This window comes from Schistocerca serialis, chromosome 1 (assembly GCF_023864345.2).
Source record: "Schistocerca serialis cubense isolate TAMUIC-IGC-003099 chromosome 1, iqSchSeri2.2, whole genome shotgun sequence".
Lineage (NCBI taxonomy): Eukaryota > Metazoa > Arthropoda > Insecta > Orthoptera > Acrididae > Schistocerca > Schistocerca serialis.
This window is the reverse complement of record NC_064638.1, coordinates 374,836,934-374,903,367: the sequence shown is the minus strand read 5'-3', so window position 1 is coordinate 374,903,367 and position 66,434 is coordinate 374,836,934. Positions and strand designations below refer to the sequence as shown.

Genomic DNA, 66,434 nt, shown 5'->3' with positions numbered 1-66,434 from the left:
TGCCCCGACCAGGACTCGAACCCAGGATCTCCTGCTTACAAGGCAGACGCTCTATCCATCTTCTTTTTTTTTTTAATTTTATTCGATATAGTTCGTTGCATTTGGTCTGGGCGGACGTCACGAGACATCTGTTCAAGTTGATCGTTGATCCCTTGACTCACTTTTTTTTTTATTACAGAGAATCCATCTGAGCCACCGAGGGCACAGAGGATAGTGCGACTGCAGGGACTATCTCGCGCACGCCTCCAGCGAGACCCACATTCTCACCTTATATGTCCACACACTACATTTGTAGTGTCCCTACCCAACACACTCATTACTCGTGGAAGACATTCTTACCAAGTCCCGTAAGAGCTCGCGTAATATGTGTGCATCAGCACAGGAGAGGAAGGACATGGGCGGTTTTTCCAGAACTGTATACTTAAATGGATATGGTGTCTCTTCTTTCGGACATGTCATTGGGACATATCCATATAAGTATGTAGCAATGTACTATGTCGTCAGATTCGTCATCAATCGCGGCCTGTCCTGCTTTACAGAGCGGATAAGAGCTTGACCTTCCCATTCTGAGATTACAATGAATGTAAAGCATCTTGTCGCCTCCTCATGGTGTCACCCTCCCTCAAGCACGCTACTAACCTATCAGCTTTGCCTTTTCAGAGAAGCTTGTTCCCAGGCATCGTGTCATAACGATCCGCCCGCTGCCAAAACCGGTTATGTCAATGAATATCCGCGTTTGTGGTCCGTTTCGTCGATTAGTGTGATTCCCTATTCGTCTTTCCTCCGCTTGCATGCTTCCCTTACCGCATCACGTGGGCGCAAGGCCACCAGACAGCAATCGGCCTCGAGGTGGACAGTGGTCATTATATTTTGGCTGATCACTGTATAAAAATACTGATACCACCATTCACTCTGAGGGAATTAGAATTTCAGCTAGAATATAGGTAATCTCTTATCTCTAAAATTATGTGGGTATGAGAAGAGAAATTTGTATAGGCCCATTGTTGTTAGGCAACATTGATGGTATGTCTGCATTCAAACCTGACCTCTCATTAGGAAACATCGCATATTGTCACACTAATTGGCGTAATCTGTCAAAAACACTGGTGAATTTTCCCTCTAAAGAAGAACTAAATGCACCAATGGACGATGTAAAGCAGTGTTAGGAGGATCTCGTATGGTCTCAGTGGCTAAAAGGAGCCAGTTTGTATGTTTCATCGAATGCCACTTAATCATTCACTTTCAGCAACTATTCCTCCCAGATACACATGATCCTGCGCGCCAACAACTAAGTTGTGGCACGCAGTGGGATCGCTCATGGTGTGCGCTTGAAAGATGGCGGTGCCTTCCGGGCAGGCCACTGACGTGGTAAAGTCCATCAGACACCTCCCCTTTCATTTTGTTTCGGTGATTATCATGCAATTTCATTCGCCTTTGGTTTATCTAAATTTTCCCTGATTGATATTAAACTGATGTACTATTAGGGATACAGTAAACCACTGATTGATCTCACAGTACTTGGATGACTTGAGTAGCAGTAAGAGAATTAAACTCGGCTGTAGAGACAGATTTTTGGACGCTGTAGATGACTATTGCATTAGGGGCAGCTTTAGAACTTTCCCGAAAAAGCGGCAAGTTCTCGGCACCTTCTCAATGCTATCCTTTGTAGTCACCGAAACTGGTCGTGGGCACTGCAGGGCAGTTGTTTATGGGCTGCCATAATGGCGGTCCGCCTTGTTTCACTGGCGGCCAAGCAAGAATATGAGAAAATGGCTGTGAGCACTATGGGACTCAACTGCTGAGGTCATTAGTCCCCTAGAACTTAGAACTAGTTAAACCTAACTAACCTAAGGACATCACAAACATCCATGCCCGAGGCAGGATTCGAACCTGCGACCGTAGCGGTCTTCCTGTTCCAGACTGCAGCGCCTTTAACCGCACGGCCACTTCGGCCGGCAAGAATATGAGAATGCCGTGGCTGAATGCGAAATGAAACTGCTTTAGAAACCGGTGGCGCCGGGCATCCTCGCGCCGGCCTAACCGCTTTATTACCGATTGGACTTGGTGTGGGAGTCTGGACTCCTTATCGCGTGTGCAGGTCCAGGTAAAGCGGCGTCGGGCTGGCACTCATCTAATACATTACTGGCCATTAAAATTGCTACACCACGAAGATGACCTGCTACAGACGCAAAATTTAACCGACAGGAAGAAGATGCTGTCATATGCAAATGATTAGCTTTTCAGAGCATTCACACAAAGTTGGCGCCAGTGGCGAAACCAACAACGTGCTGACATGAGGAAAGTTTCCAACCGATTTCTCATACACAACAGCAGTTGACCCGCATTGCCTTGTGAAACTTTATTGTGAAGCCTCGTGTAAGGAGGAGAAATGCGTACCATCACGTTTCCGACTTTGATAAAGGTCGGATTGTAGCATATCGCGATTGCAGTTTATCGTATCGTGACATTGCTGCTCGCGTTGGTCGAGATCCAATGACTGTTAGCAGAATATGGAATCGGTGGGTCCAGGAGGGTAATACGGAACGCCGTGCTGGATCCCAACGGCCTCGTGTCACTAGCAGTCGAGATGACAGGCATCTTATCCGCATGTCTGTAACGGATCGTGCAGCCACGTCTCGGTCCCTGAGTCAACAGATGGGGACGTTTGCAAGAGAACAACCATCTGCACGAACAGTTCGACGACGTTTGCAGCAGCATGGACTAGCAGCTCGGAGAGCATGGCTGCGGTTGCCCTTGACGCTGCATCACAGGCAGGAGCGCCTGCGATGGTGTACTCAACGACGAACTGGGTGCACGAATGGCAAAACGTCATTTTTTCGAATGAATCCAGGTTCTGTTTACAGCATCATGATGGCCGCATCCGTGTTTGGCGACATCGCGGTGTACGCACATTGGAAGCGTGTATTGGTCATCGCCATATTTGCGTATCACCCGGAGTGATGGTATGGGGACACCTCTTGTTGGCATTGACGCACTTTGAACAGTGGACGTTACGTTTCAAATGTGTTACGACCCGTGGCTCTACCTTCATTCGATCCCTGCGAAAACCTACATTTCAGCAGGATAATGCACGACCGCATGTTGCAGGTCCTGTACGGGCATTTCTGGATACAGAAAATGTTCTACTGCTACACTGGCCAGCACATTCTCTAGATCTCTCGCCAACTGAAAACGTCTGGTCAATGGTGGCCGAGCAACTGGCTCGTGACAATACGCCAGTCACTACTCTTGATGAACTGTGGTATCGTGTTGAAGCTGCATGGGCAGCTGTACCTGTACACGCCATCCAAGCTCTGTTTGACTCAATGCCCAGGCGTATCAAGGCCGTTATTACGGCCAGAGGTGGCTGTTCTGGGTACTGATTTCTCAGGGTCTATGCACCCAAATCGCGTGGAAATGTAATCACATGTCAGTTCTAGTATAATATATTTGTCCAATGAATACCTGTTTATCATCTGCATTTCTTCTTGGTGTAGCAATTTTAATGGCCAGTAGTGTACGTTTATTACAGGAACAGCGTACGAATTTCTCCAGATGTCGCGTTTCTTGGATGCCGTCGTGCCTAGCCAAAACGGCGCCCGCTAAATATTTTTATGGACGAGACGGAACGTTTTTTCACCAGGAAGCTTCCCTCATCTTGTGAAATGCGCCGGGGATTTGGCTGCAGGACCTTAAGGCATTGTGTGTAGTGTTTTTGGAGAACAGAATATATACTGCATTGCAGTGATTGGTTGAGGAAGATTGGATCTCCTTGTTAGAAAACAGATAGGCAGAGTAACCACTGCTGGGCCATGATAGGTTTATTCAAGAACATTGGGGGAACGACTGGTTTCTGGAAGGTTTTGAGCAACGGGAGAGGCAGGTGTCTTGCTTCACGACCGTCGCAGAGTACAGTCGCTAGAGATCTTCCTTTTCTATAGAGAGAGCAATTTGTTGTAAAGACGTCTGGACTCCCGGGCGAAACTGCAGATTTTTGGGGACGTGAGACAATCACCGACGGACATGGAATCATATCTCACAGTACGATGCGCCAACGAACCTAGCGGCTTCGGCAGCAGACAACAGCACCTCGTCTTTCACGGCAACATCGGTAACGTTGTGCACCTTCGGCAAATTCAAAACCTTAGCAATCGTTTTCATGGCCATCTTTTTTTTTTTTTTTATACCAGCCTTGTATTCACAGTAGTCACTCCCAGTGTCCATTTAATGCTTAACTATAATTTGATGTGAGTGACCAATCAGTGGAACGATACAATAGAGTGTGCTAGCCTAGATTGGCATTCTTCCACTCACAGTAGTCAGTCTCATCTACACCTAGATTCCACTTAGTTTCCCCAGGTCTATTGCCAATCAACCTGTCAATGAAATGGTATAAAGCTGAAGTTTCTGTTTATATGTTTGTTCTCCCTTGACCTTGATATTAGTTAATAAGTTTCTATGCCATACCCCAGGACCTTGTTATTAATTTTTTCAACCACACCCATTCTCATTCCCTATGATATCATTTATTTTGTTGTGGGTTTGAAGGAATTAAATTAATTTCATGTCAAGTTAGCCAACTCTTTAGGTGACCCACACAGGGACCACTATTGAATGAATATCAGATATTCCTGTGCTATTGATAAATGTGGCACCTCTTGGGTTTGGTGTTTACAACTTTTTAGTTGTTTGGCAGATGGAGAACTGCCGCCACCAAAAAATGGTTCAAATGGCTCTGAGCACTATGGGGCTTAACATCTGAGGTCATCAGTCCCCTACAACTTAGAACTACTTAAACCTAACTAACCTAAGGACATCACACACACCCACGCCCGAGGCAGGATTCCAATCTGCGACCGTAGCAGTCACGCGGTTCCATACTGAAGCGCCTAGAACCACTCGGCCACCACAGCCGGCGCCACCACTACAGGCTAGCTTGCACCGTTCTCCCTTGGTATAAAGCCCGCGTATTGACATTGCCATCTACTCAACGTGTAAGGAAAAGGGGCTATCTTGAAAGTACTCAATTTGTTTCTGTGCTGAGAACAGGTGCTGAATCGACTGAAATTGATTTAGGTAGCAATAGAGAAATGTTTTGAAGTGGTGACCTGGGGAATGTATGCAGCTCGGTACTATCGACTTCTGTAGTCAGTGAAACTTGAAGACGCATCGGGTAATTCAAAGGAGCAGTCTACGAAATTATCACGTTTAGATCGATTAGTGTATACACCGAAGTCATTGGTGTACTCAAAAATGGTTCAAATGGCTCTGAGCACTATGGGACTTAACTGCTGAGGTCATCAGTCCCCTAGAACTTAAAACTACTTAAACCTAACTAACCTAAGGACATCACACACATCCATGCCCGAGGCAGAATTCGAACCTGCGACCGTAGGGGTCGCGCGGTTCCAGACTGTAGCGCCTATAACCGCTCGGCCACTACGGCCGGCTTGGTGTACTCAATTATAAGGTTACACAGAGGCCAAAAATTTATTCAGATTTATTTTTATTCATGTAGTAATTCAAATTTAAGAAATGACTTGGCCGCCTCAACTGACAATGTGATAAACGCCTTACCCACATTTAAGAAATGCAATTTATCCACTGCTGATATGTATTTTATGATCTCCATTGTTCATCGATGACTTTCTTGCGGTTAAGTTATTGGAAGACAAGCAACAATACACAAGGCATGTAGTTTGGAAGACAAGAGGGTTCTGTTAGTCTGCCACACCATGAGGAGACGGCACCTGGTGGCATGTGGTGGTCCATCAGTCTCAGCTCAGATAATAGTAACTGCGCTGTTCTTCAAAGGTTCTTTTCTTATCCTGCTCACCTCCTGGTGAACACAATCGATAATTATTAGAAAGGTTTTCCGAGCTGAAGCACAATCTGAGCATCCATAATCAAGTCGGGATCTCCTGTAAGCTTTGTGGAAGTAATCGGACAAATTCGGTGTGACGTCCCCTTTAAGTCCATCATCTGTAGCTGGGGCGCTATAAGATTTTCAGTGCTTTACGAACTTCTGCATTCAGCTGCAGTAATCATATGCCCTCCACAGAAAAAAAAATTGGGCAGGAAATTCGAACCATTTGGCAACATAATAACCTGCTCACGGTGTGACGACAGAAAAAGGAAGTGAGTCATTGCTACAGAAAAGATACGCGATGTACACTGTAATCACCTGTACCTGGTGTGCTAAGGATTGGTTACTTCTCTGGCTACACAGCTTCGAATCACAGCAACATAACACTTGCACATATGAGACATCGAAGCTGTAAAATCTTGAGGATGCCCTATCTAGGCTTAACTGTTTAACTGGAATTAACTAAGAATGAAAATCCCATTATATTTACATGTTTTTTCTGACAACTCGTATTTTTTAAACTGAAAATAAGTTTCCATGTTTCGGAGTAAAGACTGATGTCACAAAATTACCTACCACGATCGTATGGCGTAATGGATTGGGGTGCGGAAGGATAATATGAAAATACAGCATTCGTAACTCCATGCTCTAATTTATAAGGAACGTTCAAAAAGTTTCCGTTCGAGAGTCGTACTATAAAAAGTCTGCATGCCAATCAGGCAAAATCACCGAGGGCACTGAGGCAATCGCCTCACCGACGCACCAGGTTGAAGTTACCTTTTTGGTAAAACATCGTGTCCTGCTGTGTGAAGAAGTCCGTAACTGCCTGCTACACATCATCGTCCGACAGGAACTGTCGACCCATCAAGGCCTTTTTTAATGAAGCAAAGGCGCGATAATCGCATTGGGGAGATCAGGACTATAGGGCGGGTGCTCGAGTGTCTCCCACTAGTGTTGCCTAACTGCCGCGTTACGAAATTTGCGATATGAGGATGTGGGTAGCAGCAGCATCCATTGTTGCGCATCATTCAACAACGGCGGTTTCCGACAGCCGTGCTGTTCCATACACATTCTTCAGTATCCGATTAATGCCTATCGGTGTTTGCCCTTCGGCAGCCAAGAAAAAAAACACGTTCCCGTATTTACGCCAAGCACGCCGGTGGCACGTATACCACACTGATGCCTTGCCTACATATTAGTGCTCATATATTTGCATCCTTGTTTCGACGTAAGACCTCAATAGAAAGAAAACGACGGCGAAATTTTGCAGAATGTTTAGTTAAGTTGTGCAGTCAAGTGTAAGAGTAACGAATTAGTGACTGCTTTCTTCCCCCGAAACCGGCTGAAGATACGGTGTCTTACATCAGAGAAGGAAATTTTCAGTGCATGGTTCTTAAAAGAAATAACAGAATGTGAAAATCATTTCCTCTTCAGTGTATAAAACGATACCAATTCGTACAGTGACAACAAACACTTATTCTACTTAAGTGTTTAGATGCACTATTTACATTTTCCCAATAAATTAACGACAGGGTACTTGACCAACAGCGTACGAGTAAGAATATAAGAAATACTTGTGCACCTACAAGAAGCCATTAAAGCTATGATGAATGAGCAGTATTATCAGAATAGTATCATTACATTACTGGGTCACACACTTCGCAGAAAAATTTAACTGTAATATATAAAGTCTCTTACGGACTTCTGGAAATGAATTATACATGCAATACAGAGTTTCACGGAGAAGTCAGAAGTGAGACTGTAAGCTGGAGAGTATTCTGAAACGCATAAGGCATGTGGAGAAGCCTCAGCAGCTGTTAACTCCGTTCTTCTTACAAAGAACGACAGTTGAATTAAATAAAAATTTTGGCCTCCTATTGCTTAGGTAACCATGAAATCAGTTATACTCGTTACAGGCCTTTAAATCAATTAATTAAAAAGTATAAATCAGTCAATTTATGCATCAAAATCAATTTTCCTCTTCCAGTTGAAACCACGGATGCCTTACTTGTGTGTAGGAGCAATGAATGCTGGAGGCAAGCAGTTTTAATGCTCGCCAGTCAATTAATTCACAATATTCACAAGAGCGCGAAAATCTGTAAAGTCCAGGGTCGTTAGTTTCAAGTTCTAGCTGCAGCCACACCGATGCTGAAGGGCACTACCGCCACAGAACTGGTGCCACCACTCGGTGCAAAGAGGTCAAGGTGCCCCTACGATCAAAAGCAGCCGCAACCATATGCATTGCCACTGCCCACTCGAGTTGGTTATAGGGACTTCCTGCTATTGGTGTGTTACAAAACTACGGTGAGATTACTTCCCAACCCTATTGGTTCAAATGGCTCTGAGCACCATTGGACTCAACTGCTGAGGTCATTAGTCCCCTAGAACTTAGAACTAGTTAAACCTAACTAACCTAAGGACATCACAAACATCCATGCCCGAGGCAGGATTCGAACCTGCGACCGTAGCGGTCTTGCGGTTCCAGACTGCTGCGCCTTTAACCGCACGGCCACTTCGGCCCAACCCTATTGTTTGGCTGCGTTTCGTTGTTAGTAGTTGTTCAGGAATTGCTGCTACATATTGTACATGTGTTGTCTTCCACCACTTTGGAAGCAACCAAGTGGAGATTCAGTCAGTTTTAGTCAAGATGTTTCAGAGTAGAATGCTCGTAGCAGCTTTGGCCAATGAACCGCGCACATTACGTCATTAGGATTCAAGGTAAAATGTGCCCTGTAGTCGCTATATCTTTAGCACCGGTTCATAATATTAGCCCTGTTTTCTTGAGACACAATTCAGCTCTTGGACACGAATTCTGGGTCACTGTATGTCGTGTGGTACAAAGAAAAAAATTTTTGCGGACGAATTCATGCAGTCATCATGGTAACAATGGCACAGAGCAGTGTCAGAATTCGGGAGAAGCTTTTGAACAATAGCGGAACACTAACGGCTAGCAACAAACATAAGAAATTAACGAAGACAAACAGAAAAATGCAAACATGGATGTCATTACCGATGCGCTGGGTTCAGCTCGAACCGGCGACATCTAGTTATATTCGTGGTGCTGACAGAGGATCCGCAAGAAGTACTGAACTATAGGGCATGTAAGATACTTGTCCCTTGTTAAGTGACCCTGAGGTAAGCACAACGTTCGGCGAATACAGCAGCATTGTGATCAATTTAGCATTCTGTTTTGCATGGGGTGGGGGGGAAAGGGTTGTAAGGGTCCTTTAAGAAATCTTTTTCTAAATTTAGCTAAGTGAGACTGACTGGTAATTTTTGATGTCTGTTTGTGTATCCTTTGCGTATCTGCCATACGTGAACCGTGTTTTATAATTCTCCGGTTCCCTCTAACAGAAATAGTGTTACCTTCTATTGTTTCTGTCATCGTCTCTCTGTTAGCAAAAAATTCTATATTTTCGTTCGAGTTGTCTGACTGAACGTGATAAGCATAATCGTGGACATTTTTACAGCTTTTCTTAATATGGTACAGCACTTACAATATGGAAAGAATTACTCATAATGTCAAACTTCTTGTTCGTCCTGGTCATTTTGTATACTTGCTTTTTTCATTATCAAAACATTTTGATACTTAACATAATCCAATGTTTCTTTGATGACCTCCTGACAGCTATTGCAGAACTACAACCCGTCTAGGGTCTGGGGAGCTGAGCAGGAAAAGCTTTAATCTCTCTGAGTATTCTTCAAACTGCAGTTCTCGATGGCCGAAATTTGAAGGCCACGTAGCAAAATTTTCTTTATGTAATAAAGAGGGAAAAGTAAATTTTTATCAAGTGTGTCTGTTCCACTGCTGGCTTGTAATGAACAAACCTTATGCCAAATGAAGCCTCCTGAAAGCTCACTCAGAACAGACATTCACCATTTCAGTGAAAGAGCCGATTACTGCTTCTATCAGATTCGTTTAAGAACTGTACTTGTAAATCTCCTTAAATTAGTAATCCTTTATTTTAGTCTTACAGACGGCACTAATACTTTCAGTTAACTCAGTTGATCATCGATCAGCTACTGTTCCTTTCAATGATGAGCAAACCATGCATATGGCATCTCTTGCTTTCACTTCCACATGTCTTCCTGGGCTCAGTGTGAATTATATTATTCTCCTTCGTTCCGCTGAGATACTCTGTGTAGTAGAACAGCAGATGTGTGTTTCAGATTTCACTGTCTTGAAATCCAATTCTATTTGACTACCTTAATCAAGCAGAATTAGCATTATGCTGGACATCTGTTTACTCTTATTGGTTTTCTTTGGTATATTCGGTGTCTTGCTGAGTATATACTTTGTTCTTAATACGCACCTCAGTGGTTTCAGAAGATGGCTGCACAAAAATTAGAAGACTTACAGGAAAACGACGCATATGATTGAAAAGAGCATATGTCCCAGTTTCGAGTCGCAATACGCGCAGTAGCTTAGTTGCACTGGGGCGAAGACATGTCGAAATATGAAGACAAATTGTGTTTGTGCCTGTAGATAGGCAACACAATGACCAGATTTCCAAACTGAGCAGCTGCCACTCCTTTGCACGCACATATTGATGTTCGTCGCATCACAGATGGTGCCTATATCGAACACCAGTAACGTGAGTTAAAAATATGCAGAGATGCTCTATCCACTGATAAGTGTTAGTTTTCTCTATGTCTTGTAGTCCTTGCACAGTCGTCTTCTGAAACCCTTGAGGTAGTTATGAGTGATCCTGTATAAGCAATGTTGTGTTGCGAGAGTTTTTATACCGAATGATTGATAACAAGAGGCAGAAACTATACTCCAATACATGTAAAAACTATTGCAGATAGAAAACTGGCTGTAAAGAAACTTAGTGGAAAACAGTAAGAGTGGTATGTCGAAAACCGTGCGTCTCGTATAGGTGTGAACCTGGACGATCGGGTAGTAACTGTTATGTAAAAGAAAAATACAAGGTTTTATGTTTGGAAAGAAGATCTTTATTTCTATCGCTTTGTGTAGCACAGTCATAGACCTCACTGTTAAAATGTGAATTTCGTTCGTATTCATTGTAATTCTTCCACTGTGATTATAAAATCTGGTTTTGTGCCACGAGCTCGAAAAGCACGTTCGATGTAGAGTGCTCTGTGGAGCAAGAAAATAAAAAATATTACTGGCTCTGTTTGAAACGTATTTGATGAGAGCATATCAGTACATTATTTTAAAATACGGATGTAAATGTGTGTTCGTTGCGAGAATACTGAAATTGTTACGAACTACGGTGAACGAAGTTTCAGCGTTCCAGCCCGAACAATGGGGAACTTCTCGCCAGTGCAGATGCCGTTGTAATCGTCCAGGGTGAGGTCGGAGAAGGCGATGCCGGCCAGACTCTTGGTCTTGGCGTAGGCTGCCTTGTAGGCGGCGACGTCCGGGTCCTCGAAGCCCACCCACAGGCCGTTGACGTCCCCGGAGGGCAGCCGGAAGCCGTAGGAGCCGAGGCGGTTGGAGGGGTCGTTGACGCGGCGCAGCGTCGTCGGCTTGTCCTTGTTGGAGGGGTTGGGCAGCAGGGTGCACACCGACTGGTAGGCCAGCAGGCCAGGCGTCTGCACGATCGCGTCCTGGTCGCCGGGGCCGTCCGTCTCTATGGGCGGCGCGCCGGACACCTTGCTGTCCTCCGTCAGCTTCCACGTGCGGGCGAACGTCGGGATGCCGAGCACCAGCTTGCTAGCTGTACGCAAAAGAAAACGAGACACTTTAAAATCTTTTTCTTCGTATTACTTCATCTTGCTGCACGACATATTGTCTTGATCTGCGCCTACAGCTGGCAGTGTTAATAAGAGAGAAACTGAAAGAAGGGAATATTGATACGGATGAACAAACAGTGGAAACACAAAAGCTCTTGTTGCAGATCCCACCCATTTCAATCCTCTCTCTCCCATGAGCTACTAGGCCCTGGCGGTGCGGCTGAGAACAGCCGCTACCTTAAACTATAGACCTCTGTTAGTCGCGATGAGGTTTCCAGTGACACAGTTAGACAAGGCTTGCTGTAAGCACTCTGTTGCTAGCTTCCGTTCGAGTGAACTCATAAACCAGTAATCTGGTACAGCTGGGACGCTGAGCAAAAGAATTCAAGTAGGGGTCCCCACTCTGGCAAAGAGGAAGTAACAGTCAGCTCCCGTCTCCACCAACGCCGCACAGGCGACAATTGTTATTATTATTTATACCAAGAAACCCAAGGAATCATCACTCGCGGTGACACACGAAAGGACACGACAACACTTTAGACAGCTCCGTAATGGTTCAAATGGTTCTGAGCACTATGGGGCTTAACATCTGAGGTCATCAGTCGCCTAGAACTTAGAACAACTTAAACCTAACTAACCTAAGGACATCACACACATCCATGCTCGAGGCAGGATTCGAACCTGCGACCGTAGCAGTCGCGCGTTTCCGGACTGGAGCGCCTAGAACCGCTCGGCCACCGCGGCAGGCAGCTCCGTAATGCTCTGTGAAATTTGTCACGGCTCGCCATTTTATCTTATTTACAACTTTTTGTGACGTCGCCTTTCCGGCTTAGATTTTTTAGAATGTGACTTGTAATGTACTGCATCTCTTTCCAGTCGGTACACACTTGTTTTAGAACAGTTAGTTTAATTCTGAAGATGACGCTCATAGTAGCGTCGAAACTGGTCAATTTTGACTTAATATTTGTGGCCGAGGGCTCATTTGTTCTAATATAATCCTGACACGGTCACTGAACCTTAGCAGCTATGTTCAAAGTTTTACATGTCCCAAAGTTTCCCGCCTCATGGTGAGGTGAAGAAGAAATATGCAAGCCTGTAAAACCTAACTTTTTATATTTTTTTATATTTTTGTAATAAGCTATTACCTTGACTCCAGTCTTAGGTGCACAGAACCTGTGACCGTCGATTTCCAAACAGTGATGTAGAGGTTCGCTTTTTCGCGTCTCACCTCACCACAGTTAACCACTGGCAGTACTATATCCTTCGTATGACACTATTTTTTTGTGCTGTTTCTCTTCCCCATCTAAGAATTTCTTATACGGTTGCTTATACTCAAAGACAGAGCATACTTACATGGGACGTCCTAATGAAAATGACAAAGATGGAAACAAGTAAGTAAACTGTTTATTATTTCATAAATAATCGCGACAATTGTTAATACGTTTGTCCCACTGGGAGACTAGACGGTCAGTGCTTTCATGGAAAAACGTTTGCGGTTGTCTACGGAACCATGACTGTACCCAGGGCTGCACCTCTTCATCCGAAGCAAACCGACGGCCACGGATATCTCTCTTCTTGGCTTCAAAAATATGGAAACCGTATGGGGAGAAATCGGGACTGTATGGAGGATGCGTCAGGATTTCCCACAGAAACTTCTGCAGCTAGCCGAAACAACAGGCATGCCAGCTCCGGAGAAGTCATGATGGACTGTGACTGCTAGGGTTCGTTGCTCGATAACTTTCTCGAAGAGGGAGCCATAACTAACACAGAACGCGCCATAAAGGCCAAACGCCCAGAAATATTGACAGACGGCATCTTTCTGTTGGAGGATAATGCCCGCCCACATGTTGCCGAGGTTGTTTCGATTACGTTGGAGAAGTTTAGGTGGGAAGCCCTTACACATCCTCCATACAGTGCTGATCTCCTCCCATCCGATTTCCACGTTTTTTAGGCCCTGAAGAAAGACATTCGTGGCCGTCGAATTGTTTCGGATGAAGAGGTGCGCGCCTGGATACAAACGCGGTTCCATAGGATACCGCAAACATTTTTCCATAAAGGCGTTGGCCGTCTTGTCTCACAATGCAATAAATGTATTAACAGCTATGGCGATTACTTTTGTAATAATAAATAAATAGTTTGCTTCCTTTTTATCTGTCTCTTTCTCTATGAGTGCCCCTTATAATTACTGAACTTCAATGTTAGTTTCTTGAGATTTCCCTTTTTCCGAAGATTTCCTCAATTAACTGAGTCCAAGAGAGATGTCCCTAGCACAGGACACATCCGCCCAATCTTCCATCGTTAATCGTACAGGAGGTAGGAGTTGAGCGCTCGCAATGCTTATAATCGTACAGCAGGTAGGAGTTGGACGCTCGCAACACCAGAAGGAACATGAAGAACTGCTGCGCGAAGGAGTTAGCACTTAATACTGATTCAAAGGGTAGGGATCGGCAACTGTAGGCAGTAGTTGTTTCCCTGCTCTTGCCGGATAAGTATTGATGATGAAATATCAGAATTACGACGATCTTCCTCTAGTTCGAGCGCCATCACGCTAGAGGCCAATAATTACTGCGTGCTGGATAATATAAAATTTCTATTTAAAAAAACTAATTGTGACACTAGTAAACAAATGAAGCTTACAAAAATGCAACTACAGGTAACATAAAATCGAATCAAGAAAGAGTAAACTGTTGCGGCATCCCAAAGTGCAATGTCGCATTTTTTATGTGAAGGCATAAATTCTGGGTGAAGTGTTACGCTTTTCATAAAAACAATTTCGATCCGTCAGTCTGTAATAGTAGCTGACTTTCCTAGGACGCTGCCAAAGCCCAGCTGTTCCACTAGGTCGATTTTCGGTTCCATAAGACGTTGGGATACCTTTCTCGATGGCTTTCCTTGCAGTAATTGTAGCAGCTTTGTTATCTTCTTTAGTGGAAAATAATGAATTTCCAGATATTCAGATTATGGAATGTTACATGACTGAAAGACAAGTTGCTAGAAATGAGTTATCCAACTCCGCGTGTAAGTAATCACAAGCGAACACAGATTCATAACCGAGTAACTCTTATGACCACTGATTCCTCAGAAGAAGCTGCCGTACTGAATCGATGAGTATAACAGACTGATGCGTTTCTTCTCGGAGAATACTGTCTCAGACTATCGTCTCCACTTCCGCATCCGCTCGCCAGTGCAGTGGCGATCGACTCGGAGGCAGCTGGCTCGGATACTGGTGGTGGAAGAAATTTTAATCGCCAATGTTTTCCTTGTAAGACTTGGAAAGATGGACGCGGATAGTTAATGATAACTACACTTTGAGCCAACGTCTTACGTTAGAGGCCAAAAATTTCCGCAGTATCTCGTGTAGTGAGGGCATGAGACACAGCTGACGGTGATATCAGTCCACATAATACACCGTTAGGCTCAGCAGCCCCCTTAGTGTCATTCAACAAGAATGTCGGTATCGGATTTCAACCTCTTCTTTTTCTGTCTCTCTCTCTCTCTCTCTCTCTCTCTCTCTCTCTCTCTCTCTCTCGTCAAACAGGACACTAAACTCTACATCGCAACCCCGCTAATTACAGTCTCATACATTGGATATTTACATTTAAGATGCCACACTCACAATTCGCAAAGGTGCCACACTCACAATTCGCAAAGATGCCACACTCACAATTCGCAAAGGCAAGCTTGCATTGTATGCGAGGTAAGAAATCCTTTGTAAGTAGGCTGCAGAACAATCTCTCGGGATCTTCCATCCATTAATTCCAAACAACTAGCACGCAAAAATTATTTTGTACTTTTACTTTGTCTAATGACTATCGGTCACGGTACCAAACACCATCATCAGGCCCGCCCACAATCATAAAATGCTCTGTGATAACTAACGTATGGTATAAAGTGCAACCTTAAGCTGCAGGGAGCTCCTTACCCCTGGTACGCAGAGGTAAGATGATAAGGGCTGATTTTTCAAATACCATGATGTGTAAATGCACTCGACGTACTGTTTTAAGTTGCAGGTGCACGAGGAAATTTTGGACGTAGTCTGTTCTCATCGATAACAGCTACACAGTACCACCGAGATAGGGACATAAGCATTGGATTTTAATGTCGGAATGTTACTACATTAACAACATACATAGTTGCATGGGTTAGTGTTGTGGTCTTCTCCTAATACAGAGACCCATCGGTGTAGCGTCTTACAACTACAAGTTGCATTTGACGAACCGTCATCACGGCCGTGGGGCTTTAGTGAACTGCGATACGGTGTGCAGGAAACGTGATGCCGCGCCGCCGAGAACACACAGACAAAAAAATGGCTCTGAGCACTATGGGACTTAACATCTGTGGTCATCAGTCCCCTAGAACTTAGAACTACTTAAACCTAACTAACCTAAGGACATCAAACACATCCATGCCCGAGGCAGGATTCGAACCTGCGACCGTAGCGGTCACGCGGTTCCAGACTGAAGCGCCTAGAACACGCGGACACTGCAGAGATAAACAGTAAACTGGAAATGCGGCCGAAGATGGTCAGCTCGGGAATAATACTCTGCCTTTAATATTTTGTTGCATGGGAGACTGTTCCACTCTTTGTTTTTTTATTAATCTTTTCACATTCCCTACTTTTATGTGATGTTTACTTCCATTTTAAGATATCTTTTGCATTGTGACACTTATTTAAGAAATAAAAACCTCTTTACATAGGCGGGGACTTTACACTTCTGACCACATTTGCGTCTTTAATGCACGGCATAGACCTTTACTTTTAGTATATGGTTCACCTACTCGGGTAAACGAGCTTGAAGACTTCGTGCCAGGGCTAAGGGGCTGGCTATATTTTAAGGCTGCCCTTTACACCACTCCATGGATATGGTGCAGCAGCCTCAAGAAAAAATAGTCTAGGCTGCAAATGATATCAGAAGCTTTATTTACGCGTTTTGCCTTTTCGAGACATCTTCATAGTTTATTTGGGAACTGGGGGTAAGGCATTGGTCATAAGTAGCAAAAATTTTTGTATGCTTCTTTTACGGCGGCATACATCAACGATATGATAGAGCCACAAATATAATCTTGAAACGTAAATACCGCAACACAATTTGAAGTACTCGTGAGTACACAGCAACATATATGCAAGCTCCGCCGAAGGTGCATGTCACAGTTTTGGCTACTTATGGCTAATCCATTACGTAAAACTCCCAAATAAATTCTGAAGATACATCAAAATGACGAAAAACAGCTTCTGTCGTTATTTGCAACCTAGACTGTTTCTTCTTACTGAAACTTATACCATACTAGATTTTTATCACGGCTTCGCCCGCATACACGTACGCCACACATCACATATATTTCACACATCTCTTCCCCCACCTCTCTCTATACATCCTCTCCTCCCCCTCTCTTTGTCTATCTCTTCCTCTCACTCTCTGCCCACATTCTCCCCCGTCTCTTTGTAAGTCTCCCCTTGCGGTTCTCTATGTCCAGCTCCTGTGTCACTCCGTCTATATCCACCCCAAGTCACCGAACGGTTCTAGGCGCTACAGTGTGGAACCGCGCGACCGCTACGGTCGCGGGTTCGAATCCTGCCTCGGGCATGGATGTGTGTGTTGTCCTTAGGTTAGTTAGGTTTAAGTAGTTCTAAGTTCTATGGGACTGATGACCTCCGAAGTTAAGTCCCATAGTGCTCAGAGCCATTTGAACCACCCTACGTCAATGGGAGATGGTTCTTATTTCCTCAACAGTTCTTCAAATGGTTCAAATGGCTCAAATGGCTCTGAGCACTATGGGACTTAACATCTGAGGTCATCAGTCCCCTAGAACTTAGAACTACATAAACCTAACTAACCTAAGGACATCACACACATCCATGCCCGAGGCAGGATTCGAACCTGCGACCGTAGCGGTCGCGCGGTTCCAGACTGAAGCGCCTAGAACGGCTTGGCCACCATCGGCCGGCAGCAGTTCTTCCCAGACAGTAAGTGGTATGTGTACCAGGTTTGATCGAATTTGACCCAATGGTTTAGGAGAAGATGTGGAAAACGCATACATACATCCATTTTTATAATATATACAGAAGTTAGCTATCAGAGAAAAAAATTGAAACTGTTTCTTATAGAATATTTTAATTACATACTTTGGTTTTTTGATCGTAGAATGGCCTCATGGTGGTACTTGGTACGGGAACCTGTAGCCATTGGACAAAATAAACGTGGGACTACAGACTAAAGCATTTTTTGTTTTCTGTGTTGGTCGATCTTGGACAGTACGTCGGTAGTAATATGAACTGAATAAAAAGTGTATAGTAAGATCTTGTTCGCTTCCGATCCGAAGCAGCAGCAGCAGGCGTACTGACCTGGGAATGAGTTCTCGAGGAACCAGCGGATGTTTCCGTCTACCGAGAGGTCAGAGTCCCTCTGTCCGGCTGGGTAGAGCGGCGCAGGGTAGTCGGCCTCCTTGGGGTCACGCTCCGGGTTGCGGTAGTCGAAGGCCAGCACGTGCAGCTGGTCTATCTGCTGGTTCAGCGCCGTCGGGTCGTAGTACAGCTGCAACACCAGCGATCTCAGCGTTAGGCAAACGGGGAAATACTGCAACTGCAGAGGGCATCATTCCTAAAGATAGTTCAGTGTGGCTCAACAGCTTGGTGCAAGTTTTCAGTTGGACGCCACTTCAGCGACTTCCGTGTCCCTAACCTGGAATACATTGAGGAGTTGTACGCCGGAACACCGCTTTCCGAAGAAGTTCAAATGTTCAAATGTGTGTGAATTCCTAAGGTACCAAACTGGTTAGGTCATCGGTCCCTAGTCTTACACACTACTTAAACTAATTTATGCCAAGAACAACACACACAGCCATGCCCGAGGAAGGACTCGGACGTCCGGCGGGAGGGGCCGCGCAGTCCGTGACACGACACCTCAAACCGCGCGGCCACTCCGCGCGGCTCCGGGGAAGTAATATAAAGAGAATAGCAAGTAGACCAAGATGACGGGGGAAATGGCATTCTGCAAGAAGAATTTGACAAAGCTCTAAAAGAACTACGGGACAACAAAGCAATGGGTATTCATGACATCCTTGCAAAACTAATAAAGTACGCTAGTGACAGCATGAAAATGATGCTGCTTGAACGTATTAGGTCCATCTACAACACATGAGAGATACACAGACATCCAGAAATGCATCATTGTTCCTATACCAAAGGAGGCAGCAACTACAAAATGTGAACAGTACCGAACTTTCAGCCTAATCTCACATGCATCAAAAATTCTCGTAAAAATAATTCTGAAGTGAATTGAAGAGAAGGTGGAGGATATGCTGAGTGAAAATCAGTTTGGATTCAGAAGGAGGTTAGGAAGAAGAGAAGCGATTCTGGCGCTGAGACTCCCTATCGAAAAGCAATTACAGAAAAATAAACCAACTTATATTGCCTTTGAAGACCTGATAACGTTATCTGGCAAGAGGTGTTCAGAGTGCTGAGGAACAGTGGAATGAAGTACAAAGACATCCGCGTGATGCTCAGTTTCTACAAGAATGTGGCGGAAGCGATTAGGAACTGTCACCAAGAAAAGAAGCGAATATTGGAAAAGGGGTAAGACAAGGACGTGCTCTCTGTCCTCTTATATTCAGTGCTTACATCCAGGAAGCTACAGACCAAATTCGAGATACTAATGAGGTGAGGATCAAAATTGGTAGACAGAAGATAGACATGCTACGTTATGCACATGATGTTGTTATAGTCACGGAGACAAAAGAAGATATAGATGAAGTCCTCAGAACAATGGAAAGGATTCTATGCAATCAGTATGGAATGAGAATAAAGAAGAAAAAGACTAAAGTGATGGTATGCAGCTCAGAAGCAGAATACGAACCTCTGAGAACGAGAATTGGAAGCGAGCAGGTGGAAGTGATAGAGGAATTTACCTACCTGGGAAGCAAAATCACAAAGGATGGTAGAAGCTGGAAAGAAATTGTGAGCAGAATACAACAGACCAAATTTTCATTTAATCTGAGAAGGAACTTACCAGCAAGAACATCAGTCTGAAAATAAGGAAACGTATCATGAAAGCTTTCGTCTGGAGTGTGGCCCTATACGGATGTGACACTTGGACAAGGGGAAGAGAAGAGAGAAGACGGCTAGGGGCCCTGGAGATGGTGGTGCTATAGATGCTATAGAAGGATGATGAAGATCAGCTGGAGAGACTAAGCAACAAATGTGCTTAGGAGAGTGCAGGAAACCAGATCTCTGTGGAGGCACATCCAAACAAGAAGAGACAAACTTGTAGAGCACATCATAAGACACAACAATGTCATTGGAACAATAGCAAAAGGAGCTACTGAGGGAAGGAATCGGCGGGGGCGACGAAGGATATCACACAAGCAACAGATCATGAATGATGGTGGATGTAACACGTATGTGGAAATGAAGAGGAAAGCAGACAGAAGAGAGGAATGGCGCTCTGCTGCAAACCAACCTCAGGGTTGAACACTAAAAAGAAGAAGAAAGAACCTGCCCCAGTGGTACTACCAGGGGACGGGCACCCACAGTTTAACGAGGAATCTGAACGATATGTCGTCCCTGGCATACATTCACATCATTGAGGGGTGAAGGTTAGCCTAAGGGCAGACTGAAATATTCAATGATCGAACCCGCGACCTTAGTGCTAAAGCCTGGCTTCCTTTTCAATTTTCTCTAGATTTGTTTATCGAATGTTGTACTAAAGTAGTACTATCGCTTGCTTGATATCTATTGGCTTCAGAGGAATGCTGCTTGCAAAATGTATGGTGAGTTCAAAAAGTGAGTGACTGCTCTGTGTCAATCTCAGTCGGCCAACATAATTGGTTTCACAAGCTGCAACATTGCGAATGGAACAGCGACCTGAAAATGTAAAGTACATTTCTTTCATTTCTCCTCTATGGTCACAAACCTGTAAGTCCTCAGACTACCGGTTTCGGTCAGCAACGACAATCCTGAAATCTGTTTTATAGAAAATATGTCCTAACATACTGGGGCAATAGTCACATCGTCAGATCTGAAGATGGTCATTGCTCACCGAAACTCGTAGTCTGAGGACCTAAAGTTTGTGGCCATAGAAGTTAAATAAAAGAAATTTATTCTACATAATTGGTTATAGATAGATTTACCCATCTGCAAATCATATACTTCAATGACATCTCTGTTCATTATATGTGCCATTAATTTCAAGTTTTGCTGGTGATTCGTATGTTTACGTATTCGTGGGTGCAATATATTATAAGAACCTGCGATTCTGAACGGTTCGCGATACATAAACATGGTTTTCACGTATCACAGTTAATTAAAGAGTAGGTACCTTAAGATATGATTAATATTTCTTCATTTACATAAGTGGTAAAGCAATTGTGGTTCTTTTACAAGAAACAAAATACTTTTTATCGACTTTCGGAAGCTACTGAAAGTAGGAGCAGAGCGACGTAATGTGCTCTTAACAGTCTGATTCTTAGAGGTGTATAAAGAACAGTGCGAAATGCACGGAAGAGATACTGCTTCTTGCCATGTAAACTCGCATAACGGCGGTGAAACTGCACGTGATGACGGACTTTCTGTACGTGTCTTAGGTTCATTCCTAATATTAGCATGCCGTATTTCACTGTTTTTTTCCAAAACTACGGTAACCTTTTGAAGAAAAACCCATCTTTATAATGTTGTTGTTGTTGTTGTTGTGGTCTTCAGTCCTGAGACTGGTTTGATGCAGCTCTCCATGGTACTCTATCCTGTGCAAGCTTCTTCATCTCCCAGTACCTACTGCAACCTACATCCTTCTGAATCTGCTTAGTGTATTCATCTCTTGGTCTCCCTCTACGATTTTTACCCTCCACGCTGCCCTCCAATACTAAAATGGTGATCCCTCGATGCCTCAGAACTTGTCCTACCAACCGATCCCTCCTTCTAGTCAAGTTGTGACACAAACTTCTGTTCTCCCCTATTCTACTCAGTGCTTCCACATTAGTTATGTGATCTACCCATCTAATCTTGAGCATTCTTCTGTAGCGCCACATTTCAAAAGCTTCTATTCTCTTCTTGTCCAAGCTATTTATCGTCCATGTTTCACTTCCAGACATGGCTACACTACATACAAATACTTTCAGAAACGACTTCCTGACACTTAAATCTATACTCGATGTTAACAAATTTCTCTTCTTCAGAAACGCTTTCCTTGCCGTTGCCAGTCTACACTTTATATCGTCTCTACTTCTACCATCATCAGTTATTTTGCTCCCCAAATAGCAAAATGCCTTTACTACTTTGTCTCATTTCCTAATCTAATTCCCTCAGCATCACCCGACTTAATTCGACTACATTCCATTATCCTCGTTTTGCTTTTGTTGATGTTCATCTTATATCCTCCTTTCAAGACACTGTCCATTCCGTTCAACTGCTCTTCCAAGTCCTTTGCTGTCTCTGACAGAATTACAATGTCATCGGCGAACCTCAAAGTTTTTATTTCTTCTCCATGGATTTTAATACCTACTCCGAATTTTTGTTTTGTTTCCTTCACTGCTTGCTCAATATACGATTCAATAACATCGGCAAGAGACTACAACCCTGTCTCATTCCCTTCCCAACCACTGCTTCCCTTTCACGTCCCTCCACTCTTATAACTGCCATCTGGTTTCTGTACAAATTGTAAATAGCCTTTTGCTCCCTGTATTTTACCCTTACCACCTTTAGAATTTGAAAGAGAGTATTCCAGTCAACATTGTAAAAGCTTTGTCTAAGTCTACAGATGCTAGAAACGTAGGTTTCCCTTTCCTTAATCTTTCTTATAGGATAAGGCGTAGGGTCAGTATTGCCTCACGTGTTCCAACATTTCTACGGAATCCAAACTGATCTTCCCCGAGGTCGGCTTCTATCAGTTTTTCCATTCGTCTGCAAATAATTCGCGTTAGTATTTTGCAGCTGTGACTTATTAAACTGATAGTTCGGTAATTTTCACATCTGTCAACACCTGCTTTCTTTGGCATTGGAATTATTATATTCTTATCTTTATAAGTAAAAAATCTCTATTTTTAGTAATATACTAAAATACCTACTTCTTTGGGTGTTATCACGTGTTTCAGTATTTTGAAACATTTATAAAATTTGACCGATGTCCGTGATTTAAGTATCAGGGTAGATGCATCTCTCCTGTAGTGGGAGCGTTAAAAACACAATATAATTCAAAATTCCTAATTATGGCATCTAAAAAGAAAGCGCCTAATACTCACCGACTGATTGATGTATGGGATGACGCTGAGAGTCAGGAGGGCATTTTCGTTCCTCAGCGACGTCCTCAGTTCGCGGATGAGGGCCGAGAACTGGCTCTTGTGCTCGTCTGCTTTCTCGTCCGTGTGGCTGTGGGCCGCGCCGACCGCCTTCTTGATCCCGTGCCATATGGAGCCTGATAACGACAAAACATATATATATATGGGGAGGGTTACTCAACGGTACAACTGGTTAAATGCAGCCCACAACGAAATCCTTCCTTGCCCCAGCCTCATTTAAGAGTACTGCGTGCACCCTACTTCCTGAATTATTTGTTCGATGTATTCGAATCTCTCTTTCCCTCTACAGCTTCCTCCAGTACTGTGGATGTCTCAGCACATGCCCTATCATCATGTCCCTTCTTCTTGGCCGCGCGGGGTAGCCGTGCGGTCTTGGGCGTTTTGTCACGGTTCGCGCGGCTCCCCCGTCGGAGGTTCGACTGCTCCCTCGGGCATGGGTGTTGTCCTTAGCTTAAGTTAGTTAAACTTAGATTTAGTAGTGTGTAAGCCTAGGGACCGATGACCTGAGCAGTTTGGTGCCATAGTCCTTACCACAAATATCGATTTCCTCCTTCTTGTTTATGTTTCCCCCATATTATTTTCCTCGCCGATTCAGTGGGGAATTGCCTCATTTCTTATCTTATCGGCCCACCTAACCTTCAACATCCTTCTATAGCACCACACGTTAAATGCTTCCAATTCTCTTATTTTCTTGTTTCCTCACAGTCTGTGATTCACTATCATGCAATGCTGTGCTGCAGACGTGCATCCTCAGAATTCTCTTTCTCAAATTAAGGTATCGTTTAATATTAGCAGACTTCTTTTGGGCAGGAATGCACTCTTCGCCTGCGCTAGTATGTTTTTTATGCCCTCTTTGCATCGACCGTCATGTGTTATTTTGATTCCTAGGTAACAGAATTCCTCCACTTCGCCTTCTTCGCGGTCCTCAGTTTGGATGGTAAATTTTTCACTAACCTCTGCTAGCTCTCATTACTTTTGTCTTTCATCGGTTTACTCTCAGTTCTTGTTCTCTGCTCAGTAGCCCGTTCATTCGATTTGTGTGTCTGTAATTCTCCTTCGCTTTCCTTGAGTATAGCACTTTCATCAGCAGTCTTATCACTGATATCTTTTTACCCTTAATTTGATTCCATTCCTGAACCCATCTTTTATTTATGCCATTGTTTCTTCGATAGAAAGAACAGTAGGAGAAAAAGACTTCGGACTTCTGACATTCCACTCTCCGACTCGTATAATATTATTCTTCCTTTGCTTATTCATTCTTTTTGTCTTGGTCACCTTCTTGACAGTCCCCTCCCGGAAATCCGGATGGAGAAATAATTCGGAATCTTTTGCCAATGAATAGGTCTTCCTGTTACAGGTCACATGTGCTGTGGATGCAATTTAAGTGTCTCTAACGCTGTGGTTTCCCCTTCCTTTTTGAAGACACAAAAACAATTTCCGAGTCTGTCATTGCTTCTTCTTATAGTGTGAGGGCATTCTAATTTCGTCTGTTTCTCCATTTATTAGTTTACTAACGGGCGACTTGATCTTAATATCTGAATTTCTATGCTTTCTTTAACAAAATTCTTTGATTGTTCTAAGAAAAGCATTTTTAATGTTTGAATGTGACTTTTTTGCATTTGTTTCTTTGTTTCTGTACCATCCTGCTTAGAGACTAATTAAATCACTGCGGTGTTTTACTCAGAAGATTGTATGGAAAATGAAGAACAGGATAGTGAGAGTGGCAGCTGAGAAACTTCTGGTAGAGAATCAACCGCTTCAATAGTGGCCTGTTACCTGTGGACAGTGTGACGCATGCTCCCAGCGACTTCATCTCGTCATTGTTTCGCTCGTGATACAGAAAAAAAAAACTACCAGAAATTTTATGTGTTTTTCGTAGAAAATACGTTTCAAAGTAAACTGTTAGAAATTAGAGTCAGTATTTCCCACATCTGTTTCCGTGTTAACAATTATCCGCGTTTACACTGTCTGTCGAGGCCTCACTGTACTGAGTTAATGCCACATCTGAATAATACTCCGAAAACCAGGCGATCGGAAAGTCTTCCATAGAGAAATCAGCACCAACATTCTCTTCAACCATTTATTGACTTCCCTTCTTTAATTTTGCAATAATATCAACTTTTCCATGTACATTATATCTTTTGCATAATTATAAAAGTCTACATATATTATATTCAATTTTTTGTTTTTCAGACAAATTGTGGTTTAACATCAACATGTTTTTTTCATTAAATTATAATATATGTTTCATTTGAAGATAATTTATTACGATGTACCAAAATAGTGGAATTTTAACTTATTCTTTGTTCAAAGCCTTTACAATATCAAAGTGGAAATTCTTGCCTACAAGATATGCAGCTTTTGACAATCTTGCAAAAGTGAAATACCAGTGGGAAAGTGTTTTTTTTTTCCAATCCTCTAAAAGCAAAAATCGGAATAACAACGATCAGAGTAGAACGCAAGTACACCTAACGAGCAGTTTATCGTAAATACACAACTCGCGAAGTGTAGCGGCTAAACGAAATTGTTATTCTACACAGAGCAGCTGCAACATCCAGTTTGCTGTCGATGTTTTAACGATGTACTTACTTAGTGCTCAAATGTGTATTACATCAACTGAAGGTGGGTAAAAGCCCGAAACGTGTATTGCAATAAATAAAAATACATAAAAATGACTGGTTGCTGCATATGTTAAAATAGAATAAAAAATTAAAGTTCTTCGGTAAGAAATCCTTAAATTAATTGCTAATATTTATTTTATGGGGTAAGGCAGCAGTCCAAGGTATAATTCTGTGCCCTGGTCCACGGCCTTATACCCAGAAAACTAATATTTAAAATTACGCAAGTACAGTTCGTAGAGGTCTGCACCCTATGATTAAATACTTAAACTGTTCATTAAGTATCGCATGCGCATCTCTCTTACGTAACTTGCTGTGCATTAACTGTGGTATGTATGGCTTTGTGTGTTAAAGGAACGTTATCATCTAGGCTAATTTCCAGGAGTTTCATACAGTCCTTCTAATTGATAAATCTTTACATGCATCTGTTGTGCCAACGTGTGAATATTGTAATTTTTGCCTCTCACCAAAAGTGCCACGGTCCTTCTTTGCTTTGTTCTTGGGGAACTCCCAGGCGATGTCAATGCCATCAAATCCGTGTTGCTTCAGTAGGCTCTTTGCCGAACTTACGAAAGTCGTTCGGTGTTCATCACTTTCAAGCTGTAAAAGAAGACAACATATTTCTCACTACCGTACTCTATTACATGTCCTCATCATTAAAAAAACAATTGTAACATAAAATAAATTATGATTATATAGTTTAGGTAGCACTTGCATTAATAACCTACATTCAGTCTTTTAGTTTCACAGGCCTTCTTTAAGTGATTCGTATTTTATTTTCAGTAATAATAGCAATGCTATAGCCTTTATGAAAGTTTATTTTGCGACACTATCCATGGTACGTTGAAAGCATGGAGGTCAGTTGCTTGGTCCCGCAATATGCCACTGGTCCTTAGTCGCTGTACCAACAACGATACTTAGTAGCTCACACAAAGAGAAAAGATCTGGTGACATGGAGGCCACTGAAAAGATAATGAGTGTGATAAAAAGAAATAGATCTGAAGGATTGTAGCGTCTCCTTAAAGAAAACGAGAACGAAGTAGATTGCAAATTAAGAAGAAGTAAAACATCAGTAGACGGCATGAAGAAGGAAATAAGTATCCCTGAGTAAACACTGTTGCTACTGACAGGGACTGGTGAATATCGAAATATGAGCGACTGGTTAATTTTCTTTCGAATTTTCAGGGATTCCTAATGTCTGGGGGGAGTTTTCTAAGTACAAAACGCAACTCCGGTTACTAGAACAGAATAACAAATCTAAAGGTAAATTATTTAGCTATCACATTGTGGTTGTGTAAATCGTAGTCTTTTGAAAGGTGATTTTTATTGGCTCTCATGTGTATCAGAATATTAAAAATTTGAAAAGGTGTCGTAAAGGTGTAAAGTTAGCTTATTTATGTGATATTTTTTCCTGGCTTTTGCAAGACAAATTTTTATTATCTTTTGGTGAATTACATCAAGAGATAATCAACTTAGGACACTACTAGGTGAAAATAGTTCGCGTTTTTAGATAGCGAACATGAATATGGACCAATATGAAATCGCTGCTTCATAAGGTGCGGGTCTCCCGCATCGTCCCCTACGCTCTTTTACAGAGTATGGGACATCATCATCATCATAAAAAGGCTTATAAAAGCAAATCTTGCATAAGTATCACACATAATTACAACAAGTGAGCTAATAGGCTATTGTAAAACATTGCTTTGCCACCGGTCATTCTAATGAATATAAAAACGCAGAATGGACTTCTATCTACTGGGATAGTGCTATTAACGAGGAGTTGAGATTAAAGTTAGCAAGTAACCTTGTAATGCAGATGCAGTTGTTTGCTTAAATTCTGCTTGGAATGCTGCACTCTCCTTGGTCAGAAAACAGAGGAACAGAGAGAACGTCATTTGTACGTAATTGATATTCAATATCGATGAATTCTGACGTTGGTTGCATGGTGGCGCTAAGGAAATTGACAAGCTGTGTACTTTCAAATTATCGGCGATTGTCGAAGAAGTCACCAGGCTTCAATCTCGAGAGTTGATTGAATATTTTATTCGCTGAGAGAGACTTAAATTTTCCATTTTCCATAAGTTTCGAAGTAAAAAACATTGATGAGCTCTAAAGCGTATCTCATCATTTCTTATTGGCGTGTTCTGTAAAATTAACCCTTCATCTTTTCTAAACCGCAAACTGGAGCGGAGCATATGCTTTTCTACTGAGGAACCATATTTTTGACAATTTTCTGCGTACATTTACGTAGGTCTTTGCTAGAAGAAACCGTAACGGTGGGTAAGCAATGATGGGTTAAACACATGATAGGGACCACAATTCGAGTTACGCGGAACGGTTTGGGTCCGATCCTCTTGAGAGAAGGCAGAGAAGTACAATGTTATTACCATACAGAACACTCTGTCTGATCTCCCTGGACAATCATTCCTCCCTGTACTGACAGATATAGGTGGTTTCTGATCATGGCGTATGCTTTGTTCATAATATAGCATGCACTGTGCTTTGCACAAACTTACTAGTGGCTCGTCTGCCACGAAATGTAGCCTGTCGTCGGTGGAGCTGTTAAAAATAAAGATCGTTTATCACTTACTAAACGTTTTCACTTAAATATGACTTGGAACAACTAAAGAAATCTCATTTATAATACCAGAATCAAATTGCAGTACTAGTGTTTTTTATGGATTTTTGTAGAGTTTACATTCGACTACACTGCCTCTTAACTCAGGTTGGTACGAACAAGTTTTGCGCAGAAAGTAAAGCGGAGGTAACTCTTCGCGCTATGTCGTGCTCGAGAGTAACAAAAGAATGACACATGACTCAATGAGAGCCATGTGGTGTTATGTAGTGACCTGCCCGTGCTGCGGATCGTCTGTCAACGTCGTTACTTGCAAGGCCAGAGGCGAATGCTCAAGTACTTAATGACGGGTAGCGCCCACGTGTGCTATTAAGGTCAATGGGCCCAATGGACGACTGCTGCGCTGTGTCTGATATTTAGAGGTCATTTCAACTGTGCGGAGTCCACAGGAACATTCAAATTATGGCAGTCATATTCTGTACCAGATCATTGTATGGATTATTGTTTGCAGGTTTCGCCTTGTAGTTTACACCATCTCACCATCTATCAAAATACTACTAAAAACAGTTATAATCTGCAATGTTGCAACAGTCATTTACGCTGCTGGTGGTTACTTCTGCGTCGCTTCCTTGGCCTTGTCCTGTTCTAGCTTTTTCGGATGTCCATCTGTACAGAGCTCATATGGATAGGACGCTATATCATACACATTGCTGTGTACATAGCTCAAGAAGTACACAGCAGTACCACGAGACTCTGCCACCCCCCCCCCCCCCACCCCCACACACACACACATCACTTGCCATGTGCCGCCTAATTTCGGAGTAGCAGCATCTCGCCGAAAGGGACTATCTTCTGCTTCAGCAAAATGTTCGTCAGCAAATCATATCCATCCGCTGATAGTGTTGCCACATGCCACAGAGATGGCTCTCAATTGGGAACTACATTTGATTCCACAGAATACGGACACAGGTTGAGATCACTCCCCCAACAGGGACACCCGTTAGTTGCGCCACATCTCTGTGACAGATTACACTATGGACCACTGTTTTGGCAGCCTCATTCTGAGACTCCTACAGTCCCATCTCTTCTACAGACAGTTACGAAGTTCTACAATGACTAATGTTTCGACGTGGGAGTCTTTATTTAAGGGAGCAATGGTAACAGTTAACGTCATGTGCCTGCAAATTACTTTCAGCCATAGTGACTAAATCACGGGCTGCCGAGTGACAGCACAGTTATTAACGTTCAGTCATTTTAGGTATAGGACTCAAATGCCAAGCATACAACTAGTAAGAAAGTTAAGTACATTTACCGTAAATATTCAGTGTTAAGAAATGAAACTTGTGATTTTAAATTGTGTTGCCACATTTATGTTCTAATGCCACCCAATTTTTGCAGTGTATGTTTAGATTTTTGTTAGCATGTATAGACTGCCACCTTATAGAGACAAATAGTAGAAATTTGATTCTTTGCCACTGTGGATTTTTGGGCTGAATTGATGGCAACACTCAGTTAGAACATCGCGACGTAGATCTACATCTGTACCTCACATACCACCTAATGATGGGTGGTGGAGAATACTTCGTGCACCACTTACAAATGGGGCGTGGGAAGAATGGTTGTTGGCAGACATCCGTATAAGCTCGAATCTTTCCAATTTTACCTTCAAGGTGATTTAGAAAGCTGGTGGTAGTTTGTGTTCCAAAAATGAACAGCACAGAGACAGAAGTGATGACACTTTTTGTAGGAGCTGCCCATCATTTTGAAGGACAATGTTCAAGCACGTACAGTGCAAGCTGTTATTGATTTGTTTGACTGATGGGGCTGCTAAGAGCTATACCACCTACTGCACTCCCCTGACTTAAGCCCTCGTGAGTTCAACTCGATTTCTAAACTGAAGGGAACACTTCTGGGCATTCGCTTCAGAACTGCTACAGATTCGTCGGGCAATAGACCGCGTTCCCGTGCCCGGGTTCCCGGGTTCGATTCCCGGCGGGGTCAGGGATTTTCTCTGCCTCGTGATGACTGGGTGTTGTGTGATGTCCTTAGGTTAGTTAGGTTTAAGTAGTTCTAAGTTCTAGGGGACTGATAACCATAGATGTTAAGTCCCATAGTGCTCAGAGCCATTTGAACCAATAGACCGCGCCGCTCGAACACAACTGGCACTGCGAAGAGTATCCTACGACTTCCACATCGCTGGCAACGGGTTATACACAATGCTGGTGACTACTTTGAAGGTCAGTAAAACTTTGAAACACGTATCTATTTTGTACGAGCTCTAAATAAATAGTTGCCGCTATTAAAGTTTCAACCCTCGTATTTTTTTTGAATTTATTGGATTTCGGGTAGTGCCCACACAGTCACCTCATTAATGGAATGTCAATCACGACGATACGAACGTTAAGACAATAAAATACCCAGTCATTGAGCGGAGACAATCTTCGACTTGACCGGATTTGCAAATGGTTCAAATGGCTCTGAGCACTATGGGACTTAACATCTGTGGTCATCAGTCCCCTAGAACTTAGAACTACTTAAACCTAACTAACCTAAGGACATCACACACATCCATGCCCAAGGCAGGATTCGAACCTGCGACCGTAGCGGTCACGCGGTTCCAGACTGAAGCGCCTAGAATCGCACGGCCACACCGGCCGGCTGACCGGATATTAAACCCGGGTTTGGCTTATTGCTAGCTATTTCCACTAATCTCAAAATAATTTACCACACGATATGCACAGCGAGACAGCTGCTTCAAAAGTGAGGTCAAATGTGACAAACTTGGCCAGCACGTGTGTGCGGTTGTTTGACACAGTCGCGGATATGAAGCATCGAATATGACAAACAAGTTTGATAGTTACCAAGGGCTTTTAGTGTAACGCTTTGTTAATGCTTGAACGCAGCAATGTGTGAAAGCGCTCCACGTGTCAACTGACCAGCTCGAAGAACTTCTCCCTGCTGTCGGTGTCCGCGGCGCCTCCGCCGATCGACAGCAGGATCTTGAGGCTGGGGAAGCGCCTCCTGAGCGCCACGATGTTGGTGTACGTGGTGTGCTCGTCTTCGCTCGGCGGCACCGCCTTGTACGTCTCCGTGTTGATCGTGGCGTAGCCCACGACCAGGTGCGTGCAGTACGAGAAACTGGGCTCGATCTGCGACAGCAGAATGCGGCTCGACTCTGCAACAGACGTCGCCTGCGTATGAGCGCACCGAATACACGCTAGTTGACACAGGAGCGACGTACTTCAGTTTATACATCTCATCAGTTTAGTTCCGCTAATGGGCCATTCACGTGAGGTGTCGGTCCTCAGAGGTCTTATTACTTAATTAGTTTATCCATAGTACGTATTTGTGATAAACGTGTCAACAGAACAAACATAGGAACAACACACACACACACACACACACACACACACACAGGGCTGTGGTCATGTGTGTGTGACTTGCGCCTATCTGTGACTCAGCATCTCCGCAATATGATGAATAGCAGTCTATCCTTTTCATATACAGGGTGATTCAAAAAGAATACCACAATTTTAGGAATTTAAAACTCTGCAACGACAAAAGGCAGAGCTAAGCACTATCTGTCGGCGAAATAAGGGAGCTATAAAGTTTCATTTAGTTGTACATTTGTTCGCTTGAGGCGCTGTTGACTAGGCGTCAGCGTCAGTTGATGCTAAGATGGCGACCGCTCAACAGAAAGCTTTTTGTGTTATTGAGTACGGCAGAAGTGAATCGACGACAGTTGTTCAGCGTGCATTTCGAACGAAGTATGGTGTTAAACCTCCTGATAGGTGGTGTATTAAACGTTGGTATAAACAGTTTACAGAGAATAGGTGTTTGTGCAAAGGGAAAAGTTCTGGACGGCCGAGAACGAGTGATGAAAATGTAGCACGCATCCAGCAAGCATTTGTTCGCAGCCCAGGAAAATCGACTCGCAGAGCTAGCAGGGAGCTGCAAATTCCACAATCAACTGTATGGAGAGTCCTACGAATAAGGTTAGTTATGAAACCTTATCGTCTGAAATTGGTTCAAGCACTGTCTGCAGCTGATACGATTAAAAGAATCGATTTCTGTGATTTTATCCTTGCTCAAAAGGAAACAGATGAATCTTTCGTTTCAAAGATTGTGTTTAGTGATGAAGCAACTTTCCACACTAACGGAAAAGTCAACCGTCACAATGTCTGTATATGGGGCACTGAGAATCCGCGGGAAACAACTCAGTATGAACGTGACTCGCCTAAGGTGAACGTTTTCTGTGCCATTTCAGCCAATAAAGTTTGGTCCCTTTTTCTTCGAAGGTGCTACTGTAACTGGACTACAGTATCTGGAGATGTTAGAGAATTGGCTGCTCCCTCAGCTCGAACAAGAAGCACAACAATTCATATTTCAGCAGGATGGAGCGCCACCACATTGGCACTTATCTGTCCGTAACTACCTGAACGTCAACTACCCGAGGCGATGGATCGGCTGCCAGGCAGCACGTGACAGAGCACTTCATCACTGGGTCTCCAGCCATCCTGATTTAGGTTTTCCGTGATTTCCCTAAATCGTTTCAGGCAAATGCCGGGATGGTTCCTTTGAAAGGGCACGGCCGATTTCCTTCCCAATCCTTCCCTAACCCGAGCTTGCGCTCCGTCTCTAATGACCTCGTTGTCGACGGGACGTTAAACACTAACAACCACCACCACTTCATCACTGGCCTCCAAGAAGCCCTGATCTTACCCCCTGCGATTTTTTCTTATGGGGGTATGTTAAGGATATGGTGTTTCGGCCACCTCTCCCAGCCACCATTGATGATTTGAAACGAGAAATAACAGCAGCTATCCAAACTGTTACGCCTGATATGCTACAGAGAGTGTGGAACGAGTTGGAGAATCGGGTTGATATTGCTCGAGTGTCTGGAGGGGGCCATATTGAACATCTCTGAACTTGTTTTTGAGTGAAAAAAAACCTTTTTAAATACTCTTTGTAATGATGTATAACAGAAGGTTATATTATGTTTCTTTCATTAAATAGACATTTTTAAAGTTGTATTCTTTTTGAATCACTCTGTATATAATGTTGTTACGGGTATAAGTACATGTACGTAAATAATTGGTACCTTAATACAGTCAATCCCACAAGAAAGTGTACGCCACAATGTTAGATGTAATGTCCGCCGCGACATCCCTGTTAGTGATCTCGAATCTGTACTCAGTGCGCTTTTGCACAGTGTTTGTACATAAACAGTGTGAGATTTAAATGTTTCGTTTCATCGGTTGCAGTTTCAAATGATTGCAAAATTGGTGAGTCCTGACAAAATGTGCAGTGTTTATCAAAAATGCCATCTGAGGTCCGTTAAGAAGGTATTTGTTTCGAACGAGGCAAGCTGGGTGCCTCAAGAGGATAATGATCCAAAACATCGCAGCCGTCTCTGTGCAGCGTGGAAACAAGACAATGGGACGTCCACGTTGGATTTGCCTGCAATGTCTCCGGATGGAAATCCGATCGAAAATGTTTGGTCGTATATTAAGATGAAACTTAAAGGAGAGCCAGTGTATACTTTGAAGCAGATGTCGTATAAAATCAGGACGATATAGAGATCTCGTGAAAAGTGTGCCAAAAATGTGCGAAGCTGTAACCGATCATGGCAACATCTATTTTCATGTAAACGTATATATATAACACTGTCTTTTTTTCATACAGATAACGGTGTACACTTTCTTGTGGAACTGACAGTATATACCCAATTCAGAGTGTTTGTTGTAATTTTCTCTACATTTAACAGTCTCCCCACAAACACAGAACATAATTTGCTGCATGACGTTTTCTGCACGGTCGTAATGGTGCATTAAATGGGTTAGACCTCTCAGTGTGGACTATTCGTTTTTCGTCCACATATTCACACTCAGTACCTGACCTTCTGCCCTGGTGAAAATAAATGGCTTGCTTGTGACACCCAAATTGAATGTACTAAGCAACCTACAAACATATTTCTACACACACTGTACAGACGTTTTGGTGAGCTGCTTTGGGCTGGGTGTCAATGGACACTGGCCAGCTGTTCTTATTGCTGCCCAATTTATAAAGATACTCCTTTTAAAGGGTTTAACCTAGAGTAGAATAATTTTTCTCGGCTAGTGTGTGTACGTACGTAGTGGTGTGCATCTGTAGATTTTCCTATACACACACTGATCGACTTTCGACGGTAGGGTCTTTCCGATCCAAACTGTTCACCTTCTATATACAGATACAGACCAAGAATGACCCAACAAAACACCGAAAAGAAAGTAAATTGCATTTAATTACTAGACATCTTAAATATCTAACTTCAGGCATTATTACGAGGGCAATTTCATTACCCAAGAAAACTTTTATAATAGAAAATTTTGTTGAAGCAAGTCATTGTTGGTAAGCACCATTCCAATAATGCTTTTGTTGAATATATGATGGGCATACAATGGTTTTTGATTGCCACTCCGAAAGGCCAATAACAAGTGAGCGTACAAAACGGTTAAAAAAATACTTGTTGGATGTTATTAAATATTTTCATGTGAAATGATGAACACTTGCACAAATTGCAACCGAACTGGGTGGAGACTCTCAAACCTCACTGAAGATCGTTTGTTAATGTTGTTAACGAAATAAATGTGGTCACAGAAGCGCTGTAAACATAGCCGAATGAAGGCAACACACTAGAAGTCGTAGAATAAGTTCATGATATGGAAAAAAGAAAGACTGCAGACTGCTGCACTTCCGCCAGCAATCAAACGGGAGCTATTCGTGACAAGTTTACGGGGGAGCAAATATTCAAGGAAGCCGCAATTGCCTCATACAGAATTTTATCCCAGAACTCTTTAAAAAGAGGATAGGCTTCGTCGAAGACTCACCTTTGTCGGCTTCACACTTTAAGAGATGGTCACGAATGCCTACTAATTGATGAAACATCTGTAATCAGGTCTTCGTTGATTAGCATCCTGCTGACGATACAATACCCGCCTAGATCGCACCTTCAGCTTCTTTCATTCAAATTACGTTGCTTGTTTCGGCGTACACTAATCATCAGATAAAAAAATAGACGTTCGCCACGAGCTGGGATCAGATACCTGTTTGGCTATACCGATTTTGATTTTTTATGGTTTTCCTAAAGAGACTGAGACAAATGGTTGCTTGAAACGGACATAGCTAACTTCTTTTCCCGTCTGACGGAGGGAAGGAAGGCTACTTTTTCACGTCCAGCCGACATCGATGACATAAGATACGGAGCACACGCTTGGAATGTGTGAAGGGCAAGGAAATCGACGGTGCGCTTTCAAAGGAACCATCCCGGCATTGCTGGAGCGATTTAGAAAAGTTATGGAAAATCTCAACCAGGATGGCTCGAGAAGGATTCGAACTATCGTCCTCCCGAATGCGAGTCCAGTGTGCTCACCAATGTGCTACCTCGCTCGGTCTTGCCATCCGTCTCTAGCAGAACCGTCGGCGATAGGACAATAAACTCGTCATTTTCTCTTTCTTTTATTTAGTTAATACTGAGTAATGAGTTATAAATGCCTTAACAATAAAACGTGATATCTGAAAATGAGCGTCAAAAATGGAAATAATAAAAAAAAGGTCTTGGCCTTGTGATTGATTGTAACAGCTATTGAAACAACAACTTATAGTATTTATTGTTTCATCAATATTTTCGTTGGTGAAACTGCAATTGCTCCAGCTTCTTAACGTGACTCATGGCTTGTAGCTTATTGTTTCGTCGAGTCGGTTAAGTGAGTCTATTTCATTGATGGAACTGCAATTACTCCAGCTTCTTAACGTGGCTCATGACTTTTATGGTTGTTTTGAGGGTATTAAATCACACTACACACTGAAAAATTCACAATACTACAGAAGCAGACAATATTGCTACCGTGCAGTTAGGGTAAGGCTGATGTAATGGAACAGCAGTGGCTGTACAAACTGCAATGAGATTCTAGCTTATCTTTCCACGACCTGCATTGTGCACTTGCAGATTACCCTGCACGCCTCCTACCAGCAACGAGAGAACAACACGTTCTCGTCATGTTCGGGCTGGCTGCCTTTCACAGTTGCTCCCCGTTTTCCTCGGCTGCTACACAGGATAGGCATTCCGTTCCCCTCTCATATGGAATAATAAGCGCCACTCTCGACCTTCCAGTGGAGCCGCCTCCACCTATTAGGCGCTACACTTCTCAGAACTCCTACTTCTCTGAAGCTGCCCTTCACCAGCGACACGACCGCTGTTCTTCAGTGCGAGGTCAAGCAGTGACGTACGTTTTTCTTACTTGTTAGAGAGAACGAGCGCTGTGTGACCTGGGAGCAAGGCTGTAAATCTGTATTCATGTCGAATGTCACTCTAAATCCTGTCCGGCCACGTGGACACTAATTTGGGGGAATTGCAGCATTCAGGAATGTGGGTCATTGTGGCAGAGAGACCTGATGAATTTGCTGTCACCGCAAAGCGGGATCCTGCGCACCTTTGCCGTTGCCAACAGGCATACACGCCGAGTTTACACTCATAGACCACACTCCTGCGATGTAATAAAAATAAATCTGAAAATTTCAATCTGGACGTCAGGGAACTAAGACATTTGTTATTATTCCAATGCGCTAGCGTTTCAGAAAAACACCGGCCTGCACAGTAGCGAAATTCTTTAGGAATACGAAATCTCAGACGAAACTCATACAACTGCGCTACTACCCAAGACAATTTTACAACTCTTTTAAACTGAGCCATAATTATGAGGGGCCATGGCTCCATGAAGCTCCGCCAACAGAAAGCAGACATTCGAGATCCGGCTAATACGTTACGGTTATCCGCTCACAACTCATTGGCTAGTATTAAGTTCCATCCAAATGTACGAAGGAATGTCAAACAGTAAGACACACTCCCCTGTAACTCGGTACTAGCATCAGAGGTAGAAGCCTAGATCCTTTACAGTAAAAACACGCCTAATATTTGTTCCCTATTGATTCAAGTAATTTTATTACCCGTAAGTGTAACGAAGAATGTGAAAGAATAATATTGATTACCACTGGACAATCTGAAGCATATCTTACGGCTATAAAGTCCAGGTGTCCACTTAAGAGACTTCTAGGTCCATCATACGAGGCGTGTTTTTGAAGTAATTACCGTTTTGAAATTAAAAAAAGACGCTCTAAAATATCTCAATAATTTTATTTTTACATGAAAGCCTGTACCTTAATCTACTTTTCTGCATAATTTCCGTCAATGTTGAGGCACTTGTCATAACGTTGTACCAGTTTTTGAATACTCTCCTCATAGAAGTCTGCCGCCTGACTTGTTAACCACTGCATCACCACTGTTTTGACTTCGTCTGTAGTTCCAAACATGTACGCCTGGGACGCTGCTGAAATAGGTGTGCACCTTAGGTGTATAGTGTAATAGGGACTTGACTTTCGTAATGTTGCAAGACGACCCTAGATAAATTCTACTACACTCGTACGGAAATAAAGACGGATAACTAAATAGCAAAAATTTTTAACAACCTGAACAACTTTTTGCGAGGTCAGCTGTCACCGACGGCGCCGGCGCCAAATGCCGCCACTGTCCCTAATCGTAAACTCGACTGCGTAAACTAGATGCCCAGCGGCGCGAGACATTTTCTGTCGTTTTATCTATCTTTATACCTTTCACCATTATGACAGGTGAACACAGTGGACACCGGGAAATGCAGACAATGCAACGAACCGTCAATTTCTCACCACAGTTGGCAGCAGCTGCGGTTTGGCGCCGGTCACAAATGTTCCCAAGGTCGTCCTCCTCAAGCTGGAAACAATACCTTGGCCCCCTTGGCTCCGAGCTGGTCACTCTCAGCGCTCCACTCCGCAGGACTAGTGTAGAATGTTCGCTCTGTTTATCTGAGCCAAGGGAAACCACGGAGTAATTGTATCCCGTTTGAATTCTTACTTCCATTTATCTTTGTATCTCTGTCGTACTAATAATAAATGCACAGCAGTGCGAATGACAGTGGGACGTGTTGTGTGTCTTGTTGCATTCATTCACGGTACTTGCTGTTGAAAACAGTTGTAAGGAAGCTGTGGTTATGCTCATAGTGAATTCTTGGAAGTTTATGCTCAGTTGCTGCGTGTTTGACTTGACATGACCCTCGATAATTACCTTTCACAAAGAAGAATTGTTATATACAGCGCCATTACATGTAACTACCTCACCTTAGGTTGTGATCAAATTGAACTCAGTCTACGACGCACATGAATTGTTAGGCTCTGAAAACGTACAACATGCCACAGAAAACTTTAATGTGACAGGATTCTCCCTGGTAGAATTCATCCTTTCAAAAAAGCACATGTGGGTGCAATCTGCATAATGCGCGAACCAATATAAATATACTAAAAAGCGAACAATAGGGGATACGCCAGTGACTGCTAATTGTAAGCATACTAATTCGACTTTTGATGACAGATGACTGTGTTCTGACTCAAAGAAATGTACTGCCCGCAGTACCGGATGCACTGCTCGTAGACTTACTTGTGACGCTAAAAATTACAGCTGATCAAAAGAATTAACTACCCAGCTACTGTCGCAAGATATCTGGAGAGAAAAGTACAGTTACATAGGATCATATGCATAGCACACGTGTTACAGGCTTATGAAGGCCTGAGCGCTGTATAATAAAAAGGGTACAAGAAAATTACAGACCAATATCATCGGTATGCTGCAGAATTCTTGAATATAATTTGAGTTACAATCTAATAAATTACCTTCAGATGAAAATCATCGCTCGCGTGAAACTCGGCTTGCCCTCTTGTCACATGATATCCTGCGAACCATGGATGAAGGCAACGGGCAGGTTCCATAGTCCTAGATTTCCCAAAGCTAGGTGTGCAGTGTCGTTCGTCTAGTCGCTATTTTACCTCTCCTCAAATGATGGAGGAAGTCGAGAACAGCGACGACCCAAAGAGGCGATTAAACAGCAGTATGCGCGGGGTTCGCTAAGGCTGGAGGTGGTTCTGAGATGTTCTGTGGGTATTCCTACTACCATGACTTAGGCCCACTCACTGTCAGCATGTACCAAGACGTTTATTTCAATATTCTTGGTGATCAGTGGTTGTCCTTTTCTCTGCATCTTTAAAATACACTACTATACATTAAAATTGCTACACCACGAAGATGACGCGAAATTTAACGGACAGGAAGAAGATGCTGTGACATGCAAATGATTAGCTTTTCAGAGCATTCACACAAAGTTGGCACGGTGGCGACACCTACAACGTGCTGACATCAGGAAAGTTTCCAACCGATTTCTCATACACAAACAGCCGTTGACCGGCGTTGCCTGGTGAAACGTTGTTGTGATGCCTCGTTTAAGGAGGAGAATTGCGTACCATCACGTTTCCGACTTTGATAATGGTCGGATTGTAGCCTATCGCGATTGCGGTTTATCGTATCGCGACATTGCTGCTCGCGTTGGTCGAGATCCAATGACTGTTAGCAGAATATGGAATCAGTGGGTTCAGGAGGGTAATACGGAACGCCGTGCTGGATCCCAACGGCCTCGCATCACTAGCAGTCGAGATGACATGCATCTTATCCGCATGGCTGTAACGGATCGTGCAGCCACGTCTCGATCCCTGAGTCAACAGATGAGGACGTTTGCAAGACAACAATCATCTGCACGAACAGTTCGACGACGTTTGCAGCAGCATAGACAATCAGCTCGGAGACCATGGCTGCGGTTACCCTTGACGCTGCATCACAGATAGGAGCGCCTGCGATGGTGTACTCAACGACGAACCTGGGTGCACGAATGGCAAAACGTCATTTCTTCGGATGACTCCAGGTTCTGTTTACAGCATCTTGATGGTCGCACCCGTGTTTGGCGTCATCGCGGTGAACGCACATTGGAAGCGTGTAGTCGTCATCGCCATACTGGCGTATCACCCGGCGTGGTGGTATGGGGTGCCATTGGTTACACGTCTCGGTCACCTCTTGTTCGCATTGACGGCACTTTGAACAGTGGACGTTACATTTCAGATGTGTTACGACCCGTGGCTCTACCCTTCATTCGATCCCTGTGAAACCCTACATTTCAGTAGGATAATGCACGACCGCATGTTGCAGGTCCTGTACGGGCCTTTCTGGATACAGAAAATGTTCGGCTGCTGCCCTGGCCGGCACATTCTCCAGATCTCTCACCAATTGAAAACGTCTGGTCAATGGTGGCCCGAGCCACTGGCTCGTCACAATACGCCAGTCACTACCCATCATGAACTGTGGTATCGTGTTGAAGCTGCATGGGTAGCTGTACCTGTACACGCCATCCAAGCTCTGATTCAAGGTGCTGGCGTATCAAGGCCGTTATTACGGCCAGAGGTGGTTGTTCTGGGTACTGATTTCTCAGGATGAATGCACCCAAATTGCGTGATAATGTAGTCATATGTCAGTTCTAGTATAATATATTTGTCCAATGAATACCCGTTTATCATCTGCATTTCTTCGTGGTGTAGCAATTTTAATGGGCAGTAGGATAAATATACGCTGGACACTCCCGTCTTCCAAGATGACATCAGCCGGCTTCACATCGCTGCACGCATAGTTTCCTGGTTTGACGAATACTAGGGCACCCTATCGCACCTCGATAGACCTGTTAAATTTTCCGATTTTGATCCCACATTTGTAGGCTTAGAGAAAGTTATTGACAACGTAGATTGGACTTCTGAAGGCAGAAGGGAGGGAAAGGCTACTTACAACATGTACAGATACCAAAGGCATTTATAGTATTCTAGGGGGATGAAAGACAAGCAGTTGTTGAGAAGGGAGTTATCCAGTCCGTACCTTCAGCAGGCAATAAAAGAAACAAAAAAAAATGGCGTACGGACTGAAGACCACAACAACAACAATCCCGTTAATGAACGGCTTGAGCTGGGTACGACGTATCTAAAAGAACTTGTGGATTTTTTTCCTAGCCACATTGTGGCTGTTATTAAGGCTGCAGGCAGAGATAGCGTGATGTCTCCTGGGGGTGAGCAAATTTTTGTCCAGCGTACTTAGCTCATACAGTAATTACACACCTCCGTAATGATGGACTCGACTTAAAGTGAAATGCTCAGCAGATGAAATACTAAAACAGTTACAGCAAGTTTGTACTGCTGGCGTTGCAGTCCTAGTATGTTAACGAAGGAATGCAGTGCAATATTTGTACTAACTTCCACGTTCGAATCACATTATGGGAATTGTGAGGAGTCTCGACTTGTTGCTGGAATTGCTTACACTAGATCAGCGGTCCTTTTGTTCATTTTAGTAACATGTATATAGCAACCCTGTGATAATAGCTGCTAGCACAACTGTGTCTTATTGCGATCTGTTGACACGGACTGGTTAGCAGATGTTCCGATAGCCACTTCACAACAGGTGAGTCCCCCGTTGACGTTGGCCGCCGCGTTGCGCAACGTTAGCCAGTAGCCAGTGAGCCAACACTGTTCTCCATTCTCACGCAGCCGCTGCTCTGTCAGCCGCTGACTTACAGGAAGGACGCACGGCTGATGTCATCCTGCGCCAGCAGCTTGCAAAGGCGGCGTCACGGAAAGAATGTACCACGCTCGTCAGCTGTCTGGTAACCACACTAACATTATGAGGTCCCAGCTGGTGGCTCATGTCGTTCTTGTAACTGTTGCTGCAACTCCTTAGAACACGAATGTAATAAACTTCTCTGCAGATTTATTACCTCTTTATTTGAAATGAAGTAATCCCCCCCCCCCCTCGCATGCATCTACAGATATGATCATTAGCTTTGTTTCTAATCATGCTGAGGCGTAGCGCCGTATACCGATCCTACCTTGAAGGCGGTTAAGTGGGAGATGTGTCTCAGAGATGGATAGTGACAGATGATGACGCGAAACTGGACGCGCACGTAGTTTATGTATCAGCCGATAGAGGACAGTACTGGATAGGGGACTGTGATTTAGTTTCGATTGTGCCCACTAGAGTGCACTAACGTAATAGAATGTTTTTCATAAACTGTTCTAGTATTTTCATAAAGTGTTATTATGTCTTTTTGAGTATGCAAAATGTTATAAATGTGTTTTAGCAATATGAATGATTCGTGAGTGTGGTTTAAGGTTAATATGAAGATAATTGTTTAACGAGTTATGTAGTGGGATTTAGTGTGGGAACATTTCGAAGAACTATGGATGTGGACAAAGGGGATTTTTCTAGAATAGATTTGTAAAGTTAGTTTATGGTAAAGGGAAAGTTAATTCAGGTAATAATATCAATAGTAAATAACTTTATGCATGAACAAAACTTCAGCATATTAGATAATTGCGTCGGGAAAAAGTGCAGTCGTTAGGTTTACCATTTTGCGATTGGTTATTGATGAAAAGCGCGAACTCACGCGGGAGAATGTTGTTTTGCTATTGGCTGTTGAGTGAACTGACCAATGGTAAAGCAATATTTTTCGCGCGCCTTTCTCTGCTGGTAGATAAGACTTAGAGTATTCTAGAGAGGAGTCGGAGCCTAGCCATGAAGCAGTTCGGACGTGTGTAGTAGTAGTTCCGATGGAAATGATAAGTTGCCGGATCTAGCAGTGTTTCATATATCAAAAGTGTTGTAAAGTGACGGTATAATTATTCCAATGGGTGTGTAGAAATTTCGGAATTTTTAAGTGAATTTTGTGACGAGAAAAGACATAAATGCCGCATGACGTATTGAGCAGGTCGGTAACTAAAAACTGTGACTGCATTAGGTACCGACAAACTTAATATTTGGCGAGCATTCTCATCAAAAACAATCCGTATTTTTGTAGCTATTACGTTTTCGGGAAATGCAACACCATAAACTTGCTAACGTGAGAGAAAGGGATTGTGAGTGACAGTGTTAAGACTAGCACGGGCTTGGCAGTGATACTTGTTCACCTAAGTTTCAGAATATGTTAATTAAGGACAAAATTTCCAACCTTTCATTTCGTGTGAAAACTTTCTCCCGAAACGTAGATTAGTGACTTTAATTGCAGCCCGGTTCACGTCCAAGTACAGTAGGTTTCGCTCGGCTTCCCTACTGATGATCTGCTGAGACAATGTTCACAGGTATGTGCAGGTTCGTCGTAAAGGGACATAAGGAACCTCGCCGCCGCAATGCCTGTTTCGATATAGTGAAACATTGTTTTATTACTGGGATGAAAAGCGTATCTTGTGCATCACCATTGTTAAGCGAACGATCGGAAACAGATTTCCGCACTTATTTCCAGTTTATATCCGAAGTAAGATTTCTCCAAACCGAGCGAGGTGGCGCATTGGTTAGCACACTGGACTCGCTTTCAGGAGGACGACACTTCAAAAGCCACGTCCGGCCATCGTGATTTAGGTTCTCTGTGATTTCGCTAAATCGCTTCCGTCAAATGCTGGGATGGTTCCTTTGAAAGGGCACAACCGACTTCCTTCCCCATCCTTCCGGAACTTGATTGGACTGATGACCTCGCCGTCTGGCCCCCTCCCCCAATTCAAGCAAACAACCTACGATTTCCGCAAGTGACGAGAGATTGAAAATTCGCCAAATCATAATGCAACCAATCACCCAACAACGCATCAACAGCGATTTCCGAACTCTACAGCTCAACTCAACATAAATAAAGTAAAGTGACTGTCGAACTACTACACTGCAACTTTCTAAGACGTATGGGTCCTTGGATATGAAGAATCTTGGACGATATGTTAACAGATCAGCAGACAGCGAACAAGCAGAAACAAATGGGCATGCTGGAGAAGGGTTGCGAAGAGCGCAAAACAGGGACTGACATTATGAAACGTCTGTTGCATCCACATACTGGAACATGACTAGACATAGAACTGACTAGTACCAGTGATATTATCACATCCGAATTTCTGAGTGATTCTGTGTGACAGTCATGTAACTTTCAATACAAGTGAGCCTTTCTTTCGCTCCCGTCGTATTATTTGAATGGGATATCATAGTACAAAACATTCTTACAATTTCGTCTGTTGAAGTGGGCCGGCCGTGGTGGCCGTGCGGTTCTAGGCGCTACAGTCTGGAACCGAGCGACCATTACGGTCGCAGGTTCAATAGTTCTAAGTTCTAGGCGACTGATGAACTCAGAAGTTAAGATGACCTCAGAAGTTAAGTCGCATAGTGCTCCGAGCTATTTGAATTTTGTTGAAGTGGATCTCAAACTCTTTCTGTCGAAATTTTCATGCACTATAATGCAGCATTTTCTCTCTCCAAACTTTTAGAGGTGTCATTATCTGAACGGTGTTATTTTAATTTTGTGTTGAGCTGTCTAAGAAGCAATGACAAATTATGTTACGGTTTCCTTTAATGTACGTCTATGGTCACAAACTTTTAAGTTTGTGACCACAGACGTAAATTAAAGGAAACTGATTACATATACGGGTCGCAGTATTTTCGCGACAATGTCGCAGCTTGTGAAAATTATGTTGCTATCATTGGTTACCTTAATGAGTTTTACTGACAGCAATAGCGAAAAGTCATAGTTTTATTACAGTACTGAATATTAGTTACACTGTTTAAGTAATAATTAGAAATTCTTTATTTGTTATGGACTGGAACGGGCATGTGAATGTCAGAGAACATCGAAGTGTACATAGTTTTCGACCGTCTTCCTCCTTGCTCCCGTGAATGGTGGTCAGATGAGTATCTTCGCAGCAAACTCGTAGTTGATTGTAAAGATTTTCTATGAAGCGGCATTCTGTATTGCCAAAAGTGAGTATAGAATGTAACGAGGACAAGAGTAGAATTCCGATGCTAGCAGGGTACGTACATCCCTCTAACATCGCCGCTGTAACTGAGCGACCTCAAAAAAATGGTTCAAATGGCTCTGAGCACTATGGGACTCAACTGCTGAGGTCATTAGTCCCCTAGAACTTAGAACTAGTTAAACCTAACTAACCGAAGGACATCACAAACATCCATGCCCGAGGCAGGATTCGAACCTGCGACCGTAGCGGTCTCGCGGTTCCAGACTGCAGCGCCTTTAACCGCACGCATTTTTAAATTACTCAGTGAAGGTATGCAGGTGGAATTGATGGATTTGATGAACTGCAGTAGTCATTGCCGTTTTATTCGCGCATGTGTCAATGTCGCGTCCCCTCCCCTCCCATGCACATGGCACTGAAGGACGCGAGGAAGGATGGATCACATTCCGATTTGGTTGCATTGCGGTCACGCTATACTAAAAGGAGTTAGATCACGTTCAGTAATGTGCAGTCTCGTGATGTCCTTAGAGAACGGATGAATGGTCCGGGGGATGTTTGCAGTGTCAAAGGCTGTGAAGAATGTCGCCCTTTTGCACATTGCACTGCGAACTGTCGTTTTCCGCCGCGAAACATGTGAAAATGAACGCCCGAGGGGAGGGGTTACTTTATTCAACTCCAGAAACCTTCACTTGTCGATTGAGAACAGTGAAGTGGAGTGTCCGAAATTTTTTCCTCGGCGACCGGTAAGAAAACCGCGCTATTTCAGCGCTGGACGTCACTGTCCGGTCCCCGTCGCAAAGGGGTCAAGAGAAAGGGTGGACTGTGTGTAAGGGGAGGTATGACGACCTTCCTATGATGTGTTACGTCCACGGTGTCGTCTGGCAGACTTCTGGTTAAAATTTGGTATCTATGTGGCATCAAGAACCCACCTTACACCTCACAGGAACTTCTGAGCACCGGCCTTTTTTGCACGTGTCGACACCTTGCTGCAGGATGAATCGCCGGGACCGAGAGTAACTTCGCAAGAGGCCGCGCTTTTGCACTTATTCGTGTCTCTGCAAACCACTGAAGTACATGGCTTTCGGTACTTCCCTTTCTGGGTTTCTTCTCATTCCATTCGCGTATGGAATGCAGAAAGACAGACTGCTTTAACACCTCTGAGTGCGCTGTAATTAGTCTTGTCTTGTCTTGTCTTGTCTTCGCTGTCCCTCTGGGAGTTAAGGGTTGTATCAGTAAATGAGAGTGAAGTTCTTTTAATAAGATAAGTTATATTTAAAATTTAGTGTCTCATGTTTCAGATAAAAAAGTAATCTGTCCCTGCAATAGGTAAACGGTACGTTTGTGCATCCTTATAGGAATCCAAGGTACAGTGTAGTGGAAAGAAAATAATTATGATGTATCTCTGCAAACTGCAAAGGTAAATACCCTCTAGTCTTTGTCGAACGTAATCGAAACCACGAAGTTTCAAACAAATTACCTACATCAGCGAGAATTAGCAAATATTTTGCTATGTGATACATACAGGTACTACCAACGTTATTTATATACTGATCTTCGCAAATTTGCTTTTGCATCGCTGTTGTGATGCTTTTTGTGCTGTTGCTTTCATTTGTTCGCAGTTCCATATTTCTTCTCATATCAGCTAACGATTCTGCTTTTGAGTTCTTCAGTCGTCGATTTTTTCACGTTGCCTTTAAACATCGGCGTCAGAGTTCAACTGTTATCGTGGTTCGCGACCGTAGATAAACGTTGGCAACCGCTGACACTACATCCAAACAAGCTGGTCGGTCGCTAAGTCACACTAACGAAGAAATGCTCTAGAAACAGGCACATACGTTCATGAAGAGAGTTCACAATAAAGTGGCGGTATTCACAGGTGATGTATGTCTTGTTCCTCTGCCAATTAAGGCAGGAAATCAGTCTTCAGGAGCTGTATTTTTTTTATTTCAACGATTTTAAAAGGCCTCTCTTTGCAAAGCGACCTTTGAGAATCATTGGACTCTTCGGAGAATCATATTGGAAACAAAACACCATCACAGAGCCGATTTCAGTGGCTCATGGAATATCACATATTAGTTCTCATTTTCTTGTGATTCCATTTGCGTGAAAAAATTGCGGAAGTAGACAAATCTATCACTTTCATAAATGTTTATCAATACAAGTGCGGCGAAACAAGAAGTGATCTGTGTATCGGAAGTTCCATTTCAGATACATCATGCACGTTTATGGCCTTATTATATTTACCGTGTGCTTAAAAACTAAAGAACCTGAATAATAGATTGTTTCGAAACGAGAAGCATCGAGGTCAAAGCAGTAAGATTTTTACTCGTCACAAATCGATTCCGAGTTCGGAAAACGTGACTATCCCTTGAAGAATGTGGGGAATATTGTCTGTAAAGTACAGCATCGTTTCTTTCGCAATGACGCCAAAGGAGATGTCCGAGTGGCAGTAAATTGGAAATGAAATGTGAAGTAATGACTCTTGAGGCAGTCATGTCATTTCCTTTCACAGATCCCGAAAACTCCAGTAGCGGTACAGTGCAGTTTGGTTGGCAGAACTGTGGCTGCACCTGTCTTTACAAATTAGGACCGACATCTGGTGACGGGTGACGTATGTTGCTGAGATCGTATTTGCGGCACATAGTCGTCAGATCTTACAGAAATACCTCTGCAATTATGCGTATGTGAGAGTTCTGTGCCAGCAGCGAAGAGCGAGCGTCATCATACAGCGCTTTCCAACGCAACCGGTTTGAGAAGGCAACGAACTCGATACTCTCGCAACTGGTAGGACAAGGGAGCCTAGCATGTTACTTGCGATAAAGTTTCTTATCTTAAGATCTGCACTTAAGCTGATTCTAGTCACAGACCTAACGCCCAAGTGCTGGGAATAAACTGAGGAATAGCACAAAACAGGAAAGAGTGTATATAATAGCTGCTGACGCAGTGCACGATATTTAGAGTTAGTTCCCCCAGTGTTAGGGACTATATAAGGCAACAAGTTTCCTCCAGCGAACTCTGTCAGCTGCCAGGTTTTCAGCTTCCTCCAAGTTCATATCCATGCGGTTAAGACCTTTTGCAAAAGATCGTTCTCAGGTGTTGCGAGCTCATGTTCTAGTTCTGCGTCCACCCCTGTTTTGCACAGCAGTGCTGATTTGGAGATTCTTCCGTGCGTACATGTCTTCCAAGCTTCAGACTCCTTTCAGCAACTATTTTTTGCAGGCTGCGTAGACCATTTCCTCTCATCACTTCGTCATTTGAAACATGCTATGCTCGCTTTAACTTACTTTAGTATTCTTACAACTTGTAATTTATCATTTTTATTCGGTGCGCTTCTTTGTTGAAGGTCTGAAGAAATCCCTTCCATTGTGTATGAATAAATTTGTCTAAACAACACTGCTATCACAATTGACCTACAAGTGCGCATAGACAAAACTTCAAATATATCGAACCAGTTTTAATTAGTTTCCTTGAAGATTGCTGGGAAGAGATTGGGAGATGTGGAAGTCTGAGGGTGTATTATCTGAAGAACAGATGAAGCTGGAATTATACGGCAATCAAGCTTCAACATGAGCTCTTTTATCGCGTTGCACTTGAGTTGTCCGCAATAAATGCCAGCATTTGTATCTTTTTTTTTAGAAATCAGTAGTATTCGGCGCTTTCTTTGTCCCACTTGCACATAGCGTTATTTCTTGTGGGTAGTTAGCAAACTTTCGTGCGGATTAGGTTTCGAATAGCGCTCGGACTTACTTGCTTTTGCTGCCATCTTTACATGAAGGCAGTGGCAAGTACCTTGGATATGAATGTTCATTATCGCTAACGAGATAACTAAGGACAACCATACTTTCACACTCTGATTTTTGTAGTTTTCACGTAAGATCCACTGAGCGTAAATTTTGCATGGTTATCGTCTGGTCACAATTATCCATACGTACCAACACTGATGCCGACTGACTTGATCCAATTAGCTTTAAAACATTCAGATACTGCTGTTCAGAAACTGATGGTCATCCTGGAAGTGGCGAATTTTTCTTGTCCACTGCTATTTTCGAAATAATATAACCATTGTCTTTCTGCAATATTATTCTCCCTAAGACACTTCTCCTCGCTTGGCTCTTCCCGTCAAGTCCAAACTAATATGATTTTCTCTGAGCACTGGTCCGCAGTTGCTATTAAACATTCAAATGTTTCCATGAAGTGTTAATTTTTATGTTGTTTTCGAACTTTTGTATTATTTCAGCCTTAGACCATTCTCAAGTACGTAAATATATTTGTTAGCTCTCTGATCATAACAATTTCTGCGGTACTGGCCCATCTTAAATATTTTTATGATCACGTAACTGCCGGCCGAGGTGGCCGAGCGATTCTAGGGGCTACAGTCTGGAACTGCACGACCGCTACGGTCGCAGGTTCGAATCCTGCCTCGGGCATGCGTGTGTGTGTGTGTGATGTCCTTAGGTTAGTTAGGTTTAAGTAGTTCTAGGTTCTAGGGAACTGATGACCTCAGAAGTTAAGTCCCATAGTGCTCAGAGCCATTTTTGATCACATAACTAAAAACGTATTCAGCTACTTAAAAGTGGTGTAAGCCGAAATTGTACAACTGCACGAAAATTAAAAAAAAAATTAATAGTTGCAAGTATCATAGAATCATTGGAAAAGAACATAAATCTCTTTTCTCCCACTATATACTCTACGTTAGTTAGTTCAAAAATGGCCCTAAGTCTCTTCGTATAAGGCGAGTCAAGGCATCTTTACGAACACAACATACCACATAAGGAATGAACTATGCTATACCAGCGATTTATTGTTGTAAAGAACAAAATCACTAGATAATTACAATACGTATCAACCTTATATTGGTGAACTACCAGTATGTAATATTAAACATCTGACGAAAGCTGACGTAAGTTACCAACGATTTTTCTGGAAACCGGTACAGTTTTTAGAAATCATAACAAAAAAATCGGAAGGGGACGGAGATATTAGTAAAAAAAATCGTTCATTTCTCTTAGTTTGCCACTCTAATGTAGTCAGTCTCCTTGTTTTATTGTACGGATAATGATGTACAGTTCTCAACAACTCCGTCTGATTCGACTTAAGTCTTTGCCAACCCACTTCCCCAGAATGATAGACAGGATAAAAGAAGTCTTTGTCCAGAATTAGAGTTCTCTACGAGGTCAATATCGACCTCGGCTCCACTTCCGCAGTAACTGACAGATTCCTGCAATGCTCAACGAACTGTACGTACCGGTACATAAAGACAGACATTTTACCATTTTTCCATATGTGAATGGAATACGATAGGGAATGTCTAATATCGTTACGAAGTTTTTTGCGCCAGGCACTCTGAAGTGCCTGACTAGGCATATACGTGCAAAGGCACGCGTTACCAGCGAATTTAGCACGTCTGTGTTAGGTCAACGCACTCGCACAAGGTGAAGCTCTTACGAGCAGTTTCTCAATAAGGGGGGAGGGCGAGAAGCCATTGTCTCGGCAGCGCTATAGACCAGCGTATCATCAATTTTTCTTGCAATATCTGATTCATAGATTCCTCTCACTTCAAAAAGAGAATAAGCATGTGCGACATATTGCATGAACAAACTGTAGAATTCTTTATCGTTTTATTTCAAGGCATTTATTATAAATTTGGCTTAACAATACCATCTGAACTCACACATAATTATCCCTAGAAAGTATCCTTCTAATGCGAGTTCATTGTCAAATATATTCATTTATAGTAATTATTATGAGATACTTATACATATTTAGTTTAAGCTTAAATTCATCATGTTGTATCGAATACAGTCTCATGACGTTTTACGTTAATGTACATGTAACTGTAAACCACATGATCATGGCAGCACGCTGCTGAAACTTGTCCTACTAATAAGTATTAGTAAAAAGTGATTGAAGCAGTAAAAAATGTTTCATAAATATGTTTCATTTGGTTTCACAATCATGTACTGACTTCGATCAAAAGAAATTCGTCTTGGAGAAAATATAACGAATAAGATTTGTTGTTTACTCTCACGATGTTGTCGTAAAGAACGTAATAGAAAGTGAGCACGTGATAGAACGCTTAACTATCTGCGCATTAACATCCTAGAAATGGTTCAAATTGTGTTGTTTCCGGTACTTCAAGCACAAGCAGAGATCGTAAAATGAGAATTCTGAGGTTGGTAATTCGTACAGTAAAAACAACGTTATGGAGAAACTTACTAAAGAAGCTTTCTACTGAATTTTGTAACACGTTACATGCTAGCTTTCCTCAATGGCAGCGAATAAAGGTAGAAGCGGGCTTACGTTTCGTCGAATGGGAGGCCATTAAAGGCAGAGTACAAGTTCTGACTGGACAGTGATTTCGTGCAAATAATCCGGTCCTGTTGAACGAAACAGTCCTGCATTCGCATAAAATGATATAGCGAAATTAAAAAGAAAATCCTAAACTAGGGTGTCCAGGAAGCGAACTGAACCCCTTCCAGTTCGATTTTGAATTTAAGTGTGTGCGGTAGTGAGTCACAAGTAATGAGAAAGAGTTACAAAGAAATCTAAAAAGTAGACGAAGCTTGTGAGGATCACACAACATCAATACCCTCGCTCACAGTGTGAATCAATGTGCGCTACTGTGTTGTTGTGGTCTTCAGTCCAAAGACTGGTTTGTTGCAGTTACCCAATTAGCCTATCCTATGCAAGCCTCTTCATTTACGAATAACAATTGCAACCCATATCCATTTGAACTTACTTACTGCATCAAGCCATGGTCTCTCTCCTCTACAAATTTTACCTCCCCCCCCCCCCCCCTCCAAAGACACACACTTCTTTCCTTACCAAACTGACGAATCCTTGATGCCTCAGGATGGTGACTTATTAATAGGTCCCTTCTTTTAGTTAAGTTATGCCATAAACTTCTTTTCTCCCCAATTCGATTCATTATCTACTCGTTAGTTATTGTGTCTATTCATCTAATTTTCAACGTCGTCTGTAGTCCCACATTTCAAACGCTTTTATTCGATTCTTATTTGAACTATTTACTGTCCACCTTTCACTTCCGTATTCCATGAAAATACCTTCAGATGAACGCACGACTGCAAACAGAAGTAATACCCTGTATTTATGTTGTGGGCCGCAGCACAGTAGTATGTCGGCAGATCCAATAAGATTCGGAGACTATGGCGCACATCGAGACCTTACCACTTAAATCTGAAAAGAAGTAAGTTCCTATGTGCTAAACTCCTAGATGTTGTAGTTATTTATCGATTATACTTTGGTCGACATGCACCACATCGCCCTCGGCTATGAAACCCGTTCGTTGTTTAGTACGAAACAAAAGTAGTGCGGAATACATTAATACGTTAGTAGCTACTAAAATAGAAACTATAGTGCATAGCGTGAAAGATGCTTAACCGTGATGGTAGTCATTGTAATAACAAGCATTTCATTAACGAGATTTTAAAAATTTATGGACATCCACAACAACCTGTAGTAATTTGACAAACTCAGTAACTAAGTGTATGAAATGTTTCAAGAACAACTCCAGAGACCGAAAGAGTTTACATGATATTTGTGAGAAATGTCCACCAATGAAAAGTAAACCTACATTTTAATTGTAGCAACATACGACACAGGGATTGGTTTATGCATCGTGATGTAGGAAGCATTATCGACAGTCAGCCAGCGGAAAAATCCACCCGCTGAGGAACAGTTTATTTTGACGAGACAGTATATGTAAGTAAGAGAGGAAACGACGCATTTTCTTGTGCCTATGCAAGATCCATAACATCAGTCGTGAAATTACAGCAATTGCGCGTAATGCTTTTCCCAGACGTCCAGCCTTGGCCGGATGCAATAATGGAAGAGAACCTGACAGTGTTCGCGGTGTGGCTCCTACCTTCTTTCTGGCTTGGTTGTGAAAAGCAATAATATCTATTTTCAACATTCTTAATATACCCTTACTTAAGATTTTCCCCCGCAGTAACATTTACGGAGACAGCATTCCAGGTCTCGAGATCTTAGTCGTCGAAAAAATCTGTCACACACCGCTCGGTTTAATGCGTTTGTGTCGTCCGACAGAGTGCTGTGGGGGAGAAACTGCAAAGGTAGACAACGATTCCATTAGATGATTGGGGGCGGGTATGAAAGGTTTTCTAAGATGAAGAGCCAATCTTAAGGCAAAAGAAACTGTGCACCATATTCTCTTCTGGATGTCTGAGCTTAGCACTGACATTCGAGTAAGGGCGACTCGCGCAGTCTAATTAATACAAGCATTAATGTGTATTCTAGCACTGCCGATGAAACTAATATTAATAACTGTATATTATTAATACCTGTAAAAACACATAAGTAATTTGCAAATAGAACTGACCTGTGCAAATAACAGTCTTACAAATGCTTCATTATCTGTTGGAGGTGCGGGAGCAATTAAGTCGCTCTATATTATTTGACATAGCTTCCTTTGAAATAATTTGTTTCAGTTTGTCAATGGCGAAAGTGGTCTTTAAACTTATTTTATACCCATCACTAGCGACAAATTGCATGTCCGACTGTTCTCTTGAAAATACCTCTCTTATAGTTTCTGGGAGTGCCACACTGGGGTTCCCAATTGTGAATATTTGTGAGGAGATTTTCAGTTCTGGTATTCACCTGATAATGCACAGGCAACCTCTCAAAAATATTGCTTGCAACCACTGTGACGGAACTGCTTTCTTTCAGGGACGACGTTGTCCATACTCCCAGACAAAAGGTAAAAATTTCCGCTGCCTTGGGGTATCAGTTGCGTGATCACGCACTGGTCGAGACGTAGTTACCTGATCGTTTCATTCCACTGGTGTTGTTGTAACAGTAGACTGGGAGTGCCACAGAGGGGTTCCCAAAAGGGAATATTTGGGAAGAGAGTTTCAGTACTGATAACAAAAGGAAACCTCCGGAAAACATTGACTGGAACCTAGGAGCTCGAACTGCACTATTTCTGGGGCAACGTTGTCCATTGAGCCAGACAACAGTTACAAAATAACGCTGCATTGGGGTACAAGTTCCACGATCACGCACGACTGTGCTCGTCGTTACCTGGCCTCTTGATGGCACTGGTTCAAAATGGCTCTGAGCACTATGGGACTTAACATCTATGGTCATCAGTCCCCTAGAACTTAGAACTACTTAAACCTAACTAACCTAAGGACATCACACAACACCCAGTCATCACGAGGCAGAGAAAACCCCTGACCCCGCCGGGAATCGAACCCGGGAACCCGGGCGTGGGAAGCGAGAACGCTACCGCACGACCACGAGCTGCGGACTGATGGCACTGGAATTGTAGTAACAGTAGACTGGGAAGTGCTACAGAGGGGTTGCCAATTGGAAATACTGTGGAGGGGAGTTTCAGTCCCGGTGCTCATGTGATAACAAAAGAAAACCCCTCCACAACCTTGGTTGGAACCCAGGGATTCGTACTAAACTAATTTATTTCTGAGTCAGCGTTGCCCATTGTCCCAGACAACAGTTAAAATTCGTCTACCGCACACGTGTGTATGCGTCGTTACCTGGTCGTTTGAGCGCGCTGGTGTTGAAGTAGCAGACGACCTTGGTGGTCGCGGCCAGCGCCGCTGACCAGCAGCAGGCCGACAACAGCAGGAACCTGGCGAAGCTCTGCATCGCGAGGAACAGTCACACTGGACGAGAGCAGCCCGGCCCGCAGACTTTTACGCGGAGGAACGGCCGTGGGCTGGTCGCGGTCGGAGGGGAGGGCACAGTGGCCGCGTGGTGGTGAAGGGGGGCGGGGGGACGGGGGCGAGGAGCATGACATCATCCGCAGCAGTGGCTCAGCGCGTCCAAGGACTCCCGTGGGGAGTCAACCGACAGCAGGTGGGCTACGATTCTGCGAAGCGCTCTTTGCCAGCTCTCCGCTTACAGCCTGTTGCTTCTCCGAATGGAAATATGAACTCCTGTTTGTGGACTGGCCGTTCCTGTAGTCAACAGCCGTCTAAAGACACCAGGGTCCGAAGAAAATGGACTGCTTCTTCTGAGGTTTTAGATGAGTCGTCCAACCATTATGTGTAATGTCTTCGTTTAAATTGCGTAATTATGTCAAGTAACTTCACGAGTAACCCAGGCAAGTGAGTTATGACCCTTGCTGTTCATATTGTATATTAATGACCTGCAGACTTTCTGCAAATGGTTCAGTCATTTGTAACGAAGAAATATCTGAAATAGCTGCAGAAATGTCCAGTCATATCTTGATAAGATCTTACTTTGGTAAAAAGACAACTTGTTATAAATCATTACAAATCTAGAACTGTGCACTTTACGAAACGTAGAAAAGTCAACGGCGCACAAATAGAATTAGTGTACTCGCACCATAAATATTGACCATCAGTACTGATAGCTCTCAAGATATTATCAGTACTGTCAATGTGCACAAAGCCTGTGAAGTCCAGAATTGACGTTTTGACAGGATGCTCTTTTTAAATGGTGTCAGAGCTTCATGAACCGGTCACACGGAGTTATTGTGCACCGTTTGTGTTTGTAGGTCGTCTTTGTTCCTTTCGATAGATATTCACAGCCGGCCGGTGTGGCCAAGCGGTTCTAGGCGCTGCAGTCTGGAACCGCGCGACCACTACGGTCGCAGGTTCGAATCCTGCCTTGGGCATGGATGTGTGTGATGTCCTTAGGTTAGTTAGGTTTAAGTAGTTCTAAGTCCTAGGGGACTGAAGAACTCAGATATTAAGTCCTATAGTGCTCAGAGCCATTTGAACAATTTTGAGATATTCACAGTTCCCTGCTCTACTTTCTAAAACGTACAAAGAAATAAAAGAAAAAAAAATGCCCTGAAGACCACGCTACAGCCCAGCGACCGCTGTATCATTCTCAGTCATTCACCGTCAGATGCGGTATGGAGGGGCATCGAGTCAGCACATCGCACTCTAGGCCATTGTCGACGTCCCGACCTTGGAACTGCTACTTCTCACTCAGGTAGTTCCTCAATTGGCATCACGAGGCTGAGTGCGCCGCGGTCCAGTTCTTCCACCAAGGAAAAATCGCTGCAGTACGGGGACTCGAACCCGGGTCTCCTGCATGAAGGTCTGTCACGTAGACCACTCGGTTATGGAGGCGGGCGAACAAAGAAATAATGATTGAATTTATCGACTGCAACAGGAAAACAATCCCTGCGCAGCCAATCTCCAAAAGAATATCCGGACGATTTAAAAAAATCGCCTATAAAGAATTATTAAACATACATACAAAACAGTTTTATAGACCAACGTATTTTCAACTTTAGGATGGTCACTGGAGGATTCGCTATGTCACTGTTTTTTTCATGAATCTGAAGACATAGTATCTGTTTTTTTTAATTACCCATCAGTGTGGGAAGACGTTTCTACTTCGAAAAATACATCATACATATGTAATAAATACTAAGAGGTCTGTAAAATGCATTTCATTCTCACTAAATTGTAACAGACAGTAAAAAAATGTTTCACGTTAATTACCTCACTCTGTGTTTGCAGGGCAGATGTAATTGAGGAGCTGAGTGTACAAGTGACATTCACAAGCACACATTTGTCAAATCGAGCGAGGTGGCGCAGTGGTTAGCACACTGGACTCACATTCAGGACGACGACGGTTCAAACCTACGTCCGGCTATAGTGATTTAGATTTTCCTTGATTTCCCTAAGTCGCTTCAGTCAAATGCCGGAATGATTCCTTTGAAAGGGCTCGGGCGAATTCCTTCCCCATCCTTTCCTAATCGGATGGAACCGTTGATCTCTCTGTTTTGTTCCCTCCCCGAATCAACCAACCAACCACACTCGTCAAGCTAAAGTTTGTATCTCTTGAAAATAAAAGAAGTACAAGCGATTGCTTGCACAATTATGCGCTCTGTGATAATAAAGTTTAGGCTTCATGCCAGTGGCTGCACTGCATTTGTTCCCCAAGACAGGATGGGCGCAGTGAAGAATGTCAGCCGGCCGAAGTGGCCGTGCGGTTAAAGGCGCTGCAGTCTGGAACCGCAAGACCGCTACGGTCGCAGGTTCGAATCCTGCCTCGGGCAGGGATGTGTGTGCTGTCCTTAGGTTAGTTAGGTTTAACTAGTTCTAAGTTATAGGGGACTAATGACCTCAGCAGTTGCGTCCAATAGTGCTCAGAGCCATTTGAAGAATGTCAGCCTATTGTTTTTCGTAGTAGAAATGAAAACGGAAAACTTTTGTTCGATTAAAGCCATGGATTCCGTAGCAAAGGACGAAGTTCCTAATATTAGTAGGATCAGAATCGGCAAAGAATATCTTCTAACAAAGCAATTCAAGAACCCACCAGAACGTGATCTTCAGTTTATCGATGCGAATCTTAGGACACACAATACTGGCCGCTCATCAACATTTCTCCTGCTGGCTTTGCATCAAGGGGTAAAGTTCTTTAGGAAATAAAGTACTACATCACTTCAATTTATCGTGGGTTCTGTAACAATGTATCCCATTTCCAGATTGCAGTTACCATGAATGTAAGAAGAGGGAGTGGAAAAACAAGAGGTGTGGTCAAAGAACTGGATAAGCCAGGCTGAAAACTGTACCAATGCAATGACAGCATGACTAATGATGTCCCAGGGAGGACATTCTTCAAGAGATACGACAGGAGTAAATGATTCAGATTCTATATTAAGGCACTGGCTGTAAGGATATTAAAGAAATCAAAATGAATAATCTCTCACGTGTGTTGGAGCCACATCAGTACATTTTCGTTTAAGTATTTTTAGTTCATTTGCTGGTTACCTATTGTTTGTCAGGTTGTTACATTACTTTTTCATTAATTACGCACATATTCTTGTTTTATAACGAGCATGTACAACGAGGGTCATGAGTGTTGTACCAAAAACAAAAATCTTCAGAATGAAGCACACTAAAGAAAATGTTTTTGCACTTGTACTTGTTTTACTCTATAAAATTTTAAGATACCCCAGGAGTATAAGCATTTTAAGTACACTATACAAAATTGTGCATAAGCCTTACAATCTCGAAACAGGCATATTGCTATACGGGACTAACTGACTATTAGAAGAAAATATCTGATATTTAGATAGTAATTCGCATAATTTTTAAACAGTCGTTTAACTTTGGTATCCATTTACTCAGTTTGTCTCAGCAAACACATGTACCGCTTATACCCTAAGACCCTCAATTGTCTGATAGGTTTCCGTAACAGTTTTGCTGATTGTATTTGCTTATCTTACAGCACTAAGCTTCAAGCATTCTAATGACCCGAAAGTGGCCAGAAACCTCAAACTTCCTCTTAATCTCTCATCGACTGCGACTGCCTCTCTCATTAACATACACTCCTGGAAATGGAAAAAAGAACACATTGACACCGGTGTGTCAGACCCACCATACTTGCTCCGGACACTGCGAGAGGGCTGTACAAGCAATGATCACACGCACGGCACAGCGGACACACCAGGAACCGCGGTGTTGGCCGTCGAATGGCGCTAGCTGCGCAGCATTTGTGCACCGCCGCCGTCAGTGTCAGCCAGTTTGCCGTGGCATACGGAGCTCCATCGCAGTCTTTAACACTGGTAGCATGCCGCGACAGCGTGGACGTGAACCGTATGTGCAGTTGACGGACTTTGAGCGAGGGCGTATAGTGGGCATGCGGGAGGCCGGGTGGACGTACCGCCGAATTGCTCAACACGTGGGGCGTGAGGTCTCCACACTACATCGATGTTGTCGCCAGTGGTCGGCGGAAGGTGCACGTGCCCGTCGACCTGGGACCGGACCGCAGCGACGCACGGATGCACGCCAAGACCGTAGGATCCTACGCAGTGCCGCAGGGGACCGCACCGCCACTTCCCAGCAAATTAGGGACACTGTTGCTCCTGGGGTATCGGCGAGGACCATTCGCAACCGTCTCCATGAAGCTGGGCTACGGTCCCGCACACCGTTAGGCCGTCTTCCGCTCACGCCCCAACATCGTGCAGCCCGCCTCCAGTGGTGTCGCGACAGGCGTGAATGGAGGGACGAATGGAGACGTGTCGTCTTCAGCGATGAGAGTCGCTTCTGCCTTGGTGCTAATGATGGTCGTATGCGTGTTTGGCGCCGTGCAGGTGAGCGCCACAATCAGGACTGCATACGACCGAGGCACACAGGACCAACACCCGGCATCATGGTGTGGGGAGCGATCTCCTACACTGGCCGTACACCACTGGTGATCGTCGAGGGGACACTGAATAGTGCACGGTACATCCAAACCGTCATCGGACCCATCGTTCTACCATTCCTAGACCGGCAAGGGAACTTGCTGTTCCAACAGGACAATGCACGTCCGCATGTATCCCGTGCCACCCAACGTGCTCTAGAAGGTGTAAGTCAACTACCCTGGCCAGCAAGATCTCCGGATCTGTCCCCCATTGAGCATGTTTGGGACTGGATGAAGCGTCGTCTCACGCGGTCTGAACGTCCAGCACGAACGCTGGTCCAACTGAGGCGCCAGGTGGAAACGGCATGGCAAGCCGTTCCACAGGACTACATCCAGCATCTCTACGATCGTCTCCATGGGAGAATAGCAGCCTGCATTGCTGCGAAAGGTGGATATACACTGTACTAGTGCCGACATTGTGCATGCTCTGTTGCCTGTGTCTATGTGCCTGTGGTTCTGTCAGTGTGATCATGTGATGTATCTGACCCCAGGAATGTTTCAATAAAGTTTCCCCTTCCTGGGACAATGAATTCACGGTGTTCTTATTTCAATTTCCAGGAGTGTATTTTGCTGCTCTGTTTTATGTCATGCCAACATTAATAATTTGTCGTATGATGCAGGAGTCATCCGAAAATAGTTTATGAAGTCTTCAGAGTCTGTGGTTGTGATTTCAGTCAATAAATTAACATGCAACATGCAACTTTTTCGTTGTTTCCTGCTGTTTCTTTCTAGTTATAGTTAATATAATTGCCGCACCCGCGTTCTTCTGGGTATTCGACGTCGTATCCTTGTGAAATAGCATTGTCAAATGACAATACTCGTATTATAGCTGGTGTGAGGGTCACTTCATTACATGAAAGGTCTGAGAAACAAGCGTTGTCAATAAATGTGTAATGAACGCGTGCAGGCCGCTTAAGACACCCCATTCGACAAGCATCACAGAGTATCGTTACTGGATCTTTTCTTGTTTAGGTATAGCACTGATGCACTGACAGAGGGACGTCATCTATGACCAAAATCACTGCCAGTATGTGAGGGAGAAGTGAAACCTCTTTACGTAAAACGGAAGCTCTTTCTGCCTACGCCGTCAATTTTACACGCAATTCCCACGCAAATAAGAAACAGACATAAATGATACTGCTAATTATGAAAATAAATCGATTTTATACTGATTTGAACTCAAACTTTCACTATAGGTAATTTTCACAATGAAATTGTCTCTCATGTTTTTCTCTACAGCTGCCATACGTATAATATAACACACCTGTGTCCAAAATTAAAGCACCAAATCGCTATTTTCCGTTCCTGTATCTAATTTACGATATAATCATACAAACTGTCATCAGATGCCCGGTCGATTGTGTTCTGCCTGGATGATGGCATTCCGATCATCGGACAACCACGCCAGCACTGACGTCAGGGCACCTATCAGGCGGTGTGGTATTTAACGGATAGTCCCACGTTCAAAATCGTTGTAGATACAGTCACAGACGGTACAATGTGTCACGGAGAAGACACCTACCAGACTCTCTGCGGTGGAGGGCTGTAGAAAGAATGAAAGAACAACAGTCGCAAATTGATGTGGTCCGATGGCTTAATGTGAATCGTTCTGTTATTTCTCGGATGTGGCGACAGTTTATAGAGACCGAAACTGTATCCCCAAGACCAGGGCTTGGTCGACCACGCCTGGCCTCAGACAGAGAAGACCGTTATTTGCCTGTAAGGGCACGACAGTACTGCCTTAATACTGCACGGCAACTGCCAACCTCGCAGCATCCGCTGGACATCTTGTATCGAGGCAAACGGTGTGCAGAAGGTTTCGGCAGAGAGGCTTCTATTGTCGGAGACCTGCTGTATGTGCACCACTGAAGCGTCTTCACCGAAGGGAATGTCTAGAGTGGAGTCGTCAACATGCCACCTGGGTGGTCGAATAGTGGGCCAACGTTCTTTTCACAGATATGTCCCGATTTGGTCTGGAAAGTGATTGTCGACGGATTCGCATCTGGAGGGAATTCGGAACACGATTTCGGGACTCAAGCGTTGTGGAAACAGAACGATATGGAGAAGGATCCCTAATGGTGTGGGCAGCGATTACGTTGACCCCTAGAACACCTATTCATGAAATTGCACGGGTGAATCGGCAAGATTGAACTGCTATCAGGTATCGTGACGGAATCTTGGGACCTCATGTGTGGTTGTTGCGAGGTTCTGACGGCCCAGACTTCATATTCATGGGCGATAATGCTCGACCTCATAGAGCACACGTGACTGACGTTTTCTAGGAAACGGAAGATATTGCACACATGGCGTGTCCTACTCGCTCTCCCGATTTCAGTCCCATAGAGCGTTTCTGGGATGCACTAGGGACACGGGTTGCATCCCGTCAGCATCCACAAACCACTCTCCAAGACTTACGAGCAGCTCTGGAAGAATAATGGGCATTATTGCCTCAACATGGGATTGATGACATTCACAGGATGCCTCGTAGTTGTCATGCCTGTATTGGTGCCAGAGGTGGTCACCCCTTATACTGAGCACATTAACCAGTTGTCGGAATGTATGTGCAAATCTGCTGGGTTGGAAAAAAAACCCTAGGACATTTTTGTCTACCTTTGAAGTTGTTTACTTTGGTATTCTTTAAATTGTTCCTACTTTACTATCACCTGTTTATACGAGGTTTGTCCGGAAAATACGTATAAAAGTTGAATAATGTCTTTATGTTACAAGTTGCAGTCACCGCCAGGTGGGACTACTGCTGCAATCAATCCCATCAACGCTCAGTTCGAGTCAGAGCACTCTGCGTGAAGGTGGGAGTGTGCGGCAGCTTGTTGACAGTTACCCTTTTTCACCTGCCGTCGACGTGGAGCTCTCTCTGATTGAGGAACAGCGCGTCAACATCAAGTTTCTTGCAAAGCTAGACAAGAATGGCCGTGAGATTTATGAGTGTTTGAAACAGGTTTACGGAGACAATTCTCTGAAGAAACCAACCGTGAGCAAGTGGTTAAAAAGGTTCCGGGCTGGCCGAGAAGAAGTGAACGATGACCCTCGCCCGGGACGCCCGTCGACATCGAGATCCGATGCAAATGTTGAACGAATTCGGGCTTTTGTTCTTAAAGACCGTAGGTTGACAGTGAGAAAGATTGCTGGCGAGCTGTCAATCCCCAAAACAGTCGTTCACGAAATCCTGACACAAAAACTTGAAATGAAGAAATTGTGTGCGAAAATCGTACCGAAGCTCTTGACGCCAGAACAGAAAGCAAAGAGGGTTGAGTGCTGTGAGGATTGGTTGGAAGCAGAGGAACTAGGAGACTTTCTCAACCGATTCATCACTGGAGACGAGCCCTGGTTTTACGAATTCGATGTGGAGCTCAAATCTAAAAGCAAGGAATGGAAATTAGCAGGAGAACCGAGAACAAAAAAGTCGCGAAAATCAAGGTCCAATGTGAAGACAATGTTGATTGTTTTCTTTGATTCTAGGGGCATTGGTCACAAGGAATTTGTCCCTCCCGGCCACAGAGTGAACGGAAACTTTTACGTTGAAGTTCTGACACGTCTCAGAGCTCGTGTGGCCCGAGTTCGACCGGAGTTGGCAAAGGGGAGCAGGTGGGTCCTTCATCACGACAATGCGCCCGCTCACATGTCGCTCGTTGTACGCGAGTTTTTGACCCGATGCTCAATCACCGTGACAGACCACCCGCCTTATTCACCCGATTTAGCCCCGTGTGACTTCTTCATGTTCCCGAAATGCAAAATGGTGCTTCGGGGGCGGCACTTGGGAGATGTGGAAGCCATCAAGGCGGAAACGACAAGGCAACTGAACAACATCACAACTGAAGACTTTCAGCAATGTTATCAACAATGGAAACGGCGTTGGCAGAAGTGTATCGCGTCTCAGGGCGAGTACTTTGAAGGAGACCATATTGTAATACCTGAATAATTGTAAAATAAAGTTATTATTCAACTTTTATACGTATTTTCCGGACAAACCTCGTACTGTCTTGTTGTAAAATAAACGCAACACTGCAAAATCTTCGTTTGTTGCTTTAATTTTGGACAGCAGTGTATATAATACCAAAGGCATCCAGTTAATTAGAAGCGAATTATGTGACTACAGTGGAGCCTTGCTTCGCCGCGACACTGGGAGGCTGCGGATCTCGTGACCACCGCCCCGACCGCATTTGCCCTCGAGAAAGGTCACCGCTACTCATCTGATAGCAGGCTGAGTTGATCTGAGGCCGCCCTGGAGGCACTGGAAGGATGAGAAATCAGCCACCCTGTCCGAGATTGAATCCTGGACCTCCAGGGCAAGAATTTATTGCTCTGTCCCCTAGACCGCCATGGCATCTAATTATGTAACTAGCAGCTAAAATTTTACTGTTTCAAATACAACCATATTTGGAACAACAATTTTTCGCTGCTATTAGTTAAGAAATAGTAGTCTAGAGGGAGGTATAGTTTCACATCGTACCAGGCGGAATAGTGCCAGAAGCAATTGCCTGTTTAGCAACTTAATTATATTCTCTCACCACTACTTTCTGCAATGCAACGTATTTTTGTATTTTCCAGGTTTAAGTAGCCGTCTTAGATCCAGAAAAGGCATTGCATGGTCAGAGAATGGCGACGCTTGCACCTAAAAAAGAGAAGAAAACACTGAATGTTCATAAAAGAACATAATAATTCGAGTTCGATATGTTAAATGTGATTTTAAACTACCATTGAAGATTCACAGAAACCAAAAACAGATTTCACGGTACGTCGAACTTTCTGAAACAGGAATATACGACCTCAGGTTTGCTTAGCAGGTATTTAATACCTAGCTTAGCCAAACGTAATTCGGATGTAACTCACCCACTGCGCTCGCGTTTCATCAAATACTTACAGCCACTATTTACCATTCGGACAATAGCCTATAGAAGGTCGTTAACTCGTTAACCACTTTATGTTTGACCGATTACTGCTGTTTTCAGAACCGATATCACTGACCTCTGACATTTCATCGCTGTGTCGGGACACTTCGTTTCACAAGTGCTTTCGCTTACAAGACGAGTTCATCATGGGCAAAGCAGCACATTTCCTCGAACTAAAAGAAAAGAATGAACCAAAATGGCAGCGCTTCAGTGTCACCACGAATACACGCAATAATACGGACGTATCTATGGAAACCACCATCTGTTTAGTTAGTACACGGAACGCTGAAATCCTTGATGTTGCAGATTGCTAATGCTCTTTAGGTAAGTGAGTCGAACAGAAACAAACTTGTCTGATGTTATAACGTATCAGTGATGTATTTGCTGCTTTACATCACAAAATTACACGAGATGTATCAAAAATATGTACTTCTTAAAATCGCTTTTGCAGATTTTTTTTATCATAGCTTGACAAAGCCAAAACAACTATCATTTCTATGCGCTTATGAGCTAAAAACTATCTACCTATTCTATAGACAACTTCCAGAATTTTCAGCAACAGTTCGGAATGGACGGATATGTACTATAAAGGAAAGATTAAATATGAAAAAAATCAAAATTATGTTTGTTTTAGAAAAGATTCTTGACGTTTTGAAATTCTTTCACCTGTCTGAAGAAAAAATCAGTGTAACGAATATTATTACGTTATTCTGTTTGTATATAATGCAAAATTTTGTGAGGCAACAGAACTCTTCGCTAAGTTATTACGTTAGGGTATAAGTTTTAGCCAGTATGAAAGTGAATGGTTATATACAATTTTTAATATTGCTGATCAGCCAGACGCAAACATCAGTAGATGCTTTAAATATTATTATTTCACTTTCACACTTCTGATATTTTACCTATTGAGTATTGTGAATTTCTGAAAGAGTAAGGGTAAGTGGATGACTGTTTGCGAGTTTTAAAATCAGTGGTGAATAAGTCGCAGTCTCTCATATTTTTGTTTTGCTGCTGTACTTGAATATTTCTTCGTGTGACTGTTACTGTCGCTTCGACACAATACCTTTACATTCCTTTTAAGGGAGTATAGGGGCAAGAGTGTGGACAGTATATTACAGTTGAAGTTTCATAGCTCGTCTAGTAAGCCTAATACGTACTCTGAGGAAAGCCACTTTGCAGTAACTCTGAAAGTTCGTTCATCGTTTTTAGCGTGACGTAGTCTATAGCCAATAAGAATTTTATGAAAACATTTTTTATCGCCGGCCGGAGTAGCCGCGCGGTTCTAGGCGCTGCAGTCTGGAGCCGGGCTACCGCTACGGTCGCAGGTTCGAATCCTGCCTCGGGCATGGATGTGTGTGATGTCCTTAGGTTAGTTAGGTTTAATTAGTTCTAGGCAACTGATGACCTGAGAAGTTAAGTCGCATAGTGCTCAGAGCCATTTGAACCATTTTTTATCATTTTTAAAGAGAATTCGATCATGATGATGTTGAGTGCCCAACAACAATATAATGCAAAAAACTGGTGCTACTGAGATCGACTCTACGAACACACCAGCACTAGGGTACACGTCATATGTATTTACATATATAGTTCAACTGCTGGTTAGTTCTGATGACTCTTGAAATTTTTAAGAAGACTGTCTGATTTTGCTACGCCATGATTAGCAATTCTCCATGTTCGTGTTACACAGTCACTTCAAGTTTTTTATATGAATTTAGTAATTTTTTTTTTAACTTGGAACTGAGCAATTCCCTTATTACGAAAGGATAGGAGATAAGTTTTTAAAGTCACTCTCTCCGTCTGTTTCGAACCCAGACCCCAAAGAAGTGAACCAGTCGAAAAGCTGAACACTGTTCAACCTCACTAAGGGTTTAGTGTTGTAAGAATTGAGCCATCCCTCTTATCTCTTCTATTCTTACACGTTCTTGTTCAAAAATGTTCAAATGTGTGTGAAACCTTATGGGACTTAACTGCTAAGGCCATCAGTCCCTAAGCTTACACACTACTTAACCTAAATTATCCTAAGGACAAACACACACAGCCATGCCCGAGGGAGGACTCGAACCTCCGCCGGGACCAGCCGCACAGTCCACGACTGCAGCGCCTGAGACCGCTCGGCTAATCCAGCGCGACTCACACGTTCTTAGATATCTCACCTGACTGCTACGTACTAAAATATTTCAGATTTAGGATCAAGAAGCTCTTTATGTGAATCTCGAAACACTTATATAGCAGTCAAATCATTAGTTCAAAAACGACTGCTGTGAACCATTTTCATGGATATTAGTTGGACCTACTGGAATACTGTAGCTGTTGCCGTCTGATGTTTGTCAAACGTATGTGTCTCGTTTGAATGAATATAATAGCTGACTGTACAGCGAGTGTTATGTTTGTGTCCCTGGTGAAGAATATGTGATGAAAGGACGGGAGTGCTAATGCATACTGTTCCAGTCGAATAGTTGTAGCACATAATATTCCAGTCGAATAGCTCGAAAAGGGTCAGCCGAGTTTAACACCGTCATCTGTCGGAGGAATGATCAGCCGTGTCACATACCATCATTTTGTGAGCGGAGGGGTCGAAACCAAGATGATTTGCTGGCCAGACA

General features: G+C 43.4%; 1 protein-coding gene across 1 annotated transcript; it reads right to left on the bottom strand.

Annotated features, from left to right (window-relative positions):
* Positions 1-10,799: 10,799 nt before the first annotated feature.
* Positions 10,800-54,441, bottom strand: LOC126470876 (chitinase-like protein Idgf4). The gene is made up of 7 exons (XM_050098895.1): positions 54,283-54,441; positions 30,982-31,220; positions 25,938-26,070; positions 22,796-22,968; positions 17,910-18,099; positions 11,100-11,550; positions 10,800-10,967 (listed from the first exon to the last, which is right to left on the bottom strand). Coding segments are annotated over exons 1-7 (1,299 nt in total). The 5' UTR covers positions 54,395-54,441; the 3' UTR covers positions 10,800-10,966.
* Between the last annotated feature and the right edge of the window lie 11,993 nt (positions 54,442-66,434).

What these genes read in the sequence shown, in the direction of transcription:
- LOC126470876 (XM_050098895.1), bottom strand. Translation starts at nt 54,394, where the DNA reads ATGCAGAGCTTCGCCAGGTTCCTGCTGTTGTCGGCCTGCTGCTGGTCA. An exon ending in GAAGGACCGTGGCACTTTTG is followed by an intron (nt 22,969 to 25,937) that starts GTGAGAGGCAAA and finishes TGTCGTTATCAG; the next exon opens with GCTCCATATGGCACGGGATC. An exon ending in TCCCATACATCAATCAGTCG is followed by an intron (nt 18,100 to 22,795) that starts GTGAGTATTAGG and finishes CTGGTGTTGCAG; the next exon opens with CTGTACTACGACCCGACGGC.